At 38.8% G+C, this 72,089-nt stretch overlaps 1 long non-coding RNA gene across 1 annotated transcript; it reads right to left on the bottom strand.

The window, feature by feature from the left end:
- Nucleotides 1-11,506: 11,506 nt before the first annotated feature.
- On the bottom strand, nucleotides 11,507-50,696 carry LOC133224094 (uncharacterized). The gene is made up of 3 exons (XR_009728764.1): nucleotides 50,579-50,696; nucleotides 41,110-41,154; nucleotides 11,507-11,647 (listed from the first exon to the last, which is right to left on the bottom strand). It is a non-coding gene; the product is annotated as an uncharacterized LOC133224094 (long non-coding RNA).
- Nucleotides 50,697-72,089: the final 21,393 nt, after the last annotated feature.

Below are 72,089 nucleotides of genomic sequence, written 5' to 3'. Positions count from 1 at the left end.
AAGAGAGAAAAATAGGTTTGGAATTTAAGATCAGGGTATGCAAGAACAGCTGTATGACCTGGGCATGTAAAGCAAGCTTCATCATTTTAAATAATGTCAATAGTTGTGGGCAATATGCAGCCTGTTGATAACTGGAGTTCTGCTGGGAATGAGCAAGTATGTTATACTTCTTGCATTATAGTTTTGATTTTTCTGTCCTTTGAAAATGTAAAATCTTTGACACCTAAAATTATTCCCACCTAGATTCCCCCTAAATGCTGCCCCTTCACCAATTCCTCTATGTTTTTAGTTAATTAAAAGAAAACTCATATGCTTGTTGGGTAACTGGAATTCACAGTGTAAAAGAACAATGCTCCACCTCTAGCTTTAAAACAGGAAAAATCTTATCAATATGAATACAGCTTACCCCAAATCCCACTTCTTTGTTCCCCTTTATAAAATCCATTCTAGTGAGGCCAAATTACATTCTAAGCACTTCTAAAGGGCTTAATAACACAATCAGATTTGATGTGAAAGTGGTTATAGATTCTGCTCTACAGTAGTGTTAGTTGGCTCAGCTATAAAATATCTATATCTCTGTATCAATGATAGATGACCCAGTATAATAAAAGATCTTGACTTGCGTGTATGTTAACAATTAATGGGATGTATAATGTATCACATACTGTGTGTGGAAGGTAATAAAGAGGTGTAAATGAGAATTACACTGGTTAATTGGTGTCATTAATGGTTCTTTTGTTCTGCTAGAAAAGCAGTATCTTACTCTCAAGATGATATTGTAGGGCTGACTGCAGACTTCAAGTCAAGAGTTGAGTGAAAAATGCCAGCTCAGCTAAGAAACTCCTTCTTTAGGGATGTACCCAGACATGAAACCCACTTAGAAACCCAGTTTCAGTCCTATCAGATAGACTGGTTCCCTTCTTCTCCTGATTGCCCTCAGATCTCATCCATGCTTTTCAAAGTGGATTACTATATGGCTCCTTCTTGTATGTCTGAAACAGATCAGGCAATTGGTCTGTTTTTCAGGCAGTCATTGTCCTGGCTGGATTTGCTCTTTCAAATGACTTTAGTCATCTTGTGATCCTCTGTTCTGGTTTTGGCTGGTGCAGTGGTATGTTTTGGCTTTAGCATGAGAATAGTGTTGATAACACACTGATGTTTTAGCTGTTGCTCAGTAGTGCTTACTCTAAGCCAAGGACTTTTCAGTCTCATGCTCTGCCAGTAAGGAGGGGCACAAGAAGCCAGGAGGGAGCAGAGGCAGGACCTGAACTAGCCAAAGGGATATTCTATACCACGCCTTGCTCAGTATAGAAACTGGGGGGAGTTGGCCAGGAGCCACCAATCGCTGCTTGGGGACAGGCTGGGCTTTGGTCAGTGGGTGGTGAGCAGTTGTATTGTGCATCACTTGTCTGTCTTGTCTTTTATTCCTCTCTCTTTTTCCTATAATGATTGTTATAATTATTACCATAGAACAGTTTAGGTTGGAAGGGACCTTAAAGATGATCTAGTTGCAAGTAGTTATTTGTAAGAAGAGCTTCACGGTGTTTGGCAAATTAAATTCTACAATCACCAACTGGCTGGAAGTTGTGTAATGGTTTTTTAATAGAGGACCCATGGAATATTTTATGTCAGACAGGTCCAATTCCAGCTATTATGAAGGGGTTAAATAGCTTCCTCCAGTTTAGAAAGGAAACTGGTACCTGGGAGTGAGAGCCAGTTATCCAAATTCTACCCTATCCAAAAGAATATGCTGATATTCCTCTACTTGAGAAAAGAAAGATGTGAAAATGCAAAGCACTGCAAAGCCTCTGCCACTTCAGTACAAATCTAAGTGCCAGTGCAGTGGCTCTGACTCAACAGCTTGGGAGAAGAGCCAGCACGCATACATCATTTTAAAGGTGAAACCTACTAACCACACCAAAAAATATTTAGCAATTATAATAAAAGATACCTTTTTAACGAGTGACTTTTTAATCAGCTCTACAGTGCTGTAAATCAGGATGTTTTCCAAAAGACTAAGTGCTAAGCCACTGAATTTAAATGGTCTGACAAATGATGGGCCATATAGTGCCCAGTGACATGATCAGGAGCTCTCTAAGTGGATTTAGGGCAATGCAGAACTCTATAAAATCACTGTATCATACTCAGAGTTTTGATTTTTACATCCTTCTTCAGTATTTGTGTGTTAATTTAGTGCTTGTGGAAGATGCCAGGTATACCAAGGCCCTTTTCAAGCTAGCATAGGCTCAGCACACTGAAAGCAATCTAAGCCTCCAGACATGCTGCTTAAATTTGGCTCTTAATGCTATACATCACAATCAGGTAAAGAGGCATTTCTACACTGGCAAGCTCAGACTGATGCAAGATCCATCTCTCTATGCTCATGGGTTGGTGGGCATGAATGTGCCACTCAAGAAAGCTGTCAGAGATGTCTCCTGAAGCTTGTCCCTACCTGCATCTCCAGATACAGCAGTAGCTGTGCTCAGTTTAATTCTTGTGAATTTACTGTAGTGACAGCTGTGAAAGACAAGTGTGAAGGTCAAATACACAAGAACCTGACTGAAAGCTTTATGCCTAATCTTAGAGCCTCCAAGCCTAACAAGATTTCTTCCAAGATACATGCCCTGAACAGTGACAGACCATACAACAGTCTTTTCTTTTTCAAGTATAGCATTGCTTGTATTGTGTCTGAAGCCAAAACTAGGATCACTACCCCAGGGTGGCAGCTGCTTGCTGAATACCCAAGCAGTGAAAGACAATGTTTACCCACAGAACGATGTTCCAGGTTTTCCAAAGCTGTTTATCGTTGCTCTGGCCGTTGTTGCTAAACCTAAGTTTAGAGAGTCAATTTGCCTTTTCAAAAGTAACCTGGGGACATTGAAAAGTTCATTTCAATTGGCATTTTTAAGAAATTCATTGAATAATGATGATGATGATGATGGTGCCTTCCAGGCACCTCTTTGACTAGCAGGTTGAAGGAGGTGATCCTGCTTCTCTACTCGGCTCCTGTCAGACCCCTCTTGGAGTATTGTGTACAGTTCTGGTGCCCTCAACATAAGGACATGGAGCTGTTGGATCAAGTCCAGAGGAGACCACAAGAATGATAAGGGCCTGGAGCACCCCCGTATGATGACAGACTGAGAAAGTTGGGGCTGTTCAGGCTGAAGAGAGAAGGCTGTGTGGAGACCTCATAGCAGCCTTTCAGCATCTGAAGGGGGGCTACAAGGATGCTGGGAATGGACTCTTCATTAGGGACTGTAGCGATAGGACAAGGGGTAATGGGTTTAAACTTAAACAGGAGAAGTTCAGGTTAGATACAAGGTAGAAGTCCTTTACTGTGAGGGTAGTGAGGCACTGGAACGGGTTGCCCAAAGAAGTGGTAAATGCTCCAGCTCTGTCAGTGTTCCAGGCCAGGTTGGACAGAGCCTTGGGCAACATGGTCTAGTGTAAGGCATCCCTACCCACAGCAGGGGGCTGGAACTGGATGATCTTAAGGTCCTTTCCAACCCTAACTACACTGGGGTTTTGTGGAAAAAAAACGATATTGCACAGATGAAAGCAGGCTTCAGTCAATATAACTCAGTTCACTCCTGGTAAGCTACTATTGAAATGGGATCCCTGAAGAATACCATAAACACAGACTATAATACTGTCAGTCTCCTCAACCCTCATTACTGCCTTGACCAATGCCCTATTTTATTTATACCTGGATCCAGCCTTGAACCCCAAACCAGTACATTCCTGCATCTTGCTGAAGAGCATTAACTTATTTTTTTTTTATTTTTTTCCATATTATCACACACCAGAGACATCTGTAGGTTTTAAAAATTTCAGACCATTCTGAGTACACTGTTCCTTTTGAACAAATTTGCATAAGTAAAAGCAAACAAGAGATAAAAATGCATTTGTGTAATCATCATTTTAAGGGGTTGACTAAAACCTTTTTAGGGATACAATTAGAAATGAAGAGGGAGTGTGGCTGATTTATGTGTATGACAGATTCACTAACTACTCTGTATTGGTATATTCTGAGCTCTCCGTTCCCATCACCAACTGGTAAACACTCCCATTAAATATTTCTCTTTTGACCTGTACACTTATATTTCATTAGCATACGTTACACATGGGCCAGTATTGAAGCAATTTATCCAAACTCAAGATCTGTTGGTGCAGTTGGTTTTGAGAGGGAAAAGTTGCATGCAAAATTAGAAGCCAGAGATAGAAATAAGATCCTTAAACTACCCAGAGCATAGTCGTGGTTTCTAAATAATTCAAAGATTATTTAACCTGAAACTATTCACCTAAAGTTTTTGCACATGTGATACAGTGAAAAAGAATGCAGAACAACAAATTATGTTAACTGTGTAGGAGCCATAACAGCAAAGGAATTTACCATGTGCACTGTCTGCCCTTCCTTGTAATGGTCTGCCTGGCTCTAGCTTTCCTTCCTAGCTTAAACGTTTCCAACAAGCAACTTCCTAGCTGCCTCCCTCCTAGAACCATCCTCTTCAGATAAACCTGAAATTAATTGACCGTATGCTTATTAGTTATTAGAGTCCTTTTTCCATTTCTCATGATGAGATTTCTCACCCATAATTAATTACTGTAGTTGTACAGACCAAGGCATTTCCTCACAGCACTAACACTGATGCAATTTACTAAATTCAACGGCTTTTATTTTTGGTAAAAATAAAAGTTTTTACTTAAATGCTATGACAGCATTCATCAGCTGTTCTGAGATGTGCACGGTCTTCTTGCACAGACACCATGGGTGCTGGGGTGCTGTGAAGTCGTCATTCTCTTTGAAGGTATGTGGAATAACAACAGTAATTTCCAAGAGGAGCCACATTTTTCTTGATGAATAACATGCTGCTAAGGCAAGATACCATCTTTACCATCAGAGACTTCTGATCTAGGACTTGTGCTTGCAACTCACTTCCTTCGATAAAAGAGGGGATTTTATTGAAGAGAACTATCATTAGCATGAGCTTGGAATATAAGGCAGGCCTTGTCCTCTGACCACTGGTTAGAAATCACACAGTACATCTTATGAGAAGGAAAAGTATTTTGATTTAAGGTAACAACTGAATAATACAGATGTTGAAGTTCTTATGTTAGCTGCAGAAGAAATAGGTTTGCACATAAGCCAGTATGTGTATGTACCTAAAGACAGAAGCGAACATTCACGCCTTCACCCTTGCTAGTGTGCACTGAGTCAGCAGTCCAACTTCAGGAGATGTTTTGGATCCAAACTTCCTAATGGATCAGTAAAGTTGCAGGTTAAGTTCATCATTTAAACAGTGGCTGATCCTTTTTTAAAGATCTCATGGTAAAATACATCTTAAAGAAGGGATGAAACAGTTAAATGGGTAATGATTTTCACAACTGGTGAAAGAATAAGCATAAAAACCTACTCCTTCTCTTCTTCCCCTCCCAAATAACTTCTGCAAAGAAACAGGCTCCACACTTTACACTTACACAGTCTGATAAACTTTAAGACGACTCCCCCCAGGCAGACACTGCAGTACTAATAACAGCAGCACTGAGCACAGCAGCTGTGAGCACACTTATCCCCCAGCAGCTCATCTTTCTATTTGCCTGGGCTCTGGGAATAGTCGCCTCTGACACTGCCAAAGGTAAACCACATTTAGAGGACAGGAATAACAATTGTAACATTCAGTATGTCACCAGAGTCCTTTATCCTTTTATTATTCCTAGTTAGCCTGTCAGGAAACATTTGCTACATACAATAGTGAAGAAGCATGGCACCAAGTGAATAACCTGAGACTAATCCTAACCAACCTCAATTCATTATTTCACCCGGGTTCTTATAGGATGAGTTTCTAACAGAAGGAGCAAAAAGGATATTTCAATATTCTTTCATCCTTCATTGTGGTTAGGTTCTGTCTCCTACAATCCTATTATCAACAATCCTGATGGAAGTGAATTTGTACTCCTCCCATTTAAGGATGTGGCCCAAGACAGCTCAGTCCAGACTGTCACCTTGCATCGATTGCATTTTTTCCCACAGGCTTTTCAGTGCAAGGATTTTTATTTTAGTTGCTATACTCTGATCTCAATTCAGATTACGTTTAAAAGCCTAATGATCAACAATGAATCAAGTTTACTTCAAATTATAAATCTGATTGTATTCAGTGTGCAGGAAAAAAGAGCTTTCATAGAAGACCTGACTTTTTTTTCTTTTTCTTTCATAAACACATCAACTTAAGACAGACCACTCCAAAACTCCAGTTTCATTTAGTTGTCATTGACTTCTTCACAGCCTTCAGTGCTGAAAAGCACACATCACATTGCCTCAGAAATCAGGGAAAGATTTAGAAGTAAAGCTATGAGGCATACAGTAGAGGCTCACAGATGATAGGTGTATTACAATGTATTTTTATCTCTGGGTAAAGGAATATTCTCACTAATATTGACAAGAATTGGATATACATATCCAGAGGCAGAAGTACACATTTGTTTGCTTATAAATCATTTTTGAAATCAGGAAACACGTCTGTCAGTATTGTTCTCACAGACCTCTTAGATGCAAGGTGATATAATGATGACCAGAGTGCCCTGACTGGTAAATAATTTCTGTTTCAGGGAGCCCATTTCTTGAAAGCAAAGAACCCAAAAGTTCATGATGCTCACAAGAAATGAATAATAATTTATTACATATGGACATGTCTGTGCTCTGCAGTGTATAAGACATGGGATGAAATCCTGGACCTATTCAAGTTAATAAACAGAACTGTCACACTTTAAAAGGGTGTTAGCCTCTATAATTTGCTGCCTAAGAGCAGATATTGGACCCTGGAAAAGTTTAATTTGAACTTCAGATTAAAATCAGACTACATCAAACTAAAAACCTTTCACTGATTTTAGGACTCACTTGACTGAATTAAAGCAACTGCATTACAACACATCTCCAGAGATGTCAGTGAATAATATTTATTTAAGCAACGAATAAAAAGTAATAATAAAAAAGCCATGGCAAAACCACCCAGAAGCAGCAATAAAGCTCAGACAGACACAGGACAAACAACAAATGAGAAAAAGAAAAAGTAAAACAATTAAAAATCTTCAGGGAAATAGAAATTGAGTCTTCGCTTATAGGAGCTCATGATTAAAAAGCACACTGACAGTGCCCTTTAAGTGTACAAGCTTTCTATACTGAAGAATATAGTCTGGTTGAAATTAGTATAAATCTCACAGTGTATTAAACCATCAGAAGATGAGGGTAGCTATGGTAATTCTAGCACTTTATTAAACACCAGGCAAATTGAAGAGTACATTTCCTGCTTTTTGAAAGAAATGAATGATATCTTCTGATTGGGGAATGCTAAGGGCAAAGGAAGCTGGCTGAAATGGCTTAAACCAGTACCGCAGTACATTTATCAGGACATTTAGTGTGGCTTTTCACGGGAAAATGGTGGAAAGAGAAAGGGGGGGAGTGATTTTTATTGCTAAAATTAATTTTATTGCAGTGCTAACTAACCCTTTTCCCCCCTGGAATCACACGCAAATAAAGAAAAATGACTGGGAATGCTCTTCCTCTTTGTGGTTTTTCAGCACTCATTTGTGTTTTCAGCAGCGCAGCGCTAGATCTGGGCTGTGCACTGCACCATTCCTCTGCCCAAGTTACAGCATGGAAAACAGATACATAAAGAACAAAGAATCTGATTAAGAAAAGTACATTTATATTTTGACTGTGTTTTATTTTTAACATAAAACATCTTGAAAAAAGTTTTATGATTTAGCATTTATGAATGACTAGATTTTAAGGGAATTGTAATATTTTTTTAGGGTATTTCAGCTCTATGAGTTATTTCTTGTAGATTCAGATAATGACATTATAAATCTTTCTGTGGAGGCAATTACTAAGGCAGAAATGGCCTATTCCCCATTGGCTTTTAGGCTCAGCTTACTGACATATTACAAGCAGGCTTACCATGGTCATTAAAAACTGATCTGGGATTTATTGTACCTCTTTAAACTCTCAGTACTTTGAAAAGTATTGAACAGAAAGGAATACAAGGTGAAGTTACAAAGAGATCCAACGAAGCAATCAGGAGAAAAATAGGCTTAATTTATCCCAGCAAGGCCCACCAGAAGCACCACAAAAATATTTGAAATTGAGCTTTGAGTCCTTAATAGAGATCACTCGCAAGAGCTATTAATCATATCAAATGGAAACACTTTTAAGCAGAGGGTTTAGGAACATAAAGGACATCAACACCAGATTACAGGGCAGAAAACAAAGCCAAGATTTTAAGACTGCCAGTAATGACAAAATAGCTGCCCAATGCAGTAGACAAGAATGAAAAAAATTCAGCTACAGCAACTTTTCTCGCCTAGATCCCAGTCACCTGCAGTGCAAGCAGGAATTTAATCTATACCTTGTCTTAACATCAGACCTCAGATCGCTGCACTGTAGTCGGTTTTCAGGGTAATCTCTGGTGGCCAACAGTAGGGCAGGCATTTGAACAAATGCCTGAGAGCACAAATGCACCATCACCTTGTGCAAATGGAGCTAAAAGGCGGCCAGAATAAGAGAAACGTTAACTACCACTGGATTTGAGCAGGACTGGCGTACTCAATAGCAGGCAAAGGTCAGTAACAAAATTTCTGTTTCATCACCTGCCAGTTAACCTTCAGTTCTAGGTTGCCAATGACAGAGGCTACATCTTCAGAACAGCTACAGCCCCAGACAGCCTGTTCCACTGGGACATACCCTGGGGTAGAGGGTTCGGAGCATTTGGGAGATTTCCTCATGTAGTGCATACCTTCTGTTTCTTATCGCTTTTGTCCCAAGCTTAAAGCTGCCTTCATAGGAATGAGCTGCTGCTCGGGGGAGCTACTTTGTGTCTGCATTTTGTATTCTCCTACAGTCATCTCCAAGAATCCCATTCATTTTAAGAAAGGAACCCACCAAGGCTGACTGGTGTCTCAGGATGTTATACAGCTCTACAGAAGACAACCATTATCTGTACTCTGCTGTAAGTAAATAACCAAACTCCAAAATTGCCTGAAAAAACAAATACAGCTTCACTGTCTGGTTGGGGTTTTTTTAGAGCACTATCTTTGGTTTTTGTTCATAAAATTATATCACAGTTTGGTTACCTTTCCAGAAAACTGTGAGTGAGCATCAAATTTGCAATGGATAATGGTTCGGTACCTTTCTGAAAGCCACACACAGATGTTTGAAGGCTGTTACTCTAGGAACTAAGTGGCACTTTTGCCTTGTAAGTTGTCTTTTGCTTTGTCAAGATGATTCTGTCAGGCAGATAACATATTCTAATGTTGTACAGTATGTTAGGTTGGTCAACACTCATTTTAAATACATGTTTTAACATACTATTCATTTCAAGCCTGGTATCAGATTATTACAGGTAGTCAAAAAACACAGCCTTTTTGTCAAGTTCGCATTTTCCAGTGAGATTTGTCACTCTAAAATTCTCTTTACTTTTCGCCAGGAATAAACTGAACTATATTTGAAAATAATGGCTTTAATTATAATTGGCATATCTGAGCCTACAGCTAGTGCCAGTCACTTTACTAAGTGACATTACTTATGACACTGGCAAGATCAGAGTCTTTTATCACTTTTTTTTTTAATTATTAATAGGAGACAAATTTCCAACCTTCTCTAATATCTGATTATCTCTGGGTAACTGGAGGCAGGTAAAGATAGAGGATCACATCCATAACTGGGCCCCCACTAGTAATCCCTAAAAATCCATGGTATTCAGAGTGCAGAATCTGTTCAAGATGAGCAGAAATTAGAAGATTTACATTCCCTTTGACTAAAGCCACTGTCAGAAGATTGCTGTATATAAATCAGGGGTGAGAAAACCTACGCCCCAGAACTAGGCACAGCCCACGACCTCAACTCATATTTTTGGTGCGCGTTAGCATACAATCCACAAGAAGTGCCTGACAGATCTATTCATCACTGCTAAAATTAGGAATAAATATTTGCTAGTAGAAATGGCATAGTACTGCATCAGAGACCAAAGACTAGGCGGTAAGGGCTAGCAAGAGAGAGAAAGGAGAAGATTGGTAGGGGCTGACTTCCTCTGGGCTGCACCAGCCTGAGTGCAGCACCCAGATAGGCAAGATGAGGATGCAGCGTTACATTCTTCTGTTCCTCCTCTTGCTCCTCACATATTTGCTTTGTATATACAGCCCAGCTTTGGTTCACATTCAATACTTATCTAGCAAAACTAAAGAGGTTTATGTATTCATCAGGAAAGAATAGCAACAGTGCAGGCTTGTTCCAAGCTAAGCAAATTCACCTTTCACTACAGAAAAAAGGAGGCCAATAGATCCAACTGCAGAATATGGTGCCACACATGTAGAATCTGCCTCCACATACAAAGAATTTCTCTAAAATACTCTTTCCATTAAGACAAAGCTCATTCGGACCCGCTCTTCCTTCTTGGAACACACACAGCATTGATTTACACTTTAGTAGTAATAACTTCAGCTATTAGAGTGCTCTTAGTATCCCTTTTAAATTGGCTTCAGGCATTTGGGGAGTCATTGTCAGGCTATCTAGAATGTAGATAAAGGGATCCTATGGCAGAGTAATATTCTGTATAAACTCCAGTCTATGGATGATGATATATTTCCCATAACTCTGGCATCGTGAGCATTCCGATAACATGGACAAAGTGTTCCAGAATATATATTGCATCACCAGCCCCCTTATTATTCAAAACACAGGCAGAGTGAATCCCCTTCGTATTCCAGGAGATCCACAGTGAATTTTGTTGTTAGAGAAGACCTTAATCACCTGGTGATTATTTTGACTGCTAGTACAAACACTATCCTGGGCCTAAGCCTGGTGTTTGAGTGTTTGTATATGAATCTCTAAGTTCCTTTTGCACCCTTAGCTTGGTAATACTATGCTGCAGAACAACTTGTTTTTTTTTTTTTATTATTATTATTTTTTAAAATGCGTTGCCCATAAAAATCTAGAAGCATTGACTGTATCAGATGAGTCATTCTACTTGAAGACAGCATACTTTACTGAGATGTCCAACTCCTGATATTCCAGAAATGAGTGAATAGTCCTTTAACATGCTTAATTCTGCAACCAACCATGTGAGAATTATCCTGCTGATAGCTGTTGAAATATTCTGTCTGATTGGCAAGGTCAAAATGCCAGGGACTATATCAATATTAAAGTACAGATTACAGCTTCAATTTTTAAATTTACTTAAACTTAATGGTGTAAGATCAGCTGCAAAATATGACAGTGAAACCCAACTCCATTCTCTAACTTATGTACCCAAGAGTGGTTAAAATTCTGGATGGCTTCCTTCAACTGCTTTCAAATATGTATCACAAGGATTTCTTCTTAAGAAGAGCACCAGATTAACACACAAGATTATACCATGACAGCTGCTGAAGACTGACAGACTTGTACACCTTTTAAATTTTTCCTAACAATTTTTACTTGTTGCCCCAAATATTTAATCATAAGGCGTCCTACCTGAGACCTGGGTGTGGAGGTCAGCACCTACACATACACACAGAAGCAGCTTCTTTGGCACTGTGGATGCATACCGAAGTATTCCTCTCCTTTTCCAAGTGCTTCAGAGTGTTGGCTCTTCTCTGCTTGGCTTGCCTGGAGAACCTGTGGGAACAAGGTATCATGCTGCTCAGAGGTTAATTCAAGTTAATGCTTCTGCCAGTCCTTCTCACATAGAACAGCCTTGGGGAGCATAGTCTCAGAAAACTAGAAAAAAGGTCCCTCCAAGCATTGATCGCACTCTTCCATGATCAGGTGGAATCCAATACACGTTATATGAGATAATTGAGCAGCTTCGGAAGTCAAATCTCAAAGGTAAATGCTCTAAACACACAGGACAAATGAGAGACAGAAAGTACACTAATTGTGTATTCCTTTGCTTTGCCCACACACACAGTCTTCCACCATCTTCCTTCCATTGTGATGACAGTCAGCTGATATCAAGATTATATTGAAAAATTTCCATGATTATTTTTTAGTCCATGCGAGCAAGCATATTTCAAAGATGGTGAAAAATAATGAATAATTTGAGGTTTGGGAGTTACCGTTTGGAATGTCTATCTAAATGGACCTTTTTTTCCTTGGAAGTGCATATAGAGCAAAGTGAACTGAAATGTTCAAAAGTACCTTAGTGTAAACTACATAACTTATTGATTTTGATGGCATACCAAAAGAGTTCTGTCACTTAAGCAAACTTTAAAGCTCCTATTAATCTAATCTTGGGAGTATATTACAGTTCTCAAGCATCAACTCATACCTTCCCCAAGTGAACTAGATGACCTCCAGAAGTCCCTTCCAACCTAAATTATTCTAGGATTCTATAAGCATTTTGAACCATCATTTTCTGTGCTGCATCTCTGGTGTTAAGAATGCCATTTAGCATGCTCAGAAATGAACTATGCAGCAACCAAGATGTAGTTAGAAGAATGCAATTTAAAACACATTTTCTTCACAGATAATGCTATATGTGGTTTTCTCAGGAGTAACTCTCATGACCTATTCCAGTCACAACCCTTATTTATAGGTGGCGATAGAATGAATGAAACCTGCTGCTCCATAGTGGGAAATTTTTGTGATGCAATAACTGAAGCAGCCATCACAGAAAATTAGGTTTCTGTACGATTGTGCATGAAAACAACTTGAGGATTCTCTCTGTACTATGTGATTTACAGTAGAGAAAAATTTCACACTGCTACACAGAGGGCCCAGATTGAATCTTTGATGGAAGAGCAGTAATTCTGAAGGAGCGCAATGTGTTAGCCCACCATCTGACAAGAGTTGAGGTGGGAGAAAGAGCACCTCTTGAGAATTTGCCCTTTTCCAGCAGATTGGCACAAATACTACTGAATCAAATTCAGGTCCAAGCAACCCTAGTACCTGTCTCCAACATTTATATCAGAAATGGGGGGGAAATGAAAGAAACTGCAGACAGTGAATAAGGATACTCAACCTCCAGGAGCAAGTGTTCTGGGCTGTTCTTAAGACAGTAGTTACAGATGGACCTGTCACTGGTGGAATGAACCTCCCTAAACTGCTAACACAGAAAGATCAGGTGCACAAAATTTTTCATGGGAAAATGGAAGGCTCACACTCCAAAGCTAATAAGAGATTCTAACTCTGCAGGCAAGGTCCAAGGTGCGCAGGAAGAAAACCCATGGTATAAAATGAGATACAAACAACATCAGCCATAAGAAGAAATCACTATTTTAGTGAAAGGAAGTCCAAGTGAAGTTGGACTGTACTAACTTTTGAACTTGCTTCAACTCAAAAGGTAGAGAAAGCCATCAGCAGATGCCCTCAGGGTGGCCTAGGTATTTATTACCTTTTTGGGGGTGGGTTGCAGCATGAAGAGAATTTCACCACAAGGTTATTGTCCTTGATAAGAAAGGTTAGAAAATATCTGGAGAATTTAGATCTTTACAATTCATTTGCCTGCTTTGCAGTCCTTTCTACAACATCCCCTCCTATTTAAGAGACTAAAGCTTAGTAGTATTAATAATTATTCTTGAAAAATATTGAAGAATGGGTGAAATGACAAAACAGAAGTCTAAGAAATGGGAAGACCAACTAACTAGGATATCATAGAGGAATTCCTTCTAAATTTCTGGTAAATCTCTGCAACATATTATCTGTATTCTGTAATGATAACATGCTGAAGAGTTGGACATTTTGTTCTTGAAGACTGAATGTTGAACCAATTTAATTTTCTTCTACAAGGATGGAGATTTTGTGGACTGAAAGCAATAGGTGTCATTAACTTTCTGATTGCTGTAAAAGATCTTGTAAAGCTAAGGAAACTGTTCAGATAAAACAATACTAGGGTGAATAAAAAATCAGTTTCAAAACTGTTACTTAGAGTATTTAGCAAAGGTTCATGGCTAGAATGGGAGGCTGTACGAAGTGAGGCTCCACAGGGGACTGGGGTTGGTACTATTCAATATTTTCATTAGTGACCTCATTGACAGAATAGATTATGCTTATTACATCTGCAGACAGCATCAAATTGTGAGTACGCTGGAAGACAAGATCAGAATTCAAAATAATCATGACAACTCAGACATGGTCTGAAAAAACAGGATGCTGCTCAATAGGGACAAACTTTATGTTGGCAGCAGCATTCAACAGTACATGATGAAGGAATAACTAGCTAAGTAACAAGTCTATACAATAATTCAGGTATTATAGTGGATTGTGTATAGGTCCTATCAGAGTCGGACCTCTGATGTGAAAGAACAGGCAAGAACCAGACCCACATACTTCTGTTGCCTGAAGCTTTAGCTGACAGAAGAAAGACACATGCAAATACTACTAGGTTATTAAAATAACCTTTCATGTTCTGCTTGGAAATCCTTATAGGTGCAGATATACAAAGTTTAATATTTCTGCAGAGGTGCAAGGCTACTGGAGAGATGCTTTTAGTACCAAATCATGGTTTTGAATTGCTGATATGAAGGCTCTGACAGGAGGAATTTTATCTCTCTAATTCCAAACCATGGGTTGCTTTATGAAGAAGGTGACATGATCAGTTGCTTTGATGCACTTGAATGACAAGAGTTGTGTGAGCATGCATTAAGTGTCTGATACTCCATTAAGCTAGTGAGTGGCACAGAAAGTCAACTAGTAATGTCTTTTAGATAATTATAATTAAAGGACTTTGAAGTTCAAATTGTTTAATGGGCCTTGTACCAGAACAAGTCTATCTGTACTGAATCCACTGGAAAAAAATTGCCTGAAAAAAGTTTATTTATATAAAAATATGACCATAGCACTGTTGTCAAGGTCAGTAAGACTTAGGGTGACCTGCTGAGTAAGTCCTATATGTTCAAAACTAATCTGCATAAGGGGTACTTTGAGATTACGCAATAATCCCACACTTCCAGGAGTTCTCAGACAGGTTAATAACATTAGTCTGAAATCAATCTCCACACTAACCTGTGACAATATTTTGAATATTACTATATTTGCGTATCTCAGACATCTTTAACACGTCTTATTCTATTGAGATACTGGTACAACGGTTTGATACAGTTATCAGATGAGAACAGAATTCAACATTACGGCATAATATTAATGCGAAAAGACACCACCCCTTATACTAGGTGGGTGTTATCTATCTTTATCTTCTCTTTATCTGTTTTGATGTTGTCCATGCCACATTTGAAATAGATGCCTGGCTCCAATTTGCACCAAGATGAATGATAAATAACAGCACAAAACCTTATTTCACTAAATTTTCAGTAATACGATTTACTAAAATAGCTTTAGCAATTAAAATTACATAAAACCACTATCACAACCAAAAAACATGGAGGAGAAAGCATGTAGGACATAAGTAACCAGATAAAGCTGTTGCATACTATACTTTCCCTCTGACCCCAGTTCATTAGAGGAAAAGCAATGATTTAAAGTACCTAGCTAACCTCTTCCAGAGCTATAGTTTATAATCATAAATCAGGCATGTGACTACCTGGAGGCACTGGGGATTTAGCTCTGTAACACAGTGTAGCAGCAAGGAGGGAAAGAAAGTTCCTATTATTGGATCATGCAGTAGACATTGGTGCTTGAAGTTTCCACTTACACTACATTAGCTCGAGGCAGTTCATTTGCTAAAATAAAAGAAACAAAGTGTAAAATATTCACTGACTTGCTCAACAAAGCAATCAACGAAAGGGAGAAAGAAGAGAGAGAGAGGGAGGGAGGGAAGGAGCATGATTTTTTTTCCCCTGCTATCACACTGTTGATAAATACCATTAGTGTTTTAAAATAATCTCAGCCATTCTGTTAAAATTTAAAAGTATTAGTGGTATTATCAGTCTGTCTATCCATCTCCCTTTATTTTGTCTGTCTCCTGCTTCTATTTTGTGTGAAATTTCAAGAGATGAATCCCATTTTCTATTAATTCAATGGCTGTCATCTTGCATTGCATCATGTAGCCCAGATCACAACAATGAAATCTAAGGGTTTAAATTAATAATATTGCAACACATCACTTTGTGAAGCATCGCACTTATCCATATCTATGTAGCTCAGGTACCTTGCCTCCAGTGTGATGCCTTTCACTGGTAGCTATGGGTGGGATTACACCCGTACAGTTGCAAACAATTTATAATTGGTAACTGAATACTCTGACTTTGTGGTGGATAGCATTATTTTAATAGGGTGTTGAGTTTTAACAAGATGTTTTTACTTAAAAATAAAATAGTTGGGAAAAGCTTCAGGGAATACGAGATCTCTGTTCTCTGAGTGACATTTTCCACACCTACAAATATATGCTGACAGGTAACTCTATTGCATTACAATTGTCTTACATACAATGTCAGATAAAGCTACATGGAAAGTCAGCATCTTGGAGCACCTATGAATCATGAAACAGCTGATAGATTTGGTTAACTATTAGAATTTCAGATATAATTTCATTATAGCTACTAATTAACAAAAAGGAAAAGGAATTAAAAAAAAAAAAGCAGCAAGATTATGTGCAAGTAAATCATCAGAACCACTACAAACTCAGGAAGGAATAAAACATGATGCCTAAAGGAAAATAACACACGAGATCAAAAATACATCCTATCTAACGTTTACTGTTGTTATTCAGGCATGTCTCCTATTATGTTTTGTCATGTAGAAACAAATCCACTAGTAGGAATCTACATTTTTAGTTTGTGAATGCTTCTAAAAGAAAGGATAAAAAAAATACATGACTGTAAGTTCTTCAGCGGGCAACCCAAACTATGAGAAACAGATGTGCAGTTGCAAATGCCTACCTTTTTCTCCCCTTTCCTCAGAGCATACTGGAAGCAGTAAGAATATTCATAAGGCTTTATGTACTGACAAACATATGAAGCTCTTGGTAAGCAGATAGGCGCAGAACTATATGGGATTCATTAGATAGCTGCTAATTGTCAAGTAAGTTCCAGCCCAACCTGCTGAGTGTAAATGCAAATTTACCACCTTTGGAGCTGCCTCATTCTACAGCTATTGATTTATGTTTGAATGGGAGTTCAAAAAAAGAGTTGTCTTTTGAAGCCTTACTATCTGAGCATGGCTCCTTTGTCCAGGTGTCTTGGGGATCTCTTGCTGCAATTTTGATCTTTGTATTCCAAAAGCCTTAGAGAGTCAATTCAGGTAACTTAAAAGTGAGATATAATCAGAAAGGATTTGGAAATAAAGTCTTTGCCTTGTCACATTAATGCGGCCCTATCAAGTGGCAGTTTATCAAGAGGCAGCTCACAAGGTTTTAATGAGCATGCTGCCTGTTCTTGTACAATACTAATTAATCCCATTTTTTCACACTGGTGTGATTGCTTCATGAAACCCGCATTGTTTTATGCTCAGCAGCAAAGCGGGCTCTCACTGATTAAATCTCCTTCCCAGAGCTGGGGCCTGACAACTGAATTATACCTTGCTCAAAATAATAATGGGTATCAGCTAATAAATACGGTTTAACACACACAAAACTATGCAGCCAAAATCACACCACAAAATAGGAGTTTGACTTATAGGCACAGCAGTGTTTCATTAAACATCTGTATTATAATTCACTGGTTTTCCAACTGATGTAATAACTTAATTGATGAGAACAAAGACAAGCTTATTTATTCACCCAATTGCTTGCTTCTTGACTAACGTTTTTCCTTGGTGTTATTGTGGAAATAAATATGCAATATTCTTTTTATAGAAGTCTAATTTAGGCCCTTTTTTTCTCCTATTGAGAAGTCAACATCACAATCTGTTTCTGACAAGTTCTTGCTGCAGTGAAGCAGACCGCATTATGATAAGACAGCAGTGTGTTGTTTACCCTAATGTTCAGACATTCCAGCAAAGGTGAGAGAGGTGTGATGCTTCAGGCAGTTAATAATGAATAATTGTCTGCACATTTACATTACAGGGTTCAAAAAGCTTGTTTTCTCTTTTCCCTTTCCTATTCTCCCACATGATTTAAAGCTTCTTCTACCTCAGCCAGGGAAGGGATAACTGCAAAGTACTAATGAGAAGTATAGCACTTTTCTCTGCAAGAGCCAGTCAAATTAGGAATGTCACAGATATAAAATAGTTTTGGAAAAGAAAAAAGATAAATAAAAAGTTTTTTTTTTTTTTTCTCCGATTGGCAGACATAAAAAGATGCAATTTATTCTCTTTTACTACGCATTGGTTACATGTTGCAAAATAGGACGGTCAAGACTTAATGTCTCATTTTGCTTAAGAAACTCTGAAGAAAGCTATTTTACCACTTAGACAGGATTTCCTTCAGAAAGTGCTCCCCACAGCAAATAAAACAGAAAATCAATCATTAACCTTGGATTTAATATAGATTTATATATGCAGCTTTGGATGCCCGGGGAGAAACTGTTTATTATTTATCCCTCATTTGTAACAGTGCCAGAAAAATATGAGGAATTTTACAGCTGGATTTAAAGAAATAAGGGGGTGGGATTTTTCAAGGGAGGAAGAAGACTCCTACCTCCAGCCCCTATTAACTGAATTTTGCAGCTGAATTTAACAGGAGAAGAAGGAGTAGATGTTTCAAATATACCTAGTATTTATCCCTAACATCACCTTTATGAAACATTTAAAAACTGAAGGAGTCGTGGCAAGAGTTAGGTCGGAAGAAAAAACACTTTCAGAGTAAAAATATTTTTCATTAATTGTTGCCACGTAACTTTTGCACTGGGCTTTTCTGTTAAAAATATAGGTACAAGTAGCATTTCAGATTGAAGAATTATTCTGATTCCTTACAAAAGGATGACTCAAACAACAAACTGAAAGGCCTGCGTTCAATTAGAAAGAACAGATGAGAAGGTGCTATCAGATAAGGCTTCGAATAAGATAAAAATAGCAGGTTTTAAGTTGTGCTGCTTTTTGATAGAATTAAAAAAAGGAGGAACAAGACAGCTTGGAAAATATGAGCAAGCAGGAAAAAAAAAATCTTAATTTGGCTTAATCTCTCTAATCATAGAATGGGTTGGGTTGGAAAGAAACTTAAGATCATCAGGTTCCAACCCCTGCCATGGGCAGGGATGCCTCTCACTAAACCATGCTGCCCAAGGCTCTGTCCAACCTGGCCTTGAACACCTCCAGGGATGGAGCATTTACCACTTCTTGGGCAACCTGTGCCAGTGCTCACCACCCTCACAGTAAAGAACTTCCTTATATCTAACCTGATCTTCCCTCGTTTAAGTTTAAACCCATTACTTCTTGCACTATCACTATTGCCCCCGATAAAGAGTCCCTCTCTGTAGTCCCCCTTCAGATACTGGAAGGCTGCTATGAGGTCTCCATGCAGCCTTCTCTTCTCCAGGCTGAACAGCCTCAACTTTCTCAGCCTGTCTTCATACAGGAGGTGCTCCAGTCCCTTACCACCCCCATGGCCTCCTCTGGGCTTACTCCCAGCACCATGTCCTTCTCATGTTGAGGGCACTAGAACTGCACACAATACTCCAAGTGGGATCTGAGGAGGGCCAAGCAGAGGGGCAGAATCACCTCCTTCGACCTACTGATCATGATTCTTTTGATGTGGCCCAGTATATGGCTGATTTCTGGGCTGTGAGCTCATGCTGAAGCTGGCTTATATTCAGCTTCTTTTTGACTGAAAATAGTCCCTATTCCAATTTTCAGCTTGATACAAGCTGCAAATTTCTCCTGAAGATCTCTCCCATGCAGTCTTCCAGATCTCTTCAGGCAAGATTAGCATTTCCACATCAGTCTCAAGGACGTGAAGTGAGCACATTGACTGTGCGTGGTTCTACCAGATTGGGATTCGTCACGTGATGCTACCTTGTTATTTCACTAGCCATGATTTTTCACTGTTGAATGTGCTATCACCTATACTTCTTATAGAAGACTGGAAAGGGACATAAAGGCTGACAAAGCGGAATGGTTCTGTCCCCAGTTGTAGTCAGTTTGCAGAGGTAGAAGTTCCTGGGGAATCAGGCACTATGTCTATCCTCAAATTGTCGTAACTCTATGACAGATCAAGCTATAATTAGATCATAACCTATGTCTGATATTAGAACTCAATTTGTAGAATTGATGTGCCATATGAAATAAAGAGAATAATTAATTTATATTAGCAAACCAATATTAACCATCTGCAACGACTTCTCCATGTGCAAGTGACATACGTATTGGCATAAAAATGCCCAAATCAGTTATTTATACTTTTATATATAGAAATACATGAAAGATACTTTTGGAGCCCAGATTCAAACTATTTTTAAATATTTGCTTGTATGAGCAGAAGGATTTGAGCCTATCCCTAAATAAAATAGATACTACATTATTTTCTAATAATTTTGTTCAGGAAAAAAAACCCTTTCCCTTCTTTTAGAGAATCTAATTATTCAGTGACAGCAGTTGGCTGACTTGGGCACAACACAACATGTCAATTTTCAGTTGCTTACACAGTATCACAGAAACTGTTAGAAATTGTTTTGAAATCTGGCATACTTTTCAGTCATCCTAATTCCTCCAAGTGAGCCAAACCTGATTACATTTGGCTCACCCACAAAAGATCTGCAAGATGGGGAGAAGAACAAGCAGGAAAAAGAATGAAAAAATCAACAAGATTTCCTCCCCCCCTGCCTTCAGTTATGTCTCACTGTAACAGAAATCTTCTACACTACCTGAAACCATACCAAAAATTCTCAAACTTGATTTTTTCCATTTATTTTAATCCTGATATTGTCTCTTCAGGAGCAGATTATAATCTGTCCATGAAGAAGCAATAAACCCCCGACTTCAGGGGGTAGTTCACAAATACATACTCATTAACTATCTCTTGAAATTTATGTCTGAAACCACACTTCCCCACGCTAATGTATGCTGGGACTCAGTTACAGCGTGAGACTAATCACAACAACAAAAAAAAGCCTTACCAAATTTATCATATATAGAGTATTTCTGGAGTAGCCAGCTTTGGAACATGGTAAATGCATGATGCAAGAAGATAAAACGTTCCAAGTCTGAATATGAATTCAGATGCCACAGTGAAATTACGCTGAATTACGTCAGATGAGCACCTGGCTCTTTACATGGGAGCTATTCTGCTTCTGTGACATATTGCTACCCCATCAGTAATGTTCAGCAAAAGGCCTGTTGATTTAAACTCTTCCTTTGATACCAAATTAATTTGATGGCTTTTCTTGTGGATTAAAGTAGAAGACATTTATGTTTATTACAAAATACTTGTACTTTTCCAGCTGCCAAAAATATACAGCTCTAAGCATAGAAACACAGACCAGAATTCCCATTCCCAATATGAAATAAAAAAAGCTTACTTATCTTTAATGCAAGGATATTCTAGTCTCTTTACACTGTAACTACAGGATTTTAAGATTTATTTCTTTCATTCTTTATTTGATAGACCAATGGAAAAAAATGTGAAGGCCATTATTCAAATGTTTGTGGACCTTTTTAGCTAATGGATTCAAATCTATAATTCTGCACTTGTCAACAAGATAATTTTTCAATCATATTTAGACTGCACAACTCAGTTCAGTCCAAGTTTTCTAGGACTTGATTCTGCAAAGCAAATAACATTTCCCCAGGGAAGAAAATATGTACTCATGCTATCTAATTCTCAGGTTCTCTCAATGTTTTCTTCATTATTTTTTTGGTATAGAGACAGATTTCTTGTAGGTGTGGCCCTTTTTGCATAAAACCTAGGCTCCTCCATATACACACATGATATTCAAAATAGCATTATTCTAGGGCAATTATCTGTGTTCTACAAGATAGTACCAGACTTTTTTTTTATAATAGGTTTTCAGAAGAAAGTCTGTATCTTATTTTAAGTAGCTTATAAATAGTTTAAAAGTTTAATTATGTTTGTCATTAAAAAGCTTGCCTCTCCCTTCCCACATGCCATTAGTAAATTTAAAGCTGATCTGAAAATTTTGCACAAATGAAATTCAAATTAAACAAAAAAGTAACATTTTAAAAGAAATTTTATGATTGTGTTTCTGCTTCAATGCTAATGACAGACTGCCAACCTGAAAAAAATCTTAGCTGTAGATTTAGAAGCATATAGCATGGTAGGTCCCACAGAAGGTCCAATACCAAACAAGTCCCTTAAATACAGCATTAATTTGAACAGGTGCTTCAGTTCCCATTTGATATGTAATGCAGTTTACAACATATATCAAGAATAATAGACATGTCTTTAAAACACAATAATAAGCAATTCAAGTTTTATCAGCAATTTACTCTACTTTCATTTTTACCTCTGAAGAAAATGCTGGAAGCCCACTGCTAAAGAGATTTAGTTAAACAGTGCTCATCCAGGACATTTAAAAAAACATTACCCACCACAGGAAGTAGCATCCAGCATTTCAAGTTCAGCATCTAAAACATCTCCAAACTTTCTGCATTGTCTTTTAGTACATCACTTCTATGGTCCTCAGTACTTCAGAGTTCTTCAGATAGAGAAACTGCCCTGATTCAATCAGGTGTTTCTACTAGAAATAAATAATTATTCTTCTAGAATATAACGAAATTGTTGTGTGCTTTGCCTTTTTAAATTATTACTACTATTGAGCTGGCATAAAGAACATTCTTATTCTATTTGCATTATGTGCTTAAAGCATTTCACAATCACAGAAAGACTGATGCTGGAAAGAACCACTGGGCATCATCCAGTCCAACCTCTCTGCTCAAGCCAGGTCACCTAAAGCACGTTACCCAGGATTATGCCCAGACAGCTCTTAAAATCACCCCACAACCTCTCTGAGCAGCCTATTCCAATGCTAAGTCACCCCCATAGTAAATAATTTTTTCCTCATTTTAAGGTGGGAATTCCTGTGGTTTAATTTATGCCCATTGCCTCCCATCCTACTGCCTTACCCCACTGAGATGAGCCTGGCCACATCCTCCTGAAACCCTCCCTTCAGATACTTGCATACATTAATCAGACCCACAGTCAACAAATTCCACAGAATTAAATGACATATACTGTAGAGCCGAATTTGCATGCTATTGGGCATCATAATGCAACTCAGGCATGCGACATAAGCAAATGAATGCTTTCTTAAAGAATATATTTCAATAGTTGCAAAAAGCAGATCATGAACTGCTGCTGGGCTCAGCAGAGCTCACCAGTAACTGACTGGATGCAGTGCTGGTTCCAGTGTCACACAGCAATTTTCTACATAGGTCAGAAAAAGTGCTAAATATTTCCCTAAACCAGCTATATGAAACAAGGCTAAATGACTGCAAGCAGGTGAGCTACCATAACTTAATAAGCATCCAGTCACCTCCTGAGCCACATTAACTATTTGCTGCTTGCCAGAGTTGTGAAGCTGACCTGAACCAGCTTCATAACCTTAAAAAGATCACTAGTCTGTGGAGAATCCTCCAGCCTTACAGGATGATTTCTGTGGTGGTGTTATTTAAGTGGAAAGCGTGAAATACTTTCCTCACTTCCAGAGATTGAAGCAGAAAGAGGAAAGGCGACTGTACAAGCCTTTTTACACCAGAGACCAACCTTTATTGGCAGGCATTTAATAAAGAGTGGTTCTTAGCTCCTCTGTTCTCCATAGAGGGTTTGAGATACTCCTAATATTCTGGAACTAAAATACACTAGGATTTGATGACCCCTTCTTCACTTTCTGCTGTGTACTTCAGAATTAGAGGTGGCAGCAGACCCAATTTTACCTGGAAAATATTAGCATAAGTAGGAAGAGAGGAAAGACAAAAACTCTCCTTAATACAGGTTGATATGTGACTTTGCATAGCACTTTGAATGTTATTAAGTGTTTGAATTTCTTCCTGTGTCTTTTTAGCCTAGATGACTGTCTTTCTCTTTCACTGACAGCCTCTGCAGGACCAAATTGACAGCTCTTTAAAGCAGCCTGACAAAAAGCAGCATTAATTAAGTCATTGCCGGACTGTAATTGTGTTAAGAAGTAAAAATCTAATATGAGAAAAGGTTAGTGAGTCCTCTCTTGTGTCAGATTTTCTACTCTCTATGAATATTAATGTCCTTAATGAAGACAATCTTTGCCTCATCAAGCCGTTGTTCTGCATTCAGGTGCCAAATCCCTGCACCATTGATTTGTTTTTAAAGAACAAATATGTCAGGGGAGAGTGACTGTCCTGTTTCTTATCAACATCATAGAGAATGCTTTTGTATTCCTGGAAAGAGTTTATAGATTGTGTGCCATGTACAAGCAGTGTCTGTGATGGCAGAGGAGTGGTGGGGAGGGGAATAATGTTGAGGTGAGGTAAACTAGTTTAAGTAATTTAATAGAAGTGTTACATTTTATCACATTAGCTTTTTTGTGTGTGTGTTAGCAATATCCGTATATTAACAAGGTTATGATCAGCAGTTTTAATGATAAAATATGAATTATCTCTCCAGAAACAATCCAGCAGTTTAAGCACTGAAATGAAGGAGCTCGGTGGTAAAACGCTGATCATCTCTTGCTGATTACCCCTCCCCTCCTCCTACCGATCAAGCAGATAATTATGATGGTGCTGATGAATGATGATCCTTTTTAAATAGGTTGAAGGCCCTTAGGAGTCTAACTCTGGTTAGAAACGTTTTGTGCACTTCTCCATCTTCCCTCCTCAGCCCCCACATTTCTCATCACTTCACTTACTACCATCTTTAAAGCCTGTAGCAGCTGTGAAACAATTCTGCATGATCAGTTACTTCAGTACCGTTAATACTTGTGGTTAGAAATTGTTGCGTCTACTCCAATGAACATATGACAGGCCTCTGACACCCAGTTAAAGCTCAGCACGCTGCTCTGAAAGGCAAAACTATTCTCCTGATGGTGCTGGAAACCAGATCAAGTGAGAATCCTACTGAGGGCATTAGAAGGTACATGCGGATTTCTATAGAGGATATTTAAAAGATTCATGCCCCTTCTGAGAGTTGAGAGGTAATTAATATTCTAATTTCCAAGCAGAAATTCTTGTAACAGCTCAATTTTAAAGGAAACTCTGGTATGTGTTTTATTACAGAAAAGTAGCAAAAAGCTGAGTAGCGTGGTTCTTTTTAAAGAAAATCTCAGCATATGTTAACACTGACAGAACAACATGAGAACTTTTCTAGACAAAATTAAACATTTTAGGTTTTGATTTGAGATGGATTATGTCTGCCAGTTAAGATGGATACAATAAATGTTCAGCGATGATAGCACCAACAGTTCTAGAGTGATTTGTGCAGCAAGCGGAGCAGAGGAAGTTTCTGACCTGACATACTGAAAAATGCAAGCTCAAAGCTGAGAAGCCTCTATTCAAGGGTCAAACAATCACTGCCACCAAACAGGATGCGTGAATTTTGTACATAAGGCAGTGAAGGATCCACAGCACTGTGCAGTGCACTCCAAACAGTGAGCACTGACTCATTGGCAAATACATCTCATGTCTGACCCTAGAGCTGTACCTCTAGATGATTATCTGTATGATAGCTTTTTCCTTCAGCTGATCAGGCTAGAGTTGTGCAGCTGGTTACATACAACAGGGTGCCTGGAAAATGAACCAAAATTCAGTAATAATTCAGCTGCAGCCACTATATCCAACTTGAAGCAAAAGCAGTTGTCTTCTGAAGGCTGGACTGGTCACCAAGAAAACTTTAATGCTTTTAAATCTGGATACAGCACAAGACCTGAACTGCTACCTTATAGCAGCATTCCCTATGGAGATGAGGGATATGTTTTTATTCGGCAATAGTCAGCCTTCGCATTTCTCACTGCCTCACTCTATATCTGACTAGACTTTCAGGACCCAGCACACAAGTGCTTTCAATGTTTTAATCAACTACAGCTTTTGTAAACAGCCTGCTCTCTCTGCCCCAGTGCAAGCCACCTTCTCTCTACCCAAAAGCTTTTATTACAACCCAAGTCAATGTTTTTGTTTCCTCAGCTGAAAATCAGTTCTTTGTCCTACTTTGCCTGGATACGTTCTTCTTCTTTAACTTCTAATCCACACAATATTACAAGATGTAGGACAGGTATTTCAAGCTAATTCATGAATTACCTGTCCAAACAATTATTGAATTACAATATTGAATTATTGAATTACAATAGGTCCAAACAGATAGTAATTCCGAAAATTTAGATGAAAAATGGACTAAAACTAGGATCTTTTAGAGAAGCAACAAATTGGGGGTTTTCTTGTTGTGGGGGTTTTTGTATTTTTTTGGGTTTTGTTTTGTTTTTTCTTTTTTCTTAATGGAAGGTGGAAGGCACTGACCCTTCAATTTAGGATTTGAAAAGCCATGTATTAATCTAGCAGCTTCTTAGCATTTATCATTCATATATCAAAGAGGAGGAGTAACCCTGATTTTAAAAATACTCATATGACATTAGATATTAATACAGAAACAGATCACATTTGATAGGCTAGCGGCACAACCCACTTTGAAAAACACTCTCTTCAGGATATTTTGGGATATTACATGGAGATGACAAAGGTTTGGGTTGCGCTATATTCTTATTGAAAAGAACACTGTCTGCCTTTAGCTTCCTTGACAAGGGAAAGGAAATTAAATGCGATATTCTTACCTTGTTGGGGAAATCAGCTTTGCTGTCCTCCTACTGGTTTAATGTGAAATCACCACCTGGGTCCTCTACTAGTTTAAGTATGGGACTAAAAGCAAGTCTCTAGCACTTATTTGTTGAAATAGGCTTGCACTGAATTTGCTGGAAGAGTTTGCATAACTAGACATCAACAGAGTTGACACATGTTGGGGTTTGCAAATGCTTCCATAGGCAAGATACACTTGCAGTGAGTTCCCCCTGGAGCAGGTTATGCTGCAGCAGTGAGTGGTGGAGACATGGAGGAGAGTTCAAGAATGACAAAGGTAGCTCCAAATGCAAGGGAAAAAACATTTTCCATGAGCTTGTAGGAAATTGTCTGGAGCTTGATTCAGCAGATAAAGCTGTTCAATGCTGCTTGATGGAGAGCTGGACAGATGCTGAATGCTTTGGCTTTTATTCAGCTTGTCTCACCTTTCGAGCAGGATTATCACCTCTAAGTAGGACTTCCCCTGCTTGGAGATTGACTTTTTGAGGGCCTCTCTGGAGGTATACCCACTACTCTGGAATATCTGAAATCATGAAAATAATATGAAGCCAGCTTCCCTCAACCTAAATTCAGATTGGCTCCTCTGCAGTGAGAGGAATTACACTACATTTATGCTGTCAGTGACTTCTTCTGCAACTCAGAATCCAGGTGAGGGAGTTATAAATACAGTACTGTAACAGAAGAGTTTCTGACATACCACGTGGGAGTTGTGTTTTTCATTCTCATTTTCCTTTCAGATTTCCTTTACTTTTTTACTGGTCCATCTTTGTTTATTAAACTAAAAGCATCTTCTCTTGGGACAGCCTTCCCTAAATTAGCTTTCCCATTGTCCAGCTGACCCACTTGTAAAGCAGACGGACAATACAGAGGACATTTAGAGGAAACCATATAGCAGCTTGTGTGACCAAGCAGTCGGTTTTCAATTCCTTATTAAAATAATTCATCATAATTCTAACTTAATTGCCACAAACCTTTTTCTACACTTTTTCCTCCTCTAAGTGCAACCTCTTTAGAAAGACAAAGCCTGTTGTCTCACTAGGTCTGTAGGCTTTGACTCATACTTCATGCTTATGCCCCTATATTTGATCACTATTTGTCTGACATCCTACTCCCACCCCTGCCAGCATAGCTGGAAGTCAGTGTTGCTAAACCACCCGAGATTATATATAAACACATTATTTAAAATGGTGTGAACTTTAAATATAATTACTTCCTGTCAATCAAAACTTACACACAAGTGAAACAGCTATACTCCAGGCTGTTCCCTATGTGTCAAAATTCTGGAAGACTCAAAGCAGTCAAAAATAGCGAGTCCAGCACTAACCATCTTCCTGAGGGCATTAACCAACATTTTGGCATTTCTTGACCAGACTGCCAAACCTTTGAGGTGGGTGTACCTCCCTACACTTATCCCATGCAAATAGAAAACCATATACAACAAGGAGAGTACTGGCCAAACTGGAAAGATGTTTTTTTCCTCCTTCTCATGAGGTGAAATTTATCACTTAAGTTTTACAGTATTGAGAAACTTTCAAGAACACCTGCCCTACTGTGGTTTAAGGGTGTCTGCCCTACTTTCTTTGTTCTCTGAATGCTAAGTCCCCTTTGCACACAGTGGGAGCCAAGCACATATCTGATTTTTGGTGCTGTATTCTACTGAGTTCCAACTCTAGGCAGTCTGGCAGATTAAGTTCAAGCTCTGTGAATAGAAGAGAGATAATTCAGAGGCTTCTTATTACTTCTGATCTCTGAGCTGTGCATGGATCACAGCTCCCAGATTGCATCTGTTCCCAAAATTTTCAAAACAAACTCAGCTTCTATGCATAATCTGTTTTCTTACTATTATGTAGCAAGACATTCAAGAAAAACACAACAACCTTCAGGTGATTAAAACACCCACTAACAAGACAAAATCCATATGGGTTTTTTTCAGCATATACTTCCCTGCAAGAACACATGGCCACAAATGGTGGTCTTCAGTTAAGAACTACAACAGAACCAATAAAGACCATGGACAGGCTTAAAATACAGACCTTTTGTGTAGATGCAACACAGTTTGTTCTGCAGCTGAACTGAGGTAGGAGGTGGATTTGCATGTACTAATCTAATTATGACCTTGAAAGATCACTAAGATCAACATTCACAATTCCCTTCCTCACCAGCAAAGCTTATTCACTTATCAATGTATGAGCTTAAAAATCTATTTGCAAGTGTGCAGTCTGCTACAACGGCAGAGGTATTTCCCTGAAATTTTTAATATATTTTTTTAAGGGTGACATATACAAGAGTTTTGTACCACAAACACATGGGACTGGGTGCCCTTAGACTACCTCTTGTATCTGTATAGGAAACTGTGTAAGCGTCTTCCTTTCCAGCATATAAGTGTGCTTTGTATCTGTCCCAGAGAGACTACTTCTACAGGTAAAAGGATCCAGTAGCAATTCCATCTATAAATAGGGTTCGAGACATGAGACGAAAGAAATTAAGAGGTGTATAAATGAACCTTGCTGTAATACTGACCTAGCTCCTTCTCTCCAATTAATTTAATTGAGAGTTTTGGTTTACTTAGCACTTTTCATCCATAGATCTAAAAGCACTTTATAAAGAAATGTAAATGTCAATATCCTCATTTTACAGATGAGGATAAAAGGGCACAGGGAACTTATATGAATCACCCCAGGTCAGCAAGTAGGTGGCAAAACCAGGAATAGAAACCAGTGCTTACTCTGTCTGCTGTGCCCCCCATCCATCAGGAACTGTGAATTCTAGGTCATGTAGCAAGAAGCTACAAAAATCCTTTACAAATCTGAAATCTACCAACTTTACACATAGGGGGCAAGCATTCCATCTGTAGAATCTGAAAGTAAAACTTAGTAAAAAGAGCTGTGAGAAATGCCAAAGTTTGTATTTAAAAAAAAAAAAAAGAAACATTTTATTCAGATATTATTATGAAAAAATACATTTCACAATTTCTTCCCTCCAGGAAAACTATGTTTTACCACATGCATAGAGTTATATTTCAGGCGGCTCAACTAGCTACACCCAGGGTGTAGCTATTCAAAGAAACCCGATTTTATCTCCCTGAAAGCAGATGTTCTCAGTTTTAAGTTATTTTATCCCGTGGCAAAAACATTAGGAGGTGGCCAAGTAGGGAGAGAGGCTAGAAAGTCTTCTGAAACATGGGGTCATAATTAATGGAGGTGTTCTATCTTAGAGCATCCATGTCTGACTGCTGTTTATAGGAGCTGCTGAACTACCCTGTTTCAAGAATCAGTAGTTTATTGTTTTTCACAGAATATAGTGAAGTACTTCTGGACTACTTGAGGTTCAGTTAAAATACTTTACAAAGTTTCTCCATACTCTGCTTTATAGTGCCATGCCATGACAACCAATGATTTTCAAGAATCTCAGCTGGCTGTTTTAGCTACAAAGATAAAGGATAATATATGATATGAAACAACATAATCTATCATACTGAGAGTCTCAGCCACAGGATAAAGTGGATCTAAATTGATTCATCTGCAAACCCCCAGCTGGGAGGCCAGTTTACAGAAAACTTGAGTTACTCCTGCAATGGCAAGCTGCATTTGATCATATTTCAGTGCAGATTCATGGGCTGAACCATTGACAGCAGCTACATCGTTAAGTCAAAGTCTGCATATCCCATCACTGCCTTCCACATCGAGACTTCATCTGAAAGACTAGAGACTATAAGTATATTTGAGGCATTCTGTCAGTATTTTATGTCACCCAAGGCTGGGGAAAAGTAGCAAGAGAATCTGGGATCTGGAAAAACAATCACTTTATATAAATGTAGTACCAAAATTGGAAAGTGAGCTAGACTTTGATACCAACATTCACATACTAATTCCTTAGGAAGGATTCATTCTCCAATTGTGAGCAAGATAAAGGTCGTTTTACTAATCAGAGGCTTATGGCAATTTCCTTATGCATCTTTTCTGAAAAAAGAAAGCTTGATGACCAGTTACCCTAAAGCACATGGCTTTTGAATCTGAAGTCTTGAAGGGCAGATTTTGTCATTCTTTTGCTGAGCTTTCTGTGAATAATGCCTCTGTGATATTTCAAGACTTCAGTATAGTGCATGACTCATGAATTCTGTAGTAAATAGGCCAGACTTGCAGTTCCAGGTATTTTTAACCTCCTAAGCAGAAAAGGGAAATATTTAGGATAAGAAACTAACATGAATTTAACAATAAAAATAGAAAGACCACTTGGTACACTGCACGTGGGTAACCCCTTGGGACAGAACTGTACAGATTACCATATGTTCTTTTCCAACCAATATTAAAAAGAAAAAAACACCTTTATGGAATTCTTTATACTGTGAAAGGATTGATACAAAGTTATAGCTAAAATAAATATGATACCATGACACCATCCTTGTGGTAAGGCACTGGCAACCTATCAATTTCTCAATCTGAGCAAAAAGAGAGCTAAAAGATGACAGGCCTTTTCCTACAGAATGGTTGATATAGAGCAAACAGCTACAGCTCTGTGCCTGATTATTAGTTGTGACTAATACAAAGTAAGCAGATGCTGAGAATGCCTGGGGCTAGCTTCAAAACTGGAGGTCTCATTTTACCCTCCTTCTGGCACATATGCTGGATAGGACAACCTGCAAGAGGATGATCACAGTCTTATTTTTTGTGTCCTCTCCAGTCTTATTTTTGTGTTGATGCACTGTGCAGCTAGTAAATCGTACAATCATGGAATACTTGGTGTTGGAAAGGACCTTAAGACCATACAGTTCCAACCCCCTTGACATGGGCAGGGATGCCTCACATTAGACCATGTCACCCAAGGCTCTGTCCAGCCTGGCCTTGAACACTGCCAGGAATGGAGCATTTACCACTTTAGGCAACCTGCTCCAGTGCCTCACCACCATCTCAGTAAAGAACTTCCTTATATCTAACTTGAACTTCCTCTGTTTGAGTTTGCCTTAATCTGCCCCCATGAAATTCTCATTCCTGCATGTCCCCGCTATACTGGGACCTCTGCTGAGACCAGGGTCTGAGCTGAAGCTCACAAACCCCCACAAAACCCAGAGAGCAGAGGCTCTGCCTCGCAGTCTTAAGCAGAAAGCTGTAAATAGGCCTGAGTTGGAAGGGGATGAAGAAGCACTAAGGTGGTAGAACTCACAAACACTTAGGACTCATTTTCATATTGCATGTTTTCACTTGGCTTTCAAGCTAAAGTTTTCAGATGTCCATCAGATTCAAGTGCTTAACTCCTATTGAATTTGCTAGGGTTTGGGCAACAAACTCCCTCAGGCTTTTTAAAGAATCCCATCCATAGCCATTTTGCTGTCTTTGTTCTCACTAATTAGCGTGATGCTCTGCTGTGTGACTTTACAACACTGAAGAGGATTCTCCTGAATATGGGGGGAGTGTGGAGGGTGTGGGGGGGAAGGGGAGTTATCTTATTGAAATTTGATTCAAAAGAAGGAAAATGAAAAACATTTCTGTTCACATTAGGTTTTATAAAACCATTTAGTGTTATGAAAAGCCTAGTGTTTAAGCCTAAACTAAGTAGACAGTGATCCTTTAAGTCCCTGTCTTCCAACACATTTCACCATTCTATTCTTTCAGGGAAAGTTAAGATTGGTATTCCTTCACCTTCCAAAGTCCTTGATGGGTTCTTTCTAGAGAATATTTAAAATCTGTGAAGTATTTTTGTCGGCAAAAACGTCTACAGAAATTTCCTCAAACTCCAACATGTATTTACCCACTTCTCAGAAATTCTTCTTCCATTTTCTATTAATATTATTTCACTGAGATCAGTCTCTGTTGAGAAATTTAGTTTAAGCTGCCTAGCAGTCTTAAAAGAGGAAGATCTATTAATTTAATCATTTACATGAATCATGTCTAAATGATCTCAGCAGAGAAAATGTGTTAGCCATTTAAATCCCATCATTACATATTATATAATAATTACCACTAATTCTAGTTTGGATGGGCCACAATATTGCTTTACATACCTAATATATTCAGAACATCTACCTTACCAAGCTCAGTCTTTTTGTGACCTTTGAGTTTATGCTTGTCTCTTGATTATGAACATAGGACAGGCTCTCCAAGAAATTAGGTATGCACAACACACACGCACAGTATCACATCTATTTGGCATGCACAATTACCACTTTTTTGCTTAATATCTCAAGTTCTTTTTGTCTCTGGAAGATATCGAGCATGCTATTGATACTGTTGTAATCAAAATAATATTTATTTGTTAAATATTCTCAGTGCTGTACATGACACTAGTTCTCACTCTGTATCAAGCTAAGCTTACAGCGTAAGATGGGGTTATTCACAGGAGACTACAGGTTGTAACTTCCACTGAATTTCCAAATCCTTTACTCAAAGGGCTACTTAAACATTGTGTGTGCAAACGATATGCAAACTCTATGTAGATTTTTTGTCTACAGCTCATACTGATGGAATTTGCATGGATTTCTTTTCTCAATGAGAAAAGGAAATATTAATTGGCCATAGGAGATCTCTGCACATAGGTTTCACTATATACTATTATAGAGCATTCAAGCATGCAAGGCCCAAGGAGGAAATAAGAAGTACACAGCAATGAATGAACAAGCTACCACACTGCTTCTCTTTTAGATAACCTTAGTGAAGACCATCAACATACAATTCCTCACTGGAGCCAATCCATTTCCATGTGAACATGACAAGCCAGCATTACCCAGCAAGTAAAAAATGGGTTCAAACACTTTCCATGCCCCACTGATGCGAGACGGTGCTTCTGGCACCATGGTGAACGAATAATAGCCCCAGAGTGAGAGCTCTGCACCTTGGGTCGCAAGCAGTGCTTCTAGTGAGCGATTTGCAGAAGAAGCACACAGTTCTGTATGTCATGGAGCCCATGGCTCCAGTACTGTTCACAGATGCCAGCATCTGGCTTTGCCCTTGAAGAAGGGTTCATCTAGTTTGTTTTTTTAAATTATTTTTTTGGTTTTCACCAGCTCTACATGAATGCATCTGCTGGGAACCTCTCCTCTATATCAAAACTGTAACACAAGATACACCCGATTAATTACAGAAGAGTGAAACTTCCAACTCTCATATCTCAAGGGTCAGATTTGTCCCTGGTGTAAGCCAGAACTCAGTAGTGAGACAAATTTGGCCCTAGGTGACATTTTTCCCCCCTTAACTAACTCATTACACCATCTCTTCAAGAGCTGATGAATTGAGCCCCTTGTGTTCTGTTTGTAACCATAATTAGTATTCATTTTGCAAGCTTAAAGTTCACCCTTGATACAGGACTGATCCTAATGTTAATCACTGCGGTGTCTTACCGCCTTTGACTCTGATCTGTCAGGTTTGCATTACTTGTCCCATACCTAATTTTTTGCCCTTACCAGCCAAATAGCACCTCGACATCACACTGTGTCAGAATTAGAAACTTTTGACAGATCTGTAATCATCTAGTTCTCATCAGCTCTATGCATGTTAGTCACTTCATTTCCACATTCTAACAGTTAATATGCCTTAATTTCTCACACTTTGTGAATATTTAATTCCTCCCTTTTCAACATCATTTTTAGGTTGTGTGAATCATTTTCAAAGCCTTTGCTATTCTCCCTCCACTATCATCTGCATATTTTATGAAATGGCACAGTTGAATCTCTGAGGGCTCTTGATAAAAATGAAACTGGCAGGCTGCTCATTAGTTGTTTACCTGGAGCTGTGTGAATCCCCTAGAATGGTGGATTCCCATTTGGATTTGAATTAGGATATTCTGACACATAAGAATTGAAAACCTTTCCAAGCTAAGCATGATTCTTCCCTCCCCCACCCCCTCTTTCTATCCCTATTAATATCTTTTCTAGGAAGTTTGCATTCTTTTGACCAATCTGGTAGTCATACAGTATATGACTATATGAATATATACACCAACACCTACAGCAACTGGACTGTTAAAAGGTGAGAGACAGAGGCTGCAGCCAATTAGCAACTCTAATGAGGGGGAAAAGTGTCCGATCAAGAATGCACAAAGGGCAGCATGACTAAAAACAAGAACTTTTCAGGCTTCCAGAGTCAAACCGGGTTGCTGGCACTGGGGCTGTCGCTTATTTAAGCATGCATTTTAATGGGCAAGTAATCAAAAAAATTACATTCAGTGCAAATTCTATAAGTAAGGTTTTAAAAAATAAGCACTTTAGAGTGACCGCACCTGGCAAGTCTCATACAACAGTTCTCTATTCCTTTGATCTTATTTACACAAAAAGGCACTTTAAAGTTTCACCACTGAAATAAACTTAGAAGCCACTTTCAACAATCCATGAATTACGAGATAGAAAAAAGGACAACCTTGTGGATTTTCTTCCATGGATTATCAGCAGAAGAATTCAATGGGTTATCTATTCCATCTCTGGTGCAGAACATTTTTCTCCCTTACTGCACCTACACTTCTCTCATTCAGAAGCTGGGTGCATGCTGTTCACAGTTCTCCATGTCATCTCTACAGTAAACCATATCCCAGCTTCCCAATAGTTTTAGTTTTTAGTATCCACAGATTTCCATTCAGCTTGATTTATTTTTATGCTGATATCATGTTCTTTTCATAGATTTTACTTAAGAGCAGCAATGCTATCTCTCTATGCACTAAATGTTTTATGAATTTCTTGGCCTCTGTTGACTTCATAAGTAAATAGGGAATTGGGGCCATTATAAATAAGGGTAAGAGAAACTTTCCAGCTGTAGAAGCTGCATCTGCATTGGTACCATGTTCACACAGGTGTTTTGGTAGAAGAAAAAGAAAAAATGAAAAATAGAAGGCACTTGGTTCTGACAGGAACTGTTTTTCTATTTTATTCTCATGTCCCACCTAATATATTTCCATTTTAACACATCTCTTCAAACTTTTTACACAAAAAAATACAACTAACCAAGGGCAGAGTTTATAATTAAAATTCCATGGTTTCTGCCCATCTGATGTTGCATACTTCATTCCCTGAAAACGAATGGCCAAGAACAATCAGGAGCTCACTTCTTTACTACCTAAAACTCTACCTCCTTAGTTACCAACTGAAAGCATAGTTGAGAAATAACTCACTGGCATATCATATTTCTTGATGCTAGCTCTCAGTCTAATCATGTGTCTCATACGATTTGTTGTGCTAGTTAAAATCCCAGCTTTAAGATGACCCTGAATATTTCAAAATATAATAATGAAAATGGATATTTTATATAGCCTTGACTAGAGTGAAGATGGATTTAAATATGCTTCGCTTATTGTAAAGATTCAGAAATTAAATATATATTAAAAATGATTTTCTGCAATCTCATGAACCCTGGCTGGCTGGCTTTGTAATTCTTGTGTTTGACAGCATTGCATTCTTTTGATTTGGAATATATGTTTCAGATCTATTACTTTTTAATTGGACATGAACATGACTATGAACTAAACTTAGTCTCCAAGGGCTCACATAAAATTAGCCAAGATGTGAAGAAAATGGAGTTGTCACTACAACTCAAAACTATCAGATATTGCAAGTAGTTAAAAATAACAATAGCCATAGATATGCTCATGCAACATTGCATAACTAAACACAATAAGCAGCAGGTTTCGTAGAGCCATTTTAACTGAATACTCAAAGATTCTTTCTCTACACCTACTACAAAGTAAGTATTTAACGTTTATCATTCCCTTCATTTTAGTATTTTTCCATCTTATTAAATATTGGTTGGATTCAGGAATACTTTTATCCTGCTGACAAGAAGCACACATATCATTTAGGTCTATGTGCATCATTCACTCTCAGTGATGTCAGCCTTTCAAAAACCTTAAAGATCAAGTTACAATGCGATTGTTTCAAAAAGGCATCCTCACTGCTACGATTGCACACAAAAGAGCTACAGCAATTATTTTGTTAGCTGCAAGGGTGAGTTAAATTAACTTGGTACTTCAGTCTTGCAATACTAGCTGGTGTGATTACCTTAAAACAAGGAACATGAATGACTTTGCTCTCAGTAAAATGTTCATACATATGAGGACACACTTTTCTCTATTCAATGAATACAATTGTCATACCTCTTACTAGTAAGACCACTGCATATTCTAGGCAAAGAGAAGGACATCTTTTGGAAATGACCATTTAAAACAACATTTCAGTTGCACACTGAGACCTAGTTTTTGCTCTTAATGGAAGTCATTTGCATCAACCTTATGCTGGTTTTCTGTGCTGACAAGAACAGTCTATGGAGCAAACAGATCTCTACCGACTCAAACCCATGTAAATAAGATGAAATACTGTTTTTCCTAGAATTGCGTGTTCTTCTGCACAGTTACTCTATAATAAATAGGTGGTGCTCACAGGGAAGTACAAGTGACAACATAGTTACTCCAGCAGAAATCCAGCACACAGCAGGGGCTGTGTATGGAAGTGGGAGTGGTATAAGAACACATTACTGTGGGAATGGTCAAAGGACTGGAAACAGAACACCAAGCAATTTGATGCAAGTAACTAAAAGACTTAACCAGAAAGACAAACTTTGTCTGCAGAGAAACTGCTCTTTTCTAATTCAGTTGTCAACTTCCTTTTCTAAAATTCTTTTCAAAAGGAAAGCTTTCCAGTTTGGATTCATGCAATACAGAGTCACGGTTTATGCTTCTCTACCCTCCCTGCCCCTCCTCCCGCATGTTAAACAGACCAGAGACCTGACATTTTATGTTGTTTGTTTGAAATGATAAGCTTAATCATGAGTGAAATGTTAGGAAGTGACAGTGCTGGCCACAGTAAGGTCATTTCTTGTTTCAGCCAAGTACAATACAGCTTTCCCCTTAATTGCATTGCCAGTCCTTGCCACAGGAGGACCCAGGCATTTGCAAGTAGGGAACTGAATCTGTCTTTGTGATAATTAAACCATGGACCTCTGTAAAGACTGCCAAATCTGCCATATGGTAGTTTTATGACCTAGACTGCTGTTATCTCTTGAGAAAGCTAACATCCTAATCTCATTTTAGTTATCTGTGATCAGGACCCATATTTCTAGAGGGCAAAATGCAGAAGAGTACTGCTTGTCGCAAAGCATCCTAAAGCAATGAATTTTTTTTTCAGTGGTTCACATTAATAAATTGAAGAGAGAACTCATTATTGACATACCGAAATTAAACCAGAAATCAAGAAGCTAAAACCAAATAACCTGTGGGGTTACCTGTGCATAGATTGTAACATCTCACTGTGAAAAATTCCCAGGACTCGACTTTGTATAGATGAACACTGATGAGTAATTAAAACATTCATTGCAGGAAGGTTGTGAAAAGGCCACTGAGTTTCTCCAATGCAAACACACCATTTTAAAACACTAACATGGGATGCTAGTGACTTTGGAAGTCTGATATCATCCATCACAGCCACAGCACTTGAAAAGCATCCTTGTGAGCTGTCAGAGCTGGGCAAATATTTTACAGGAAGAGAAAGCCAGACTATGAGATGACCAGTAAGAAGAATAAACATATCAGAACTGGTGCAGGATAACGCTTTATGCCTGACCCTTTTCATACTTCTATTACCTCAGTAGATTAACATTAATTTGTCTTCAAATCTGCAGTACAGCCATCTGAGCATTTGCACTGTGGCTCAGAAATATGTTGCCCTTTAGAACTAAAATACAAATGCTTGCCAGCTGTGGTCACCTTCTTACATATCTTTTGGGGCTGGACCATTTCATAACCAAGAGAATGCATCTGTTCCTTTCTGCAAGGTTATGTCTTCAAAAGTGCATTGAAAGCAAAAGAAACAGGTGGCATATTTTTCATCTCACTGGTAGCAAGCAAACACACAGCCTATATTCTTTAATGGTTAAAAGAGCCTTAAATAGAGGTATTTTTAGTACTACAAATTGCTGTTTGAAGATGATGCCTGTTAGCTGTTTTGGGATGGGATATTTCTGTGTAAAGAAAGACCTAATGGCTACTAAGGTCTATACGAAGTTCTCCAGACTGATGACCTTCATCACATTTATCCACTAGACAGTTACTCTTATCGAGAAGTTGCTTAGGTCTGTTTTTACAGAAATATTCTGGTTTTATGATCTAGATAGTGTAGCCTGCTATAAATCACCCTGGTTGTCCCTTGATATTTTGAAAACTGATGAGACTGCCGATTCTGGCTTCTTACTTTGTATGCAAATGATAAATTATAGATGGGAAATAAGAAAAAGAAGGTTTTACTCATTTGCTGGATTGAAACAGACTGGATTAGTGAGCGAGCAGTAGTACCCTTGGACTATTTATTGTGACATTGCTTAGAAAAATTCAAACCCCAAAGCCTTCAAATCACTGGGGACATTGTTAGCCTTCTGCAGGAATTATTAAAATGTACAGAAATGTATGAGCATCACTTTATAATAATTAATCAGGGGCTGTTGATTAATAAAGCTCATTTTTTAGTCCCGATGATTCAGGGTATTATCCAAAGGACAGTGTCCTTGTCATATTGATTAAGAAACCAGACTTTGCCGTGGAAGAAAGTGTGCGAACAGTCGCACTTCTTCCTTCCCCCTCCCCCTATATAAAATAAATATTGAATGAGAATATTAACTCGTTAACCTTGACAACAATTTGTAATTTTCATAAGGAGGAAAACCCGTGTATTCAGCAAATAAATTGCTGCAGGGATTTCAGGGAAACAAATTGGAGAGAATGAAGAATGCTACCATATGAATTCTGTCGTTTTTATGGGCTGTGATGATAAATTTGTTTGGTTATGTCCCTCAATTAAGGCCACAAATACTGTAAAGCGTCAGAAGCAAGTTAGCTGGTAGAGATGGTACAAAAAAAGTCTGGGTGACAATCTAAGGTCATTCAGGAAGCTCAGTTTTCTTCTTTCAGATCTAGCTCAGATCTGCAGCAAATATCTTAACTGAGTTACAGAAAGCATCTTCTGTACAGTATATTAATCCCCTTAAAGCCTTTGTTAAAAGATAACTCCATTTATTGGGTATTGCATGAGAAAATCTTTAGGTGGAATTAACAGCACCAGTCACAGCTTTTACAGGGTTATCTAATTATTTTTAACTCAGTTTAACCAGGAATGCAGGTAAAATAAATAATTTTTAAGCTGTTTACCTCTGCAGTTGGTGAGCACCATTTTTTAACCCCCTATAAAAATATTATGCTTTGAAACTTGAGCTGGAATGCTGTTTTAATGATCACAGGAAAAAATGGACACTTTGCTCCTGCATGCATTTCCAGCTGTAAAAACCTTATTTGTTCACACCAGCAAGTAAGTCAGCAAGCCAGAAAAACTGATTTAAGCATGTGCCTAGTTTTAAGCTTGTTTTGCCTCAACTAACATCAAGTAATACTACACATGCTTAAAATTAAGCATATGCTTAACTGCTTTGTTGGATTACAGCCTAAATTATCTATTAATCCAATTGCATGGTTTCCTCTGATCACTGCCAGTTAGAAATTCTTACTGTACAATAGATTTAATATAAATGCATTATGTTTGTCAGGCATGCCACTAGATTTGCATGCTGTCCTTGTCTGCTTAGGCATATTATCATCCATAGGAGAATATTAAAGATTTAATATGATTTCAAAAATTTAATTTTAGTGACTTTTTGAAGGATATGAATGAACTGGATCTTGTTTAGGAAACTAAGAGGAAAAATTAAATAAAAGTGCTTAATACTTCAAAGGTCCAGATAGGGAACATGAGGAAAACAAGAAAACGAACATGGAAACTAGTAGCCTTGGAACAGAAAGCCAAGACAACACACACGGGATCTGGCATGTCACTACAGCAACAATAACTGGTGCCTGATTATATTCTGATTTTACTGTACTCATTCTGCAAGAACTCCAGGAAGGGGAAATGCCGACCCCCTATCTCATATGTAGGAAGCTTAGGCATGGAGAGAATGCCTGCTAGGCTAATAAAGGTATGAAAGTGAATTCCCATTTATTTCAACACATGAATGCACATGAGTTGCCCAGGTATTTCAGTGAAGGGGATCACTGAAATCACAGCAAGTTCGTTGCTATTACCTCTGCCTTTTCAGTCTGTACCTTTTAATGGTTGTTTTCCTTGGGATTCTCAAACATTTTAATGACACTACAAGTTATTTTAAATACACTGAAAAACCCCCATCCTCACACATGTATCCCTAAGGAATTTGTCCACAATCTCACAACACCCTCTAAAGGAACTGGTTTAAATCTGCACAGTGTCACCCTCCTCCTTATACCTGGCAAGCCCTGAGCTTCCTAAGTGGGATCCTATCCATCTTGCAGCAATGGTGGCAGCTTAACCACTCACAGCAAGCAGAGCAAGTTTTCAGTCCTATTATAGCATCCTGTGCTGCTATAGCTGAAGTGCAGAACAAAGATTTGTGCAACCCTGATGTTGTTAATACGAAGTGATGGGGTACAAGCTCAGAGATGCAACTATTCACTCATGATGCATTATAGAGGGTAACAGTAATAATGACTTTTGTTAAGCCTTTTTTGTTCTCAGTGCTAAAAGCAGAAAAAATAAATAAAAATAATACCTGCATTTCTAATACTGGTGGCACTGGAATATAATCAGGCAGTACCTGCAGGATAAATCAAAAGATTAAATTAAGTTGGGATTTGAATCCCCACTAAACACAGAATCAAACAGAGATCACGTTTTTCTGGACTCTAGTCTCAGAATAGCTTTCAAGGGCCTTCCATACAAACATAATATCATTATTTCCTTTGACCACTGGTACGTTAAAGAAAATACAGGAGAGGGGGTGGAAGGGAGAGTAGTCAGGCAAGCAACAATATGGAGAGCAGTATGGGGCATGCTAATTTTTATTCATTGCCTGGCCTCCTGCCTGCTTCTCCTGAGTCTATTCAAGTCCTAGCCTTGGGTTCTGACTCTTGACCGATATCTGTCAGCATGTTCTGTATCCTGCCTTCTGCTGCTACTTTTGTTCAGCCTGATATTTTACCTTGCTTCTTGCAGGAGACCGATACCTGCTGTCCCTCCACCCACACTGCCATCTCATGAAGCTATTTATTCCTTCTCCACAAAAGCACAATCACCAAAACCCTCCACCTTTGTAGAGAGATTGTTCAGATACAAGATAGATATATATTACTCTGTGATTAATATAAATAAAGGCATGAGAATCACTTCACTGGCTCTGACCCATGGGCTGTACAGTCCTGAATTCCTCCCCTGCCAGCAACCAAAGAAAGGTGAAACACCAAAACTTACACATAATTTACACCTCCCTGCCCACAAGATGTCACCCTGAATTTTAACAAAGGTAGATTTACCCTGAAAAATTAACTTCTTCCTCCTTCCCATACTCTGTTCCTTAGAATCAACCACATTAACTCTTAAGTATTCATGATTTACACATAACCACAGAATTCCTGTCTGAATCTTGCTGCTCCTGACCTCAGTTGCATATTGGCAGCAGATTCCACCACTGAATTCTGGGCTGTATTTCCTCTAATTTCTCATAGTGCTGGATAAATATTTTCAGATCAGTCTGCACAGCCCAATCTACTGTGACCAAAGGCTGTTTTAGGCATGTGCATATCTCAAGCCTGAGAACAAGCATGTGGGAGATTCTTTAATGTAGAGTCTTAAAGTGTGTTATCTGATAGCAACGGCCTCAGATTTCAAGTATTTCACAGCTTTTGGATGATAAAAAAAAAAATAAATCCCAGCATGAAAAAAAAAGGAATGAGAAGTTTCTCTAAACCTTTTCGAAAGAGGAAGTGACAACAGCCTTACAAGAGTGCATTTGCCAAATCTTTAGCCTTGGAAAACGCTGTATTTGAATTTCTAAGGTTTAGTATGCACTGTTATTTTAAAAACTGATTCAGTTTGTTTAGACCCCAGAGCTGCAACTCCATCTTGAGAATATGACGATGTGTACACAAAGCTTTGCTGCTCTTTTCAGCAAGAAAGAAAACTCTTTCTGCCAGATTTTTACACCCGTTTTACATATTCCCTCAGCTCTATCTCTGTGCAGAGACCACAGACCCAATTGTGGGAAGGGAGCGTGTCAATGACCCATTATAAACCTGACATGACATTTATGTGCACGTTTACCAGGGTTGCTCTCACAAGCACAATAATTACACACACAAATGAGGTTTGAAATTGCCCTTTTATGAAAATTCAAACCTTGATATTTAACTATTTAATAAGAACCTATCTTGCATCTCATTTGCAAATCAGATGTTGTCTTAAAGGCTGGATTTTTCAGAGAGGAGGTCTGACACTGGTGTGCATTTTCTGTGCCTATTTTAAGTGCTCATTTATGGAGTATGTATATACGAATTCGGCTTTTTTTCTGAAAATACTTGTTTCATCTCTTTATGTGTGTTTGCACATGATTGCCAGATAATTACTACTGGACACGAAACAGTCACAGATGTAGGTGCACGTATAAACTCGAACCTCAAATGCCTAAACATCTTAAAGACAGGTCTCAGTGGGGGATCATAAACCAGAACACTGCACCATACTATAATCAGCCTCTATCAAAGAAGTCCCAACCTATTGCTGCACATACAGGTATTCTTTACAAATAGTCAGTAGAATTTTACCAATGTTATGTGGTGTACCAAACCCATATACTATATAGAGAATTTTATTCAAGTTTATTATTTTACAGCTAACTCAAAACACTGGGGCTGTTTTTAAGGCAAGATCCCTCCTGATTTTATGGGAACAGAGATAAACTGACTACCTTGGAAGTTTTACATATAGATTATTTTCCTACTTGCTGCCTTTTCTAATTCAAGACAGCTGTGACTTTGGAGATTCTGACATAATTGTCAGATTTAAGGAAAGAAGATAAGGGAATTTCTCTTCCTAATCTCTATACTACATCAACAAAGCTCAGCAGTTCTGCATCAGCTTGCAACTGAAGATCTCCAAATACTTCATAAGGCACTAAAATCACAAAATACTGTATATCAGGCAGGTAATCACTGTACCTACCGTACCAGTGGGAAAACAGAAGCACAGAGTGTTCAACTGATTTGCCCAGAGCCACATGTCAAGTTTGTGGCAGAGCTTGGAAGTAGTACTGAGACCACCTGGCTCTCAGTCTTGAGCTTTAATAGCAAGACCATCTGTGCTCCTAGACAGTATGACAATACAAATACTTAATTCTGCTGAAGACTTTTAATGAGTTGCACATGCATACAGAAATATCCAACCAATGGAGTACCTGTCGCATCCCCATGGCCTGGGAGGTGTGGCAAGCTTGGTAGGCAGCAACTCACCACTGATGAAAAAAGCCAGAACTCTTGCGCTGGGAACCAGCGATTTTAGGAAAACAATAAACACAAATGTCCCCTCTCCCCCTTCCAAGCAGCCTGTCCTTCCTTACTGTGAGCATCAGAACAGGGAAGAAGAGAGCTCAACTGAACTTCCTAGAAAAAGGGCATTTATGGAGCTGTTGTACTGAAGGTTATTCCTACAGAAGACTAAATCATTGAAGCAGAAACACTTCTGTCTCAACGCTTACTACAAAACCATTTCTGAAATTTCTGCCCTTTCTAGAACGTGTTCTAATCTGATATCCAGTAACAGATTTTGTTCATGCCTTGTACACTGTTGCTATGAAAACTCATCCTTACACCAGTATTACTTAAGACTCCAAACAGAGGCTGAAAAACACTATAAAGAGAACATCTAAGCAAAATTAGGTTTTTTAATAGGAAAAGAAAGTTTACTGCTGTTACATTTGCACTGATTTGCAGCTCTTATGCAAGAAGAGAAATACGAAGGGATTAACTGAGTATACTCACACGAAGCCATAATTTTTCAAGAGTTTTCCCCAGTAAATTTCCCTAAATATCCAGGCTAAGTTTCACTCCACTAATTCACTCCACCAAACCCTGTAAATATTTTGATCAACGTTGTAGGGTGATTATACCACAAATCCACATACTTAGAACATCTATTTTTATGAATAAACTAGAGCATCTCAAATAGAAGGATCTCAAAGATCCATGCACACAAATTTCAGAAGCAGGAGCTGATTTGTTTCATCCACCACCCATCTAATAATTAAAGTTTTCTTTCAGAGACCCATTGTACCAAAGTAGTAACTGATCAAGGTATCAGGAAAGCTAAAATAAACAAGGAAAAAACATCAAGCCGTAGGAGGTCAGCATGGGCTAAATTCTTACCACTTATCTCCAGCAACTCAAGTCAGGTCTAATTTTCATAGGAAGTGATTTAAAAGGGCAGCTGTGCTGTATCCTGATTTATCACTGATACTGATTTTAATAAATGCCACCTTAAAAGAAAGTTTACATACTCAGACCCATTCTCCTCCCACCTTTTCTTCCCTGACCTGCTATTACACTTAGTTCTCCTGTGAATTTCATTAATAGTTTATAAACAGTGATTACACATAGTCACTCAATAACCACAAATTGACCAACCTGAGTTGATACATTTTCTCTGCAGAGGCTTTCCTGACTGTACAGGTCCATTTGAAAAATAGAGAATATAAAGTTCAACATCAGTAGCCAGCTTTAGGATTTTATAGCTTGACTATATTCACAAAGAGTAAGTTTCTGAAAACTTACAAACAGAAAAAGGGAAAAAAAAGAGTAAATTTAAAGGCTGTAAGTAGTCATATCTATTAGCGTGTTACAATATTTTAAATGATTTTGAATGTTAGGCATTGGTCAAGTGTATATTAGTGGAAAGTCACCTTACCAAAGTGTGTAAAGCAACTTGTGCAAGCTTGTTTCTATCCTGTCTTTTTAATCAGAAGCAAGCGACTGAGCGCAAAGCAGCACTGCCTCGCCCCCAATGAATGGTGCACATCAAGCACCACTCAATCCCAGCAAGGAAAACTAAACCCCATGATGTGGCTGGATTCTATTTTCAAGACAATCAAACTGTTCTAAGGCTCCTGCTTGTGCTTGACCGAGCCCCCATGGTGCTGCACAGAGCTCTTCTCCCACATATCCACAGCAACCGCTGTTCAGAGGAAGCTCAGGGTCTGTGTACTAAGTGTTTGATCACAATTTAAGTGGGGACTTACTCTGTACTGCAAAGCAAAAAAAAAAAAAACACAAAACACATATAAGCATGAATCCCATCAAAATTCATAGATGGGGAGATTTCTCTGTTGGTTAATCCTTTCTTATTGACCATTCCTCAGAATAAGTACAGAAGTGAAAACCCTCAGCACTGATTACTTGAGCCAACTGTCTTGACTAACTGCCCTACCTTCCACAGGAATTAAGGAAATGAACCGTGATATTTTCTGAAGAGGCAGAATTTATTTACTTCTAAGAGAGACATGCATCACAAACCCAGAGCTTGGAGAAAAGGGAAGGCAAAGCAACCATCCATAAACATTCTCTCAAGGAGGAAGGGGGGATATATTCAGTGCTATATTTTTTTTTACAGAGGTGAGTTAAAAATCCAAAACATAAAGCGAGCTTCCTACCTCAGACAAATATCAATCTTTGGAGGGTCAGGCTTGGACCTTGCTGAGCCTTCCTAAGAGATGCCAAGCACCTTCATGTACATGGCTCAGCCCCTTACAGAAGCAGGATGTAAATAAGCACCATTCCTTTTTAAGAACACAGCTTACTTTGGAAATGAGCAAGCTCACGCTCTAGTCAGTCACGAACAATCATTTTCCACAGTACAATAAAGAGATATCAGGATTATGCTCCATGATTAAGCCATTGACAGGCTGGCGTCCTTGCAATAAGCGTCATGCCAGGATTTATTAGTAAATTTGGCCTACAAAGTTCTCTAACCTGAAGTTGTACTGGCTCAGCAATTTCTTCAACTGATTTGACAAAAAATGTTTTTAATGTGTCACGCATACAGGTACACATAGCAATGATTACCATAATATTATAAAACACAAAGGAAGAAAAGTGCAGTAATTTGCACTAATTATTAAGCAAAAATAGGAAACTTTAATTATTAATTTTTTGAAATCATTGAAAGGAGAAAATAGCACACGTTCCATGTGCAGACACTGAAATTAGATTAACTTGACAAGCCCATATCAGAAGGAAGAGGAATCCTTCAGTGCATTTAAGGTTGAATATAAGGAAGAAATTCTTTCCTGTTAGGGTGCTGAGGCACTGGAATGGGTTGCCCAGGGAGGCTGTGAATGCTCCATCCCTGGCAGTGTTCAAGGCCAGGCTGGCAAAAGCCTTGGGTGAGATGGTTTAGTGTGAGGTGTCCCTGCCCATGGCAGGGGGGTTGGAACTTGATGATCTTAAGGTCCTTTCCAACCCTAACTATTCTATGATTCTATGATTTATTTAATAGACCTTGAACATGTTAGGAAGAAACTCTATTACAGCATCCTAAAAATGCAAGTGAAAGGATTTTAAATGCCACCTCTTGGTGCTGCTTTTAGATTAATACAAAACATTGAAAGAATCCAAATAATGACAGCTTGCTATTCAAGTGCCCTTTAACAGGATCAAGAAGAATAAATGGGACTAACGTTCCCATGTGGCAATGACAGTTCTTCACTTTGTAGTGGCAAATCTTTTACCATGCCACAGTTGCGTTTACCGTCTAAGAGGAGCCTTCTGTGCTCATCATGTCTCTCCCAGAATCAGGAAATCCAGGAGCAGCTGTGCACCCATGTCCATTAGCCATCTAGTAAAAATATTCAAATGCACCCATTTACATGTGTGCAGAAACCCCAGATGAAAGCCTGATCCCCAAAACGTCAACATGAGTTTATGCTCAGCTGAGAATCTGCTTGGCTATGGTCAAGAATCTGCATGTCGGCACAAACGCTGACTTGTATCAAAGCACAATTACATCTGCTCCCAAGGATTCTATAAAGACGTGAAGTTTTTCAAGCAGCAGAGTAATCTACATCACATCTGTAAAGTTTCACTCTTGTTCTTCGAAGTCACGTTCCACTTTCATATCCCTCATAAGCATACTTCCAGTAAGACATCAAAACAGGTAAGTAAAATGTCTTGTAACATCCTATTAGACCGTTCATGTCTAAGCTCACATACTAAGGACCCTATCATTTCACTTGCTGAGAGCTTAATATGGCCAGCCACACTGAAGCAGCTGAGCCACTAAGCTTCACAGAGAATACCATACAAACATACAATTCAAAAGACAAACATTTTGAAGGCTGTTGTGTTTTAAAATGTCATCCAGGAAAGAATACAAGTAGGGTTGATAAACCAACTTCATAGTTAACCAAGTGACTCCAATGGAGCATTAATGACTAGATGAAGCAATCATTAGGCAGGAGTCTGAGCCTCTGTGACCCTGAAATTCTATGTGTATCAACCTGGGCCCGATAAGCATTTCTCCAAGTAGAATTATTACTCAGCCCTTCTAGGTGGATTCCAAAACAATCCATTGTTTCTCCTTTTAAAGATCTCCATGTCCATCAACAGAAGATGCCACAGGTAAAATTAACAGCAAGAACCACTTTGCAACTGTACCTTCTCTGATTGCATCTCGTCTGAAGGTGTACTCCCCGCAGTCACTGCACTGCCTGCGTCAGCGTCAGGTTTCCAAAAAGGTATTGTCTGATGAGGAGGAACCAAGAACATTTACACTGCTTCATGCAACTCTTTCTGTTGTTGAGCCAGTGACCCCTGCTGTGACAAATATGAATATTACTCACAACTTGACACACTGGAACTTTTTCCTGCCAGTTTCCTCCTTCATAAATGCACCTGACTTAAGGTCTCTAAGATCTACATCCTTTCCTGGAAAGTCCCATTCTCACTAGATTTTGAGAGACTAAGAACTTCTGTTTCATCCTTTCCTTATGTCACCAGAACACACCACTCAGACGAGGGATAAAAGCCATTAGCCTATATGAAGCTGCTTGCATGTGCAGCAGTACAGAGAACACATTAAAAAATAACTCTGCAATACCTTTTAAAGCCCATATAGAATTACCTGAAGCTAGATTTTCAATATCCATAGATCAGCTCCATTCACCTGGGTGTGACCTTTTGATTTCAAAGTGTTAATAGTAAATGTCTGCTCTTCAAAAACAACTTTTTTTCCAGGGAACTCACAATATTTTTTAAGTAGTAAAACAGTTTTATAGTATTTAATGTAAATACTTTTTGAAGTATTTACATTACTTCAAACCACATTTACATAGGTTTGTTGAAGGAAAGGGTGTCACAGAGCAGCCAAATTATGAAATGAACTCAGTTGTGTTCTTACAGATGTACATGAAGAGAAGGGAACTGATACAAGGAAAACTAGGAAGTTGCAGTGATCCAGGTTTGAGCTGCCCAGGTCATGGATAAGGATTTTACTAGCAAGGATAGAAATGATAAATGAAACGGGGGGGGGACAGGGGGACGGGGGGACGGACTGTTTTTAAAGAGCAATCAGGAAAGATGGAAAGGTACTGAAATTTGGCTAATGAAGTAGAAGAATGTGCAGGGGCTGTAAGTGGAACCAAAAAGGACAGGACTTCTTTTGTAGCTTTTTTCTTCCTCTTCTCATTAGGCTGACTTTTTTTAGACTGAGCAAATATTGTGTTATATATCTCTGTCTCATTGTCTTCTGTCACCTGAGTAACACCTCTTTTACTGCTGCCAAAATGGCTACACCAATGCTAGGTCAGACCAATTATTTCTTAAATGGTTTGCATTCACCTGCACTTCAAATGTGTGGCTTAGAGAAACAAAATAACAGCACCTCATTCTCAGTCTGCTCCAAAGATCCATTATGCTCGCAACACATCAGTCTGCTCAATTAAAGAGCCAACGACTACAAAGCAACTGTATATCATTTGTATTACCTTTCTAGAGCCGACACTTTATTCACAAATATCTGACTCCAAGAGGTCCTTTTTTGCTTAGCTATGTGTTTTATCCTAGCTTGCATTTATGTTAAAAAAAAATAAATCCAAAAATCAGCAATGTGCTTTAAACAAAGACTTCTGTGGCCTGCATACAGCTACAGTTATTTCTTTTCTGAAAGAGGATTTTGCCATTCTAGGCAGCCTACTTCAAACTGATTTGTTAGAGGCTTTTCAAGTCCCATGAAATAACAGTCTGAATGCACACTTTCAGCATATTAGAGATCCAGAATTTAACCCAGTAATGCTGTTTTGCCAATAAATTCAATTCTTGCTCAGCTTCGAGATGTGTACACATTAAATAATTTGAGTTTGTTACACCTTCTTAAGCTAACGAGGTTCATTTTTTGTTAAATGCTATTCCAAGTTTCAAGAAGATAAACAGCATTTCTCAGTTCCACTATTCAAGTTACAACAGACATTAGTTTTCAGTCTATGTACATGGCCAGTCCTGTCTAGATTCGGGATCCACCAATCCAACTTTCAAACACGCCTGCTCCTCTTACTGTTTCCCCACATCATGCAGTAGTAAGGAATTAACCTGACGGCTCCAAGCATCTTACCTAGTGCTAGTATTGGTACATCTCGATATAACAGCAGCTCTACAACACTCTACAAAGCAGTTGCAGAAAAGATGGACCCAGGCTCTTTTTTGAGGTGAGACAGTATGAGAACAAGAAAGAGACTGAAACAGGATTTTCTGTATGGATGCAAGAAAAACTTTCTTCCTCAGCAAGGACAATCGAGCACTGAAATACTCTGCCCAGAGAGGTCATGGCATCTCCCTCCCTGGAAGTTTTCAAGACCCAACTGAGAGAAGCCCTGAGAACCCTGGTGTCAACTCAGTATTTCTCCTGACTTTAAGCAGGGGGTTGGATAAGAGACCTCCCAAGGTGCCTTCTAACCTGAGCGATTCTATAGTAATAAGGAGCAATCATGATATAAACCCAGGTAGTCCAGCATCATAGGTCTTTCTCACAGAAGCTTATTATGACTGCCAGAAAACTTCAGGCAGCTCCTTGCTGAGCTAATTTAAAATAACAAGACAGAGCCTTGAAATATGAGGTCTTATTCTTCACTCTTCTAGCCTTTCACAGTAAGTGTCTTGTATGACAAGTTTGTGTAAAATGCTACAAGAACAGAATTCTCTACCTACCTATATTAAGTAGCAGGGCCACACATCCATTTGCCATTTGTAGGGCCAAAGAACTCCGATTCATTTTCCTCCTTTACGCAGCCACATGCACCTATGAAAGAGCAGGATGAAACCTATGGATGACATAGAATAAAACCCTTCAGCTCTGCAGCAGAGTAGTGACATAGGTGTGCCAAAGGCTTTAGGACAGCCCAGGTTGACTTCTTTTCAAAGTCTCATGAGGAGGTAAGCTCATTTCAAGAAAGTGTAAATTCTGCCTAGTGCAAAGAAAAATTACTTTGAATTAGCTGGATAGATGTTATGAATAATCCACATTAAATTCTTAATTTTGGGTTACGATAGAAGACTTAATAGTGGTCAGATACCCACTGCTTATGCAATTAATTCTTAGCAAAGAAAATGAATGTGAGATATAAAATATTTTAGAAATAATCTTTTAGTACAAAAACAATGGAAATTTGAAGACGGATTAAGATTTAGTGTCACAACAGATTATAGTGTGAACAGAGTATGTCCTTACAGAAATCTATTTAACTAGTGATATCCTAGAGGGAACAAACTATAGGTCTTTTTGACATGAAAAATGTGAATTTGCTCTTTGTGTTTACTAGAGCTCACAACTGGCAGGAAATGAGGCATGAAATGTATTGTCAAACATACAGTGTTCAAATATAATGCATTGCTTTAAGTTGAGCATTGCTTTTAGGGATCCGAGCTCTCAGACCCCCATAAATAAGTATATTTTTAAAAAGCAGATCAACACCCCAGTAACTATATACACAACACACAGAAAGTTATTACTATAAAAATACTTATTTTAAGAAAACTCCATCTAGCTCTTTGAATATTATAGTCCCATTTGTTACCTTTCCCTAAAATGAACTAATAATCAAAAAATACTAGGAAGGAGCAGTACTGTACATACACTAACACAAAATACAGTGGAAGAAGCATTAACTGTAACAGCGGACATGAGGCATGTATGTGCTCCATAGCTCATGGCTAGCATAGGCTTCTGACCCATCTGGCACTAAAATCCAAGCAAGCAGAAAGGTGACTGGTTGCTGGTTCCATGAGACAGCCCTGGCTTCTGTCCTTCTCTGCTGCTAGATCAGTACAGAGAGGAAGAACAAGGAGCAAGGGCTCCCACCCACCAGCTAACTGAAAACTTCAGCTCAAAGTTACTCTTAAGTGATAATGAAAGTATATATCTTAGAGAAAAATAATTGAATCGTAACTCAAGACCTGCACATTCTGTTGAAGAGAAGGAAGAACATCATCCTTCTGTAAAGTATTTTTCCAGGATATTGTTTCCCTACTATGGCCAGAGACATCAGTACCAAAAAAAAAAAATATAATCCACTGAAATCTAATTCTTGTATATTAAGGCCATTAAGTAGCAGCAAAACATACAAATCTGCTGTTCAGAGTCATCTATAACCCAACTCACCTAATACTTTAAGAATATTGTAAGCTAGTGAGTGATTGCTCAGCTGACATAAGCTCCAGGTAAAATGAATTTTACACTTATTTTACAGCCGAAATTGAGTATGCAGAAAACACATTTTTTTTCTTTAAAGTTTGTCACAAAAAAGCAGAAACACCCCAAAACCTAAACCACAAACAAACCAAACAAAATAATCCCAAAGCAAACAGAACAAGAACCAACACTATTTCAAATTAGAGTATCATTTTTAATTTGATGGCAGAAGAACTCAGCTGTATGGCAGTGATTTCATTAAACTATAGGTGAAAGTGATTGCAGGTGTCTTCCTGGATCAGAATGGGATTGTCTGGAATGCAATATCACTTTGCCAGGCTGTCTGAGAGAGGGATTTGTTTTCTCTTTGTTTTTTAACTTCTCACCATAACAGTCTACTGGTCATAACATACAGAAGTTGGAGGGAATAGTCTTATTTCTTTCCCTCTTGAGTTTTACAGTGAAATAGACTGTAAAATGTTACACTGTCTTTTCAGTATCAGGGAGGAAAGCAAGGCAAACTATGGTTAAGCCATTTATTACCCCTTAGTCCTTAATGGCAGGAAGACTGCTTTGCTTCTGCTCTACAGCTACTAGAACCAGCAGAATTATGGCAGGGATAGATACATCCCATTTTCTTTAAGTCAGTGTCATTCATTTCTACCAAAAAGAGGCAAGAGAAATTAATGGTTCTCTCTCATCCTTCATACTTTGATTCTTTAAGTTATTGAACACTTTCTATTCTTGTATGATGGAAAGTGAACTGAGAGAGGCAGGCACTTATCAGAAGCAAATCCCAGAACAGACAAGGGAACATATTCTCAGCTAGTGCTAGATCACTTCACTGAAATTAGCAGCAGCTTTTTCCTATCAAAGATCCAAGCACTTCTATACAGTGTGACAATCTGGGTTGAATGACAGACTAGCTGCAGAAGCACAGGCTGATTGGGTACCTGGGATGGGTCAGCATGTGGAACTCATCACTGCAGCTGGGAGTGCTGCACTGGTGCATCTGGAAACATGTGCCTGTGGTCCTGGACTGCAGCATCACTTAGGCTCACCTACCATTTGTGTATAATGTAAACCTGTGAGTGTGAACCATTGAATTTTAGATATCTAGTGGTCTGAAACCATATTGGTAAGGTCAGGATCTAGGATTGAATTTGGCCTTCAGAAAATATTTTCTACATGGGGGAGCCATGGGAAAAGAGACTCAACAACAAAAGTAAGGATTGTCATTGAGTTCTTATGCTTAAACCTAGAAAAGGGCAACTGAAAATCAAGTCCATCACATGTGCTGTAATGCATCTATTAGATAAATAAATTAATGGGAAGTCAGTCTATAAGGCTGTATATTTGGCATGGCAATGCCTTTCAAACGTCTAACCTTTTAGCCGCATGTACGAGTGCTTTTGACAGTTTTATTAGTTGAACAGTTGTCCATTTATGAGTCCCATCACATTAAGAATGGGGTTTCTGTATTTCTGCCAATGTGCTAGGAGTGGAAACTTGTCTCTTGTGTTTTCTCTTCTTAAAAAAAAATAAAAATGACAGGTTAAGAAGACAGGTCCAAACAGTTACTAGCCATCTTGGCAAACATGCTACTATTGTTTATAAACCCATAAAGTTATTACTGTTTTGGTATGGTTTCTGTTACCGTAGTTTTTGTAATAGACAAGTGACTTCCAATGTGTCAATGAAACCTAATAAAATATAAATGCAGACCATTTGACTGTTTTTTCCCCTTTCACCTTGAGCAGAGATTACATCAACAAAGCAAAATCAAAATAAGAGTGCAAAATGTAACAACCAGAATTTTAGTAGAGAACCAGCCAGAAATCCTTTGTTTATTAAGTTTTACTTTACAAGAATCTTATCTATATCATGAAAAGCACTATACAGGACTTGCTGGCTAAGGCCCCAGTACAACAAAGCACAAACATATGTGTAGCTGTAGGCACACAAACAGTGTCCCTGTGTCAGCTTTAACCTGTGTATCAGTAATCTTCCCCTCAGGCAAAAGTCAGAACAGAAACCAGCCTAAAGGTGTGCCTTTGCAACCAAGATGGGTTTGTGTGACCCAGGTAGAGAAGTGTGCTTCTCTGCCAATGACCATCCATTCAGAATTTATTTTCACTCATCTACTGATACTTCACCCTAGAGACTCTTAGCTTGAAGTAAACTTGGAGGGACTATCAGAGCAATATTATCCAGAGGTAAGATCCAAAGAGCTCCCTCAAAAAGCTGAGAGCCAGACATGAATATTTCACAATTACCTTTGCATTAAAATCATAAAGTCATAGAACAGTTAGGGTTGGAAAGGACCTTATGATCATCAAGTTCCAACCCCCTGACATGGGCAGGGACACCTCACACTAAACCATATCACCCAACGCTCTGTCCAAACTGGCCTTGAACACCGCCAGGGATGGAGCATTCACAACTTCCCTGGGCAGCCCATTCCAATGCCTCACCACCCTAACAGGAAAGAATTTTCTCCTTATATCCAATCTAAACTTCCCCTGTTTAAGTTTTAACCCATTACCCCTTGTCCTATCACTACAGTCCCTAATGAAGAGTCCCTCCCCAGCATCCCTATAGGCCCCCTTCAGATACTGGAAGGATGCTGTGAGGTCTCCAAGCAGCCTTCTCTTCTCCAGGCTGAACAGCACCAACTTTCTCAGCCGATCTTCATATGGGAGGTGCTCCAGTCCCCTGATCATTCTCGTGGCCTCCTCTGGACTTGTTCCAACAGCTCCATGTCCTTTTTATGTTGAGGACACCAGAACTGCACACAATACTCCAAGTGAGGTCTCACGAGAGCAGAGTAGAGGGGCAGGATCAACTCCTTGGACCTGCTGGTCACACTCCCTTTGATGCAGCCCAGGATACAGTTGGTTTTCTGGGCTGTGAGCACACACTGAAGCCGGCTCATGTTCATTTTCTCATCAACCAGCACCCCCAAGTCCTTCTCCGCAGGCTGCTCTGAACCTCTTCTCTGCCCAACCTGTTGCTGTGCCTGGGATTGCTCCAACCCAGGTGTAGGGCCTTACACTTGTCATGGTTAAACTTCATGAGGTTGGCATCAGCCCGCCTCAGAAGCGTGTCAAGGTCCCTCTGGATGGCATTTCTTCCCTCCAGCGTATCAACCGAACCACACAGCTTGGTGTCATCGGCAAACTTGCTGAGGGCGCACTCAACCCCCTGTCCATGTCAGCGACAAAGATGTTGAACAAGACCGGTCCCAACACCGACCCCTGAGGGACACCACTTGTTGCTGGTCTCCAGCAGGAAAACAAGCTAAGAAGGAAATTCTTTCCTGTTAGGGTGGTGAGGCACTGGAATGGGTTGCCCAGGGAGGTTGTGAATGCTCCATCCGTGACGGTGTTCAAGGCCAGGCTGGACGAGGCCTTGGGGGACATGGTTTAGTGTGAGGTGTCCCTGCCCATGGGAGGGGGGTTGGAACTTGATGATCTTAAGGTCCTTTCCAACCCTAACTATTCTATGATTCTATGATTCCATGATTCTAAGCTAGATGACCTCTTGAGGCCCACCAGAAATTTCCACACAGTTTAGTTTTCACTTATTTCATTTTGTTACACCCAATGGTACCTACTATTTTTCGCTACACAGATTTACATAATACTCAAATAATACTGTCCTTACAAGATAGGTATTCCCATTTTTGATGCAAACTTCTCTCCCCTTGCTTCCCCTTGTGTTTCCACTTTTAAAGAAACCCAAACGTTTCACTTTGAACCTTTGGCTGATCTGTCTATCCTAGACCCTTGCCTTATTGAGCAAGGTATTCCTACAAAAAAGTAGGAGGATTAGTATACCATTAAACAGGAAAACAGGCCCATACACACAGCTTGGCAGCCCCAAAATGGTTAGATGAAAATCCTTGTTGTTAGACTTCTACAGTTTCATGCTTGTTATTTCAGCACACTAGGATGAAGTTTTCCAGGTCCTCCTGCCTTACACACATTAAGCGCCCTCCAAATTTTGTTTTCACCTTGGATATAGTAATTTCAAATTCTAAGCACCTGCTCTACTTATCCATGCTGTCTTTGGTCCCATCAACTTTTTTCGAAACCATAGGCACACTCATCTAATTTTGTTGCCATACTTATCTTTAATCTAGAAAGAAGCATTTTTGAATACTAAGGAACAATATTGAACAAAATAGCTTACACTGCTTAACATAGCATTCCTTGAAGCTGAGTATTTCCCCCTCATAAATGCCAGCCTGTTCTTCTCTTGATATCTGATGTCATTATTTGACAGTAGACTAGGTTGATGTATAGCAATATACCACTGGCACAGGACATATGCTCTGAAGTGAGGACTAGAGGTGGACATAACTCCTACTACTCATGTTCAAATTAGAAAAAGGATTAAACCCACCTCCCTTTTAGTCTGCTTATGTTATTTCATCTGGCAAAGCCTATACTGAAATTAATAATAGCTTTCCCATCTGTGAATAAAAGTATACTGCTTAAGATTTTTGGCAGGGAACTGGCATTTTGTCATTTAATCATTTCACATCATTACACTGCAATATGCAATGTAATGATATGACACTCCTAAATGACAAACACCGGGTACCTCCTGTACTGGAAGAAATAACGTCATAGGAAAGAAATTATACGCTTAAGGTTGCCACAGTTTCACTCCCACAAATTGGGATTAAAGCATAGAATAGTTGCAAGGAGAACCTCACCTACATATGACTGAGCTAACCCCTAAATATCTATTGACTTCAGACCCAGAAATACCAACCCTATGGCTTGGGTCTGATAAGGGTCAAGCATCCTAAAGCCATGCCAACATATTCATTACTTGACATACTGACTGCGTTAATACCCAGCACTTCCCAGGGTCAGACCATAGACAAAGGAAAGCCAAAACCTCCTTATCTCTCCGGCCCACTTGATTTTGAGGATATATAAACCTTTAAGCATTTTGGAGAAATACCTTCAGAGATCACTTGCCAAAGTCTGATTTGCCTCTATGGTGTGGTGGCAAGTAGAGCAAAACCAGGTAAAAGCCCACCAAAGCCACAAGACAACACTTGCTACTCATGCACTGCAAAGCCTTAGAGCATTTTCAAAGCAGGCCTTAAATGTTTAAGGCTCTCAAGGATCTCCAAGATCCTCAGAATTATTCTTTCCCACCCATTCTCCAACTATCAATTCAAATCACATGGAGGACAATAAGGAAGCTGTAAATAATGGTCTAAAATAAAATGTCACTAACGTGCTGATAACCCCTCTTACCACACATCACTTAACATCAGAGTGCCATTCCCATCTTTCCTTGAGCCTGTCAGAAATCTGTAACTAGATGAAGTTACCACCATGACACACACAGACAAGACCCCAAAGCACTGGGGTGGATGAAATACAAAGCTCTGAGTTTACAGTTTTATCTGTGCAAAGGGGATCTTTTCATTCTAACCAGACACTGCAAGCACCAGTGCACTGTCGCAACTATTGGTGCACCACATCTCCAGGGACTCAACCAGGCTCCTGTAGACACCAGAGGATCCTGCAGAAGTGGAGAGCTGGCAGGCAAAGCCAGAGTACGCGGTACTCTGCTTTAGACTTGGCTACTACGCAGTCTTCAAGATTACTGCACTAAATTTAATCCCAAAGAGATTCTGAAGGGGCTGTTTCAGACCCAGTTGATCCAGGTTCAGGTGCAAACATCTTTTTGCCTCCCTTTTCAGTTGCCTGAGCCATTCGCAGCCCCACCACCATGCCTGTCAGAAGACTTTAGAAGAACTGAGAAAGAGACAATAAAATTCTGAAGTGAAGAGCTCTTTAAATATTAGCTCAGCTGGTATTATCATACATTTTTCCAAGTTCAAACATGATAAAGTGATTTGAGAGTTTGCCAACTCCATATTCAGGGGAAACATGCAGAGAGAGGAGAATTGTTGATATCTTTGATGTAAGTTCTTTTTCTTTACTTTCTTTTTGTTTACCTTAAACAACAAGCTTCTTAAAACTCATTTCAGAAGCCATCAGAAAACACTGGAAATTACACAACAGCTTTAGGAGTAGAGTTGCAGGTGGCAAGATATTTATTTACCAGAAGAAGCTATCCATGAATGGATGAGTTATCCTAAAGAAATGGTTATTTTCTTTGCCATTTTACTCACGGAAAAAAAGCCCTATTGAATTTCTGCTATGCAGTCATTTATTATTCAGTGGCTGAGAGAGCTGGCTTTCACATTCTTCCCCACGTCAGTAAGAAGTAACAATCCTTAAAAACAAATTCCTAAAGTGACAATGAACTTCTGGTTCCCACTATTTATTAAGCAGCCCTAAACATCTCTCTCTTCAGGACATGCTGCCACAGCGAAAGCACTTTCAAGACAGAGGCACCTCGCAAGTAGGGTACTTCTGAGGTGCCTTGACTTTGATGTGCTCTTCTCCAACTCAGGTTGAGGTTTAGGGGGTCTAAGATAACCCAGTTCTTCCAGAACTGAAATCAGCTCTTGTAGAGGGGGCCATGATAAAAGCATGCCACAGCCCACAGTCAGCCTTTCCCACGTTATGCCGCAGCCTCTGCTTATTTCACACAGGATATTTTGCACTAGCATACATTGCAAGGCTGAATTTAAAGACAAAGTATTTCAGGGAGAAATCAGATTATTTGAATTTCACCACCTTCCTAAGTGCCCAGTAAAGATAACTCACTAAAACCAAAAAATCACGCTAATACACAAACATTCATTAAAATGTAATAATATAGATATAAGTTTACTTAATCCTGCTTCAGAGTGCCATAGAGAAAAGGCGATATTCATTACACTTGGCAAGAGCAAGAATGGTGAGTGGGAGCCAAAGCAGTCCTGGATGCTTGCTTGTTTCCTCCTCTTTTTTTTTTTTTAAGCCTTCTTTATTTTCTTAAATAATTCTGTGCTGGCATATTCACTAAATGCAGAAAAGACAGAAGGTAATTACATATCATGACTCATTAACAGAAAAAAAGGAAAAGTGGGAGCAAAAGCAATGGGTGGGTGGGGGTAAATTTACCACATAATGATTTAAAAGTTTTGGACTCCTGCACATGGGGGGGGGGGATTTAGTCATTCAGACTGTGAAATTCTAGAAGACTAAATGTCTACTTAAATTATTTCATCACATATTCATTAGGCCATCCCAGGGAAACGACTTATATTATTTGATGGGGTTTCAGCTCTTTTCTGGCACCCTGAAGAAGACAAAGAAGAATGGGCAAATTGGGAAAAAAAAACAACCATGAACAAAGGAAGTGGCAGGGAAAGAAAAGCAGAAAAATCTTAGAAAAAAACCACCACCAAAACCCCACAGACCTATTGAGCTATGGCACAAAAATCCAAGGTCTAATTTCAGCCTCTGACACTGACTCCTCCTACAACCCCAGGCTTGTTGCTTATCGCCACTGGTCCTCATTTAGCCATCCGTAATGCCAACGCTGCCGTTTTCTGCTTGTTTGTCTTCACTACACTACAAATAAATCAGGAGTTATGTTTTAACATGCTTCTTCTATAGCACCAAGCACATAAAAGAATTTATCCTCTGAGTCCACTAGACTGCAAAACAAATAAATATAAATAATGGTAAAAGAAAAGGAAAAAGAAAGTGAAGCACTTATGTGGAAAAGTCAGAAAATCTTTGTTTCATCCATAGTTACTGCCCATAAACTTTTCCCTTTAATAACTACTACGGGTTTGGGTGTCATGTCCTTCCCTCCAATCATTTAAACTGTTAAGCTTGTTACTTTTGACAAATAGAATATATCCTCTTTTTTTGGCTGTATCACAGTAGTGGATACTCTGCTTCCTCCCTTCAAATTTTAAAACATGGACTTAAAAACCCAGGAGAACAGAATAAATTTTCTGCTATTTTAAAGAATTAGGAAGTGCTGGGGAAAGACTGTACTTGGCTGGGAGCTGGTTTATTAAAAGGATGTTGCAGCTAGAGAGTGGAAAAAATAGGACAAAGCATCCAGTGGGAGCCATTGTTCTCCTTAGGGTAGGCAGCAAAACTACACATCCAGTTTGGGAGGGAATGGTACATTCAGACTTGTTCCAGCCAAGTGCAGGAGTTAAAAACTAATCTGTCTATCAAGTAGCCAAATCTGCCCTGTGCAGCTGTGTCTTCTTATTCAGCTGGTAGGACTGTCAAATTCAGCACAGCTTAGCAGTAAATTTGCCATCAATAGAAAAGAATCAGTGCTAACACCTGGGCAAAGGCATGTGACAGATGCCCTTTTGTTCAGCGCACCAGTTTCTTACACAGGCAGCTTCTAAAGACAAGAAGATAAAAATATCAGAAGTATTTCAGATAAAGAGTCCAAATCTCCACAACTGGGCCTGTGAAGGATAAACTCCATAGATGGGCCTGGGAGGGGAACCTTACACATCACTAGCAGTGGCCAACCTGTAGACATTACTCGGGTGAAAGGTTTTAAAGGCTCAACCACAGTGCTCCTGCTGCTCACCTGCTGGCTTGCACCTACACAACCCAGCTATTCTGTTCAGAGAGAAACTCTCTTTGAAAGACTCCTTTTTTGTCTGCATTTAGAAAACACTGACAGGATAGAGGTACCAAATACCAAGCATACGAAGGATCTGCATCAAAATGCAGAGGGTTTAAGCATTTTTTTAGCCAGCTATAGATGTTCTTATTAACCATAGCTATCCCAAACTCCCTTAAAAACAACAGTTTAGCTTATTATTATATTTTTAACTTGGACAATTTGATTTTACCCCAATAAGTCCCAAAATCTAGCAGAAGGGAACATTACACACACTTACCTCACCAATGTAGGAATCCAGTCAGGCAGCAATAGTAGTAACAAAGAGACTGGTGATAGCAGAAGCTTGGAGAACTGATTGATTTCTTCTGTCCAAAACTAACTTTTTTTGCTACAATTTCACTCTTTAATGAGCGTAATACCAGCCCCCTCATTTAGGGCACATGATATAAGAGCACAACTTAAAGGGTGGGCCTCAAACAGCCAAAGCATCGCTTCCTGAGAATATGGCATACAAGTCTCAATGCCTTTTTATAATATAAATCTGAGTTTATGGTCACACGATGACTTTCTGAATATTAGTTCTTCACATTATCTGATAGTTGTTAGCATTTAACACATCATATCACAGCAGAATAAAGACTGCTTTCAAGTGCACACAAAATTAGAAATACAAACCTATAAAAGCCTCTGGCCAACAAATACTTAGCTCTCAGAAATTTGCTTTTAAAAAAAAAAAATCAAAATAAGTAACCCCCAACGAGACAAATAGGGATGAGAAGTCAGCATTTGTGACCCTTCTGTATAAGCCTCTTTGCAGTTACAATACAAAACATTAACTGCATTTTATAGGTCCTAACAATTTTCAGCTTTAATGCAGCCCAAGTCTGCATCAGATTCACAGTCACAGTGTAACCAGCACTGCGATTCTCTCCAATTTAATACCAATAATCCCACATAGGAAAGAAATCATAACTCTTAACTATTATTTGCGATGACATCCGCCTTTTAACTTTAAGGAGTGTTCTTTAAACATTTCTAAACTTTTCCTATTTCTTCCCTGTGCCTTGATACGAATTTGCCTGTCACCGAAGGCTGTACACAAAGAGAGACACAGACACTGAGCACAAAGATATCAGGAAGTGGTTTTCCTAGCAACAGTAATCATCTGAGAGATCCCAGAACATCCTTCCTATTCATGCAGCATTTCGTGTTTTGAATAGTGCTGACAGGTGAAGTGGATTCATAGTATTTAATACAAAAAATATTGCTGTGGATGGGTATGGAAGAAAAGCAAAAATATCCACACTATTCATGAACAGATGAATTCACTGTTTTCATAATGTTCCAGATTATTCACTAAAGCACAATTTCAAAAGCAAAGGCTTTCACCTTCCCACAGAATGAATAATCCAGTGTACTCTGCTGAAGCAGAGTCACCAGGTGGTTTTCCAATAGCAATTTTCTATCTTCAAAACCTACTTGCCCAGTCAAAACATCACCAGTGGGAGTTCTTCCATGCATCCAAACCTTCCCATCCAGCACTGGGGTCTTCCATCTCACTCCTTAATGAGAGAGTGCAGACCTGCAAGCTACTGCAGTGAGGCCTGTCTTCCAGAGGAGCCTCAAGTTCTCTTTTCACATTCCACATCCAAAAGTTAAGGTCAAATCTGTTGCTTTAGAAACTCCTGACAAGCTGGTGGTTTTTCATGTGCTGATCTTGGGTTTCTCTGTCACACAGCCCTATCCTTAAGTGACTGAACGGAGCTTACAGACAGACATTACTTATTAAGGAGTGGATACAGCTATTCTGAAAATACAACACATTAAAACCTCAAAATTCTTGTTGCCCTACAGGGCATATCAGATCCCACAAAAATAATGGGATTGTGAATGATCATGAGCAAAAACCCAACGCAATTCTGTGCCACTGCCCCCCACCAGTAGAGGTTCAGCAATCACAGGGGTTTTGTTTCTTCAGCTTTTTGCCCCACCATTTTCATGAAACTTCAGTTCAGATTTCTGTTGTCTCATGGGAAACCAGCCACAGTTATTTTCTTCCTGGGTCACATCTCAATGGTTCTTCTATTGCTTTTCCTCCCTTACACTCAAAAACATGCCTTCCAGAATAGTTTTCCCAATTCTATCGATTCAACAGCTGCATCCCAGCCTCCTCACATGAACTTATTGAGCAGACACTGACTTACTATCTAGAACACTGTAAATCTTTTTCTTCCTGAAGGTCTTTCCAGTCTGTATAAGTGCAATGTATTAATTATTACCATTCCCTCAAGAAAAGTATCCCGTGTCTTCAGAAACCTATCTAGCTCTTATCCTGGCCTTAACCTTCCTTGCACTTTGTGTCTTCTGGTTGTCAGTGTATTAAACTGCTTCCTCCCTACCTACACCTGCACCCCAGGATATATAATGGAAATGTCAACAAATTCTTGGCTATAAGCATGCCAGAGGATGGGACTTATTACCTGGACAATTTGTTACTGGTTCAGATTTTTATGCATTGAAAGTAATAATAAATTAAATTGAAAGGGATAAATTCAGAACAGATGTGAACAGGTATAACTAATGGTAGTGTCAGAGGAAATTAAACATTGACAAACAGTGGCGTAAATTACAATGTCAGTTTAAGCTGATTTTAAAGGGACATCAGCAAGGTAGCTTTCGTGAATTTGGCATTTGGAAAGTACAAGTTAGCTGCAATTGAATTACATGGGGTATTGGATTATAAATATGTGTGATAAGAGAAACTACTAATATGAAGTTGTAAGATAGCAGATCAATCAGCTTCCTGCTGCTTTGTGCCTTTATGTTGGATCTTTTTTCTCCATTTTCCCTCTGTCTTCTGCAGTTGCTTAAGTTGATACAAAGAGGATATAAAGTGCTGCTGTTCCAGTAAAATTTGCACACTTGCTTTATACTACTGCTAATCCTCAAGCATGACATGTTGTACATCCTTGTACATAAAAACGGAACACTCAAAAGGCCTTTTAAGTTCCCTCTCGATAGAGAAGGTTCCTCCCTCTCCCTAAAAAAAGTATCGTTATGTTTTTAATGAAAATATTTTGAAGATGTACCCCATAAAAGTTATATTAAAATTATTGAATCACAAGTATTTTGTAACCTTCTAGAAATATCCATTGATATTTAAAAACCCAAATCCTTCATGGCTTCAAAAATGCCAAAGAAAGTAATGCTATATTCCAACCAAATCTGCTCCCTGCATCTCGCAAACAGCTTGAGTATCTATAATGAGCTACAATAAATCTTTAGATTGAAGCACTAATTAACTTTGGAGTTGCTTGTCTCTCATTATGAATCTAAGTTTCATGGAATTAGCCAGTCTCCACTAACTGTCCCATATACTTCCCCCCCCCCCCCCAAATGAGGCAGCATTAAATAACTTTCTTTTCAAGGACAAGAAAGACATCTACAGACAGCCAAATTCATTACTGCTCCAAGCATGCTCCTCTCCAACATGCCTGTGGTGTATTTGGCCTTAAAACTGTGAGGAAAAGGTGACTTACAGCATTCAGACATTTGTGGAGTCAGAGCTCTGCTGAAACTCTGGAACAAGCAAGCCATCCAATTTTGCTTACTGCAGTAATTAATTAGTCACCATTTTCTTTACAAGTGGGAAATAACATTATACTGTACTTTTAGGAGATTGAAGCTAATGTGAAACAATCCTCCAACACCATAACCAATAAAATCTCATGGAAATCCCTGTGCCATACCCTCTGGCTACTGACACAACACTACTGATAACACAAATCAAAATTGACAGCTCTGGTAACAGATTCTTCTGAAACAGTGAGATTTAAACTAGGAAAAAAGCCACCTTTACTAAAACCAGAACCAGCTTAATCCAAGATGTGATGCTATAGAAAGAAGCTGGGAACAGAAAGAAGAGACAGAGGATCAGGTATTAAGCTCACTAGGAACCTGCAGTGAAAAAAAGCTCAAGGATCCTAATATGACGATGCACACATGGGGGACCCAGCTCTTGCCTTTGAATGTGGATTGCAGCTAAAATGAGTTTAAGCACTTTCAATAAGTAAATATAAAATCATTAGTATTTTCAGAAGCCCCATATGAAGAGGAAAGTGTTGCTCTGTTGGTGCATAATCATATTGATAACAGTGCTTATTCCTAACTTATGAGATAATCTTATACTAGATTAGACTACCACTAGCTCCAATATATATACAACTTTGCTAAATGACAGCAGGAAGCAAGAAATAGCAGAATAGACTATAACTACTTCACTACTCCTCAATATATTGGTGAGAACTCATTGCCCTGCCACCCCGTATCATCCATGTCCCAGTTCATTCCTACCTGACATGCATGTTGCCACCTGTGGGATGGCATTTCCTTGCAAGACTGGACTGTGCTTTTGGAGGAAGCAACTGCACACAGCTTAGAAGTATAAGCCTCTAATGCTTTTACACTTTTTGGGTGGAAGGTGGAATGCTCCTGGATTCACTGCAAAGCTAACTGCAATCATGTTTGTTTCCTGTACCCTTCCAAATTTATATATTAAATCAGATCATAGAGTTTGAGAAGTGATTCTTCTGCCTGTGCCAGGATATCACACTACAGACGTTTACGAAGATCACATTCAAGTTCAGAATGAGATTCTTCCTCTCATTAACAGAGGCCATACCAAGAATTAATTTGGCTGCTTTCTCCCCAGCATCATAACTATTACCCCAATTAAATTAGTGGTATCATAGTTACACAAATACCTGACAGTTTCTGAGCCCTTGAAGGGTAATGATTTTTAAATTACATCTATAAACAAACATTAAGGAAAAAACTCCAACTTTTTAATGTCATTTCTGCAAAACATTGTTTGAGAATCTAAGAAATAAGTCAAAAGAGTATAATCTGAATATCACATTTGTGATCAACAAACACCTTTGCAGAAGCCTGCCATGGTCAGCAGATAGATGGGTATATGCTTTAATTATTAAGCAAGTTGGCAAGAGCTGAAAGATAGTAACTTAGAAAAACTTTCCTTTAATGAAATGGTTTGGATCTAGTTGAGGCTTCTTTGCTCAATATTTATTATTTGCCCTAACTTCAGATGGAAATGATGAGTATTTTGATAAATGGACTGAAATGCTTAGCTTTACAGTAGCTTCTGTATAAGCACCTGTGTCTTCCCCACTTGAAATGTTACATGGCAGCTTCTTACACAAGTATTTCTCTGTAAATCAAAGAAATAACACTAGACTTCTCATACAACTAGTTCAACTTGAGGGTTTACTTCCCCCTCACTAGCAAAAGTCTAGCCCCAGTACTAAAAGTGAAATTGATTATCTAAAGGTAGTCAAAAGCATGCAAGTCCTTCCTTTCTTCTTTTTCTCTTCCCTCATCTCCAAGCTTTAATGTAAAAATAAAATCAAACCACTCTAATCACATAATTTCCAACTTGTATACAGGACAAAACTGCTGCACAAAAGACTATAGAGAAAAGTGTTTATGTCTTAACATATGAAGCATATCCTCACAGTTCAAGTCACTGAGATTTCAGTACATAAATTGCCCAGATCTCAGAAAAACAAAGCACTGCCACAGAGCATTATTTCTAAAAACTCTTTTCTATTAGCTCCTGGAGGCCCAATAGAGTAAAAATAAGCAAGAGCAGCAACATGTATTTATAAACCAACCTGTGGAATGGAATATATCTGTTGAACAGAGAGCAGCAGGCTCTCCTGCACACTACACAATCTTCTGTTTTCACAAGAGTCCATTTCCTCAGCAGATACAGTCCTGTATAAAGTCCGTCTCTCTCATTTCTCTAAGTTCAGAGATTCAGAGAAATAAATAGCTGAGATACTTAGCATAAAGCAAGCAGAGGGGAGAAAAAAAAAAAAAGAAAAATCAGCTGCATGAACTTGGAAGCAAGCTCCACTGGCACCATTGCTTTTAGCAAGATGCTATCTGACATCTTTTGGCTGAACAAGTCCCTTTTGTGGGGAGGATTGTACAGCAAATATTTCTGAGTAGCATAATGTTTGTTGGATATTGCTCTGTTAGGGCAGCTTGTGTTTTCACTCTATTCTGCTTTTGTATGCGAGGGTGTGGAATTTGTTAATCTAAATAAAACTCAAAATAGACAGCATGGCTTAAAGAGCTGCTGACGCCTGGTGGGAAATTTTGAAAGAGTTCTGTGTTCAAAAGCAATCCTCTGCATGAGTCTATCTCTAAGCTTTTCTTCCCTCTCAATCTGCAGAAGAAGCTTCCAAGAAGTGGATTTGGCTGTTTATGGGAACACAAACTACTTTCAGTCCAATTTGACCCACTAACTTTGCTTTACAAGTGCTTACATCCATCTTGCCGCTTACTGCCACACAAGCCTCTGTCTCAGAGAAGGCTACAGACACAAGGATGCAATATCCTTGTATTCTTAATTGCAATAAGTTCTTCCTCAAGCCACAGACAGAATGCCGAATGACTCTCATTCTGCTCTCAGCATTTCTGGGCAAAACTCCACACCAATTACCTGCTCCAAACTGCTCTCTCTGACTTGCAGCCCCATCACTACCTTAGCATCCAGCATGCTGCACTGTAATAGATAAAAAGTACAAGAGCTTTGTTAAATTTAGAATAATTCAGTTTGAGATTTGCATTTTTGATTTGAGGTTAAAAGTTTGGTGTAAGCAAACATCCAAGCTAGCATCTACAAGTTATCAATAACTACTGAGAAACACCCCAAAAAACCATTGCACACATTCATGCTGACTGAAGTCACAAATCCTTCACAAGCATTCATGAGGAAATTCAGACCACAGCAGCTGAGTTCTGCAGCAGAGCTACTTCAGGGTTTAGGAAATCTTTAGATAAGTTAGTTTGAGTTTAACTGAACTTTTCTAGTTAATGCAGCAAGTCTACATCTCATTTCTTCCTCATCATGATCTCCTTTTACAGAAGGAAACCCCTCCAAGCTTTAATAAATAATACTGCAATACAAGAATCCAAACAGTGTCCAAAATGGATCCCACCTGATGGCTCTAAGGCATGCAACCTTTTGGTAAGATGAGGGAAAAATAAAACTAGAGTTGCCAGTATCATTACAGGAAAGTCTACACTTCTGTGCATGACCCAATGTGTCCTGCTTTGAAGCTTCAAAAACAGTACAAAAATCACCATGCAACCCACATATTCATTGAATAGTGAAATCAAATAAAACCACTCCTGTAGAATTTTTCCCTTTTAAATGTGAATACAGTAATCCACAGTTTCATTCTTAGATGGATTGTAGATATCTCCTCATTACTCATATCCAGAAGAAGCAAGCCTACCAATAATGCTTTGGCAAGTACTAAAGATAAATCAGAACAGATCGCTGCAGAATGAACCCATTCTGAATGATTTTTAATGTATTTATTTCCAGTACATAGAGTTTAAGAGAAAGGTGATGAATCTGGAAAGAGGATATATAAGGAGAGACACTTACCTGTGCTGGGTATTGTACTTCATATAGGTAAGTGGTTACACATATCAGTTTCTGTTAACACTAAGCATCACCTCTGTACATCTGTGAGATTGGGGTATTTGGGGTTTGTTTACTTTTTAAAGCAAGAAGGAAAGGCTGAGCTAGATAATCTCACTAAAACATAACTGGAATTGATTTAGACTGTTATCCACAAATAAGGACAATCTACCGAGCACTAACTACTGGGTTTATATCAAGTTAATTTTCACCCACTTCAACTTGTTGGACTAGCTCAGCAGAGGCATGACATTTTGTAAGCCACCTAGTTCTGAAAGCCATTGCCTTTTGAACCCTGCCCACTTTTCTCACCTTTTGCAGAAAAGCTGTTCAGATAATCTGTATTAAAAGTGTGCAAATTTTTACTGCTGCCTGTGATTCCAAACTGTCTGAATCGAAGTTCTGGGGCCAATTCTCATCCTGTTTGTTCCTTCCTTATATCCTTCCTTATATTCCTGCAATTCAGCTGAGTCTAGTGGACTGTTAAACTGGTGTGAACTCAGGGTCCACAAATCCCTATTTTATGAACAGGTCTACATGAGAAAAACTCTCTCACTATGAAAGCCTGTCTTGCCACTCACCAGATCTCAATTCCTTTCAGCTCTTCAGTCATAGACCTCATCCCCATCATAAAAACAGACAGAGGAGCGCTCTGTGAAGCTGACTGCAAGAACTGCCACTGTGAAAGCTTCCTTCAGTAGAAAGGATTAGAGCGTCCTGAAAATGTCAATCAGATATCAAAGATAAGTGAAGATTGAAAAATAAAATGTACAATTTATAAAAATAAATCTTTTGGAGACATACTCAAAGTACCTTGAAAGAAACTTGAGAAATACATCACCAAAACAAATACATTCTCTACTGTCCAAGTTCTTTACTGATCAAACTCCAAGCAATGCAAACAGAACAATAAATAAAACAGCTAAATCCTCACTAGCATCCAATTTCCATTTCCCATGACTAAGTGTCTCCTACAGCTGATGCACTTCAGCTGATATGAGCTCATATACCTCCCACTAACCAGGTGCCTTACATGTCAACAGAAAGACATGACTATCACAATCAAGAACACACTGCTGCTGCTTGTAACAGGAGCTGCATCAGCCACCCAGCTAAGCCACCCTAGTGGCGCCTGCCTGTTGAGTTTTCTGTTGTTTGGGTTTTAATTCACTTTACTAAGATTGCTTTTCATTCACTTAGTGACAGGTAGTTATTTGTTTGCAGGGTTCCATTTGACATTTATTGTTAGTATAAAACACTAATAATAATAATTAGCGCCTTTTTAGAGTTGTCTGAGGTTTTAGTGCTGGTGCATTGTTAATATAAAACATCCCAATGCTTTGCTGTGTATAGGATAGTATGATAGTATTTAAATATAACAAAGGGGCTCATTATACTGAGACCAGATTGCAGTATCTTTGAGCCTTCTGTTAGCAAGCCAAGATTTAACATCCTCTAAACTTGTCTGCAATATTAATACTTTCTGGAAAGGGGTAAAACACCCAACCAAACAAAAAACGAGCAAAAAAAACCACCACTATACAGACATATATCATTTTTATTCATGTAGAGCTTAAGAGTTAAAGTGATTACTCCAAGAACCTCAAGACACTCCAAACATGCTTGTGCAAGCACAACTCCATGTATGGGAATGGACCATTAAAAACCACTTCATAGTTACTCCACTTATTCTGTCACATCTCAGACAATCATTTTCCTAACATGACCAATGAGTCTATGGACAATACTTTCAGAGCACCTAATTAAACTGAACACTATCATGGATTCATATTAAGCACACTGTAGTACACACATTCCTTGGTTGGTTGCTCTTCTAGCTACTTAATGACAGCAGTTCTCAGTTTGCTATGTTATATTGATAAGTTGCAATGGCTACCTACTTCAGTGGGCACGTTTTATTCTAGAGGGAACAAACTGAGGAAAACTTCCCATATAGAGATGTAGTTTTTAAAATTAGGAATCGTTTAAAACTTCAGAAAGTAAGATACATGGTTTCAAATTACATGGTGTTCCAAGAGATGCTATACTGACAGTGGAAACAAGGCTAAAAGTCTGAGCCAGGCATTTGCCAATCACAGCTAGGTTGTTCTCATGTTTTTCTCTCCTGTAAGTTCACCTCTAATCATAGTTGAAAGTTTGAGTCAGTTCTTATTTCTGCTCTGTAAACTCAGGGATGATCTCATCTTTGTAGAGCTCTGGGTCTGGACAGATATTATTCCAGGGAAGATTCAGAAGTCAGATCTGTGCCAGCTAACATTGCACAAGTGAAGCCCAATTTACAACTGGAGGAAGAACTCACCCTTTATCTTCTAATGGAGTCAGATCACAGAAAAGAAATTGGAAAACCTTGAATGGAAGGTCAAAAGAATAGGTAGAGAGAAGGCAGTTGAGATTTAAGTAGCTCAACCCATAAGAGTCCCACAGAATTATTACTTTGAAAAACAAACATGAAGAGCTGAGGCAAGTTTCAAGGAGTGCTTCAAGAACTGTTTTTGAGCAGCAAGTCTCACTAAGGTGAAGGAAGAAAAAAAAGCTGTTTTTCTTTTATTTTCCTTTCTTTCAAAAGCTAACTCATTCTAACTCAAGGAAACAGCATTTATTATGACAAACTGAGTCTAGACAAGATATGTCAGATTCAGCTGCACTATATAGCTTAAGGTATACACATTTATACTACATATTGTAAGAAGAGACATATGAAACAAGAATTTCAATATTGAACACTGCTAGATCTTCTAGGCTTTCTGCCTGAGCACATGTTTACATGAAGTACTTGTCTCTGTACTGTCTTGACAGCCACAAGGTTAACTACTCCCTTTTCCCATCTGCCCTTTCTTGAGGCCATTGGGCAACACTGACTTCCAGGTATCAGATTTATTCATTCAAGGAGCTACATACCCAGCTGACATACCAGGCACTTACTGTATTTAATTTCAGTAGCTCCAATAATTGAATTCAATAAGCATTTTAAAAAGAAATTCCACTTTGTGCCAACTAAGACCTCTGTGCCAACAGCTTTTCTTTGGTTCTTACCCTGCCCATTCAAAGCAAGCAGTAGCTTGAGAAGGAAATGAGGAGTCAGGTTTTATCGGTTGGTGTTTTGGCTCTTTGGATGGAACAGCAAGAACTGCTAAAATCATTCTTCTATCATGCATTTATTTTCCACCATATTTGGCAAGCAAACCAAGACAGCCTAAAGTATCTTAAAAAGTCAAATAATCCCCAAAGCTTGAAGGATGCATGAGAATATAAAAGCAATGTCTTGCAAACTGTAGCAGCTGTGGCATTGCTAGGAAGTTGTTACAACAGGTACCATTAAAATATATTCCAGAGGAATATACACATAAAAATATGTAAAAAAAAATATATAGATAAAGAGAAAAGGTTAGGCTGACTTTTTTCTTTTTTTAAACAAAGTATTTGAAATAGAGTCTTAAAAAAACCCCCCAAAAACCAACAACTTATGTTTAATGTGAAAAGGAAACAAAGGGCAAAGCCTACATGGAATATTTGACTAAGAAATCAACTTGGTTTCATTTTCTGAAAACCTATGAAGATGGACATTTTAACCTTAATTCTGCTGTGTAAATGGTTGGAAAACGTGAAAAGCTTAGTCAGCTTTAATTTTGGCCTAACAGGGTTGGGATGAAGCTTTGTTTTCTATGGTTCTGAACAGCCATATGAATCAGACCTCAGCAGAAAGAAATTCACATCTGCTATCGACAAGAACAGAAGCAAAGTCTTAGGAAAAAAAAAACAGATAAAGCCAAAATCTGCTGAAATCTGTTTTGATTCTGTGACCCAGATACCAACAAGAAAATAACAAACAGTTGCTGTATGTTACACTTGGCTTTCTGTTGCAGAGTTGAGCCTCAAATGACCCTGGAACATCTATTTTCTGGATTATAAACTTTCTCAGAAAGCATCAGAAGTCAAGATGTTCCCACTAATGGGCTTGT

Source organism: Neopsephotus bourkii, unplaced genomic scaffold, assembly GCF_033783945.1.
Source record: "Neopsephotus bourkii isolate Nb327-2 ecotype Australia unplaced genomic scaffold, CSIRO-AGI_Nbou_v1 NB_1663, whole genome shotgun sequence".
Taxonomy (NCBI): domain Eukaryota; kingdom Metazoa; phylum Chordata; class Aves; order Psittaciformes; family Psittacidae; genus Neopsephotus; species Neopsephotus bourkii.
This window is presented reverse-complemented; position numbering and strand designations above follow the sequence as displayed.